A 69067-nucleotide genomic window follows, 5' to 3' on the forward strand; every position below is an offset into this window, starting at 1 on the left:
GAAGGTGTACTGTCCGAACAGGATCTGGAAACGGATGCGGAGTTCTTGATTAACAAAGACACGGATGGTTATGATACCGGGAATAAAGAGGGAGGAGAAGGAAATCACGAAGGAGGAAGGAGAAAGGAGAAGGAAGGAGAGGAAGAGGAAGGAGAACGCGATGCAGAGGAAATGTCCCGGATAGAGAATGTGTCGAAGAGAAACATCAGGTAGGTAGAAAGACAAGATTTTTAGATAATTTACATGGTCGTTCCCACGACACTGTTCTGACTGAATGTATATCGTCTCCTTTAGAAACACGGAGACGCATTCGGGGATCGACTTCAATTGCAAGGTGTGCTGTCAGCGATTTTCGAGAATGGATTTGTTGCAGAGGCATACGGAGCAACACGAACGCGTTAAATCCTACAAATGTACAGAATGTAATAAGATGTTCGGCAACGAACTTACATTGCGAAACCATCTTATAGCTACGAATCACAAAACCTACATCCACGGACAAGAATACGATCCTAACAAGCGTATCAAACGAGTCGCTGCGAAAGCAGCGCAGAAAATCATCGATAAAATTAAAACGGAAGACGGCTTAGAAGATTACGACGATGAAGAGGAGGCCGATGACAAAGTGATCGACCGGCATTCCACGGACGGGAGTTACGGTAGAAATAAGCGAGAGACGTCGTCGCAAAAGAGACACCACGGCTGCAAGAAAGAACTGGAATGCGTGAGTTGCAGTAAAAAGTGTAACTCGAAGCAGTCGCTGACGAAACATATGGAGCAACACGTCAAAGAGGAGAAAATCGTAAAATCGGAAAGGCAAAAGCAAGCCGGAGAGAAGAAAGAACGGCCGAGGAGTTGCGTTAACGAAGGACACGAATTGAACGCGGTTAACAAATATGACGATTACGATTCAGATTTCGAAAGCGGCTTAGATTGGCCAATGGACAATCACGAATGTTCAAAGTGTAAGAAACGCTACAGCACGAAAAAGTCATTGCTTCGGCATCAGTTGTTGCACGAAGAACCGAATTTCGAGTGCGACATATGTAACGTGAAATTCTATCGTAAGGACAAGCTGAAAGCTCACTACGACAAGTGTTCGGAGAAAAACCCAGATCAAGTAAGGAAATGCAACATCTGCGGAGACAGCTTCGAGAATAACGATATACTACGGGAGCATAGATCGAAACACGTCACCGAAGGTATTCTCACCGAAGAAGATTTGAGGGATATCGAGCCACGGCCGGAAGAGAAGAAGATAGGCGAGAAGATCGGTAGGAAAAGGAGGCCCGATATAGTGGGTTTGGAATGTACCGAGTGCAATAAGCAGTATACCTCGAGGAAAGGTCTTTTGCGTCATATTCAAGTCCACGAAGGGAAGAAGTACCTTTGCGACATATGCCCGAAGAAATTCTACAGAAGGGAGCATTTGAAGATACACGTGGCAAAGCACAACATGATAAAACCGTACAAGTGTACGCGCTGCACGAAACGCTTCATCAAAGAGGAACAACTGACGAATCATTTGTCGAAGCATGATCGAACCTTTAAGAAAAATAAAGAAACTGACAGCTCCAAGAGATTCCTTTGCGAAATCTGCTCGAAAAGTTTCACTCAGTCAACGACGTTGATCGCGCATCTCAGGGCACACAACGGCATTAAACCGTACGTTTGCGAGGTTTGTTCGCGACCGTTCACGACGAACGCTTATCTGAAGATGCACATGAGAACGCATACACAAGAGCGACCGTACATTTGTCAGTATTGTTCGCGCGCGTTTGCCAGAGCCGACACGCTCGCCAATCACTTAACTTCGCACACAGGCGAGGCGAAGTATCATTGCAAATACTGCCCGAAAAACTTTCGTCGCCTCAAATCCCTTAAGGAGCACGTGTTTATTCACACCGGTCAGAGACCGTACGCCTGCCCGACCTGCGATCGTCGTTTCAATAACAACGGAAGTCGGTACGCCCACAGCAAGAGGTGCAAACAGAATTTCGTTCAGAATCAGAATCGTGGCCAGGCTTTAACGCAAGTGCAATCATCGCAGAATCAGCAAAGGGTGTTGCAGCAGCAAACCGTTCTTAGTCAGGGTCAGGTGTTGAAATCACAGAATATTAAAACCATCACGATCACTAGACAAACGGAACCGATTACCGGCCAACAAGTTACGCAACATCAAGAAATAATAATGCCACTGATCTTTCCTCTAACTGTCACGGTCGCGGATATTAGCGAAGAGGTTATATTACCGGAGGGGACAAAGTTATTTACGACAACTTAAGTCGCGCGTATGCAACTTCAACGTACGTTTTCAAATGACTTTCACTTATCTCTCTGTATAACGGCTGAAAGCCTAACAGGGATAATCGTCCGTCGATTCGGTTTTCTCTCTTTGTTAACACTATATTGGTTCTATATTTCTCTTGTTACGGCGATTAAGAGAGAAACGGTAGTAAACGAAGAGACGCGAGAATGGGACAAGCGACGAAATTGCGAGGACGTCCGAGATGATCTTTTTAATTTTGTATTATACGTTGTATATCCCTGTTTATATTTAAATGAGAGACGAACCGTAGAATATACATATAGGGATGATGCGGTAAAGTGGTTGTGAAAGGGTAACAAAGATTAGAAGGGGAGGCAGGTAGGCAGAGAGTTTGAATAGGAACTGTTGTTTTCGCGTATTTTTTAACGAGTATAAGATTGTTTTGTTCACACCAATTATCGTATTTTTGTGACACGTCCCCCGTCTGTATTCCTGAACCGTTTAACGTCCTTTGTGGCTCTTATAAAGTTCTGACCAATCACAAGGAACGAATTAACATTTTATGGAAGTACGTAGTAACATATTACATACCATACATATATAGACGCGCGCGAGCGTGTACGTTTGCACGAATAATAAATCGTACAAAACTGGTACAGGACCTTCGTAGGAATTTATGACGTCTTTCCACTTTTCTTTCTCTTTAGTTCTAAGTATCTTTCACCGGAGACGTTTCGAGGATCTGGCAAATTTTATGACATGACTCTACAGATGTTCACATTGATTGAGGATGGTTGTACTAACAATAAGTGTTTATGACGATGATTATTGCTAAAAACATTGGACAATCCTCCCCTATACTTGTAGGAAGAGCCGCCTCCCAAAAACGATGGAAATTCGCTAGCAATGCCACATCTGTTGTTTCTTAATCGTACGTTGAATAGTTCATCATAATTTTATCATAACGCATAACTTTATAATGTATATACCGATTGATTTTTAAGAGAATCATTATCCAAAGATTGTATTATAAATTTCACGAAGAGGGTGACATATAATTTTTTACAAAACATGACTTTCGATCGTTAGATTACAATAAAAACGCGATATAAAGTTGTATAAAAAAAAAAGAATTCATTGTATCGATAGCAACGCCAGAAATAAATTTATTCCCATCATAACGCGTTAAAAATGCGATCAACGGGAATGCAAAATGTGTTCGCGATTCATCGTCGCGTCTGCGTGTAGGTACGCATTTTTTCGATCTGGAATGTCCCGAAGACTTCGACCGAAGCTGGTCTCGTTAGTCGTCGTACATTGGTGAGTACATTGCAATATTGAATGAAACTCGAAGAAAGCACGGGGAAAAGAAAGAAGAGGTCTGTGAACAACGGTTGTACGTTTCACCGCAATATGTCAAATAATTGACAACTTTTACATTCAACAGATATGGATCGAGTTTTATGATTTATTTGTACATAGACGTAAATACTGTGAATAATAAAGCATTTGTAGTATTAAAAATACTTCTGAAATTTTTCGGTCCGCCGAGTCTGATGACAATGGAATAATTGTTTTCGATAACTTAAAGGGTAAAAGATTATGACACGCTCGATGAAACGCGATTCATTTGACGAATACTTTATTAGTAATCATTATATTTCTAGCGAACGTTTGGTCTTTAACCCTCAGACTGCGATACCCTGGGTCTCCCCCTTGATTCGAGTTTTCAAGAACTTTTAACTTATTCCTTAAGTAAATTCGTTTTAAATATATTTAAACAAAAGATGTACTCAGGTTCAAGTTGGCCCAAGCATCACTCTGTCTGTTACGATTACGAAAAACATTCGCCATTCGAGGATTAATGTTTTTGATTTGTGGCGTAATGTAACTTAGGTGTCGTTGATTGTGTACTGAAAATTTCTGGATGATCAACCATCGGTTACCCACAATACGTTTATACCCGATGTACCTAAATTTACGCGACCCAACATGCCGTGATCTCTCGTCTTAACGATGTATAGAAACAACAGAATCGTGTGAAACAAGTTGTTTCTACCCTGCAAATGAAAGAAACTTTATTAAATTTGACGTTCGAATACGAAAGGATACTGCGAAGATGCAGAAGAGACACTGCTTGTAATTTCAATAAACTTATTCACCCGTTGTATTTCTTCGTAATCGCTGGGCAACGAGTCACCGCTGTGTGCTAAACTATAATGAGGCGGACTTATAGATTGGCATACTATTATGGGTCCTTTGCTGCGCGGTAAAGTCATTCCAGATCTAGCCATGTATCTCGATGTGAAAGGTCGTGCATCCGGTTGATCTAACGGAGCTTCTAATTGCGTATCCATGTACGTAGATATTAAATGCATGATGATCTGCAGAAATAACAAAGTTCCACGTTGAACAGATTATCGTGACAACGTTGCGAATTCACACGAAACGAGTCAAGATTACCGCCGAATCAGTCGGCAAACTGGAGTCCCATTCTTTGCCACCATGGGATCCTCCGCCGTTCCACTTAAATTCGCTCATAGAACCTCCTTTCGCGAGAACCTTGATCCTATTGACCAGGTATTCCTGATTGTTCGAAAGCTCCAGAAAAGGTACCAAAGTTGGTAGTGTAGGAATTGCGGTGACTAAAAATGGTGCTTGAGCCAGCTTTCGCAATCTATCTAAGCCAACGTGACCCGGTTGAGAATCGCTCAATCCGTGACGAATCAGAGCAGAGCAAACATTGTCAATCTCTGTGGCTACCCGTTCAACGACTGTCTTGCTTATCCACTGGAATGAACAGAACTTCTCGTTAACAACAGGCGCTCGACTGTCAGGAAATTCGTTTGAAATTAAATCACTTCTGTTTACCATACGAAGATTGGCTGTCCACTCGTTCACTTTGTTCGGATCGATTCTATATTTTCTCCAAACATCTGATATGCCGAGCATACCTCTGGGTGAATTTCCTTCTTCCGTGCCAGGACTAGACGACTTGGATTTATCTGAACAAACCAGAATACATATATCGTGACGAAGCTGAAATTTGTCCGCCGTACAAAAACATTTACGTGTATAATGTACCGATGATAGGTGCTAATTGATACGCGCATCTTCTCAACATTGGCGAAACTTCTCCCGGACTTCTAATTGCAGGATGCGACCAGAAGGAGCTAAGCAAGTTAGAGGGTTGATCGATGTCGGTCGATAGTACATGCTTTCTTTGTCGAGTTTCTTCCAAATAATTCTGTAGTTCCTTTTCATTTTGAATCAGATCCTCACCGGTTAAATTTCCATTCACTGATGATGCATTAAATGACTTATTGAACGAACCATTGGGACTGGATGCTGATTTCTGAGAGGCTGGACTACCATACTTAAAAAATGGACTTGTCGATGAGAAATTCTCTTGAAAAAATAACACATAAAATTACTATAAAATAAATGAATTTGCTTATGGAGATTAGAATATAAGGAAAAAACAATTTGTACTGGATTCATTTAATCCTGGAGAACCGAGAGATGTCAAACACCTATTGAGACTTATACAGGACAAATTCAAAGGAGACATTGGTTCCGATGTGTTTTGAGGTAATGGCACTTCATTTCTGAAAATGGGATCATCAGCGGACACACCCAAAAGTCGTCTCTGTCTAGGGCTTAGAGTAACTGGCCTTAAAGTGAAGGTTGCCCAAGCGTATTGTGTTATGTGATAAAGAGCGTTCAATGCAAATATGGAAGCTAAACACCACTCGACCCAACAGAATGGTTTATACGCGGCACCTCCGTATAATCTGTAAAATCAAACAAAGTACAATGTGAGTTCCTCGATTCTTAGATTTCACTGTGTTGACCGTTTGCTTGTTAGAAAATAAAGACTCCTTACATGTCAAAGACGATGATCCCGAGTAAAGAACTATTGACAAAAAACCATGTGATACTGTTTCTCGCTCTACTCTGCGCCTGTCTTACGTCAAGTGTCTGCTCTACTTGAGATTTAGCAGTTAAAATCCTATGGGAAAGAATTATTTAACAATTGTGCGAGATATAAACACCCGGCATTCTAACCTATCTTTAAATCACTTATCGAATTATTATCTTACCTCGCATTAGGCGAAATGCATCGCATCGGAGAATGGAAACTACTCATTTTTTTTATCGATTCACCCTGTAAGTTGCTAGGACAAATAAACCTTACTAACGTTCGACTAACACTTAAAAAAAAAAAAAAAAAAAGGAAAAGAAAATAGATGTATGGGCACCCTATCCCTCTAGCGCCCATCAATGTTTTCATAAATCGCCACCTCGTGCGATCATGAATTTATAAAGTTAGCGCGCTTTTACTTCAAGTATGTTCGGTATCGTTAGTCGACAATTGAGACCCTTTAATTAAATTACCATTTATCTGTACGATGCAATATCCCGAATAGGTATATTCTATCAAACAAGTTTGCACCAAGTAATACAATAAAAAGATGAAACTCCGAACGTAATGAGGAAAGATGTAAATGATAGTAAACGATAAACAACTTAACAATTTGTAGTTTTTAATTTTTATATCTCAAGCTGCAGATTTAGCCAACTTAACAAGAACCTTGTTCTTCTCCACATTATCGCCTATTGAACACAACACATTTTCAACCGTTCCATTAATGGATGCTCTGATCGTATGCTGTGAAGAAAAATAATGTTAATTTTCAAATATCAAACATGGTGCATTGGATCATCCATTGCTTGGATGTTGTATTTATTAACTTTACGGAAAATTAAAACTTACTTCCATTTTCATAGCGGTAATAACGAGTAACGGATCACCGACTTTTACCAAGTCTCCTTTATCGACAAAGACTTTTTCTACAAAACCCGGCATAGGACTTAATGCTGTGCATGAATCCACATCGAAATCTTTACTTGCAACGTTTGAAAGAAATTTCATAGAAGGTACTTCAAATTGCCATTCGCGATCCTGCGTGGAGAGAATGTAAAATTAAACAGCTTGAACGGTATTTCCGGAAATGAATAAAGGTGAACATTGGGGGAGGGGAATAGAAATACTAACTTTAGTAAACAAATGTAATTTGTTACGAATCTTAATTATCGACGACCTAGTGATTTTTCCGTCACATTCAGTACATAATTCGAACGAGTTCTCTATCTTTTTTAACATGCCCGTTACTCTCCTCCAAGGGCCCATTTTATTCACTCTGACAGAATAAACTTCAGGCTCGATGTATTTTACTTCGACATCAATGTCATCGTCGCAAACCTTGAATCGAAAAGTTCGTTTTAAAGTATAATTCAATCTAGATCCGATTTCTGTAGCAAAAGGGCTGAAAGGATCGGTAGTTGGTAACGAAGACTGTAACGAAAACGCATCTTCGTAAAATATTGAAGCGAGGGCGGCTTCGACTGCGATCGAACTTGGAACGTGTAACTTAGGAAACAATTCTTGGTAGTGCTCTTTTATGAATCCTGTGTGCACTTGACCTTGCCGAAAATTGGGATGAGAGCATAAATCCTTGATGAACTCTATATTGGTATCCAATCCGGCTATCTGAAAATTCGCGTTTCAAAACTTACTAATAATTCCTACATACACTTGCCCGAAACGTTCATCTGTTACACTGTAACAATACTTGCGTTATATTCGCTTAGTTTCGATCGAAGAATGGCCAATGCTTCACTTCTGTCTTTTCCCCAGACGACAAATTTGGCAATCATCGGATCGTAATGAACCGATACTTCATCTTTTTCACGAACTCCGGTTTCCACCCTAACCGTGTCTGACACGATTCTCGGAACTCTCAAGTATGACAGTTGTCCAGCTCCTGGTAGAAAACCGTTCCTTGGATTCTATGATTTATTACAACGATCAACAAACTCAAAGAAGAAGCAACTAATGATACTAACGTATCAACGAAACTTGACATGCACCGAATACATAAAGGGCAGATTTATCTTACTTCATTTTCGAAACGTTCGAACAACCGATTCATTGATTATCAAAAAATGTTTTACCTCGGCATAAATTCTTGCCTCGAACGCATGTCCGTTAAACGCGATTTGGTCTTGTTTTAATGGAAGTTCTTCTCCTGCTGCGACTCGTAATTGCCATTCTACTAAATCCAATCCCGTGATCGCTTCGGTGATAGGATGCTCCACTTGAAGACGTGTGTTCATCTCCATGAAATGAAAACTATTTCCATCGCGATTCATGATAAATTCTACGGTACCTGCGCCAACGTATCCTACTGCTTTGGCAGCTTGAACTGCTGTCGTACCTAGATTCGTTCTTAAGTCTGCTGTGATGCCAGGCTACGATACATCATGCATATGTACAGATCTATAATTTTACATTTTAACTGATACATCGATTATTGCTAACTCGAAACTGTCAATCAAACATACCGCAGGAGCTTCTTCGATAATTTTCTGATGTCGCCTTTGAACGGAACAATCTCTTTCAAATAAGTGCACAACGTTTCCGTGCTTATCAGCGAATACTTGCACTTCAATATGCCTCGGTTCGTTGACATAACATTCAAGTAAAACTGATGCGTCGCCAAATGCTTTCTCAGATTCGGTTCTTGCAGCTTCTAAAGCTTCGATAAACTTTGGTTCCTCGAACACGATTCTCATTCCCTTTCCTCCTCCGCCGCGTACCGCTTTTATCATTACCGGAAAACCTATTCTTTGTGCTTCCATCAGCAGAGTTTCGTTAGACTGGTCGTTTCCGTGATATCCTAGAACGGTTATAGCATAATTGGAAAATTTCGATACTTTTATGCATACGTATCGTTATAGAGAGTCTTTCATTTATCGCGTCTGTTTTCGTGTTGCCATTATTGTAACCAATACCAGAAAGTATGTGTCTTTTGCTGTCAAAGGGAACAGGGACATATAAAAGGTGAATATGATGTACAAAGAACCCTACATATTTCGTAACGAGATGTCCATACCAGCTACAACAGGTACACCAGCTTTCATCATTATAGTTTTCGAAGTATTCTTTATTCCCATATTTCTGATGGCACTTGGTGGTGGTCCAATAAATACAATGTTTTCTTTCTCACAAAGCTCTGCAAATTCTGCATTTTCCGAAAGGAATCCATACCCGGGGTGTATCGCTTGACATTTTGATTTTTTTGCAACAGACATAATTTTATCCTGTCGCAAATAACTCTGGGTAGAAGGTGCTGGACCAATGCAGTACGCTTCATCTGCTTGTTCAACATGCATGGCGTTTCGATCTGCATCGCTGTATACAGCAACAGTTTTAATTCCTAGTTTTTTGGCAGTTCTCGCAATACGGCATGCTATTTCACCTCTGTTTGCAATAAGAATCTGCCAAGCAGATAAAAATTGTAATTAGTTACACAGAAAATTACTTACTGAGTTGCTTCTTACAAATTGATCCTTACCTTATCGAATCTGGATACAGAAATTCTTGAGATATGGATGTTCCGTACATTTGAGAGTAATTTGCTGTACATAAACAGTAACAAAAAGTATGATGATCGTTTGCTGTGAAAATTTTTAACGATTTACTTACTGTAAAACTGGAGCACTTATTCTTTCAAATCGATGCATGGTCCTGTTCTGCAGTAGATTACGACAAGAAATGGTCGGCACCGTTAAATTTCGCCTCGTGTAATCCTTACTCTGTTCACGATGAATATTGAAACAGATAAATACGTATGAGCAAAGCAATCGTTAATTTTTATCGAAAGGTTAGATGCGTAAACTATATACTTACCAGTAGATAAGATAATTGAGTGGAATAAGCATACGCAATTGACAGTTAAGTTCATGTAAATATACGCTGGTGTTCCCATTTAATTCTAGACATTGTTTCTTGATTAAAGCGAATAGATGAATTTCCTAAAAGTGAACGTGTTACATTTCTCTTATCCTATTACCAAAGTTAATGATAAATACTAACTTTCCTTTACCTGGAAAAAAGCTTGGCCCATGACGGAATCGAACCCGCGACCTTCGCGTTATTAGCACGACGATCTACCTAGCTTAATTAAAAAAAATAAAATTAAGAAATGGGAAATAAACAAAAATGAAAATGCTTGTTCCATTTATTGATATTGACAAAATTATCTTCGATTTTATTTACCGTTGTCCAAGTTTGAACGTATTACAACAATGTAATTTGTTAAGTAAATTTTTTTCTGCATAAAAAATACATGAATATAATATAGACTATAGACCAAGTCATACAAGGATACGTGTTTCTTCTGAATCATACACAACTTTCAACACATTCGAGGCCAACGTATTATTACAAGTCATCGGCTAAACGGATGAAATATTGCACGACTCATACGCTGGGTCATCAGTCTTGAATGTGTACAGATACTTATGTTAAACTCAAAATTTCTAATGCTCAATTCAAGAATATAGAATCTGCCACCTTCAATCGATATAAATAGAGCAACCAGAACATAAGGTTAAAAAAGTAAATGAGGTGAAAAAGCATGGAAATTTTTAAATCTTTTTCCGATTGGTTGGTAATCACACACCTCGATATCGGATTCCGAGGAAGTATCAATTTCTATAACATTAACGGTTCTACTCTGATCATCTAATTCTAATATTTCTTCATCCTCTCCAGAGCATACATCTATCTCTGATTCTATGTCATTGTCCTGAACTTTTAAATCTATCTCCCTGGATGTGGAGTAACTTAAATCTGTGTTACATGTTTCCAAATCATTTAAATTATTATTGTCTTGTTCATTTTCCATTCCAGTTGTATTATCAGTGGAGCTATTGTTATTTATTATTTCATGCAATGGTGTACCAATTTCAACTGGATTAAGTGGTCTATCTATGGTTGCAATCTCTTTTTCTGACGTTTTATCGTTAATTGTGTTCATATTTTCCAAGGAATAACCAGGATTTTTGTTCTGTGATACATCTGTGCTTTTGGTACTCGAGGGTAAAACATCAATGGAATTAAATGTATTGTTTAGGGAGCAACATGAAAAAAGTAATCGAGCACGTAAATTGATATAGGACTGCACATTCTGAACACACTTATGGCACAAGTTGACCAACTGCTTGTTTTGTCCCACAATCTAAGAATAGAAAATCAAATAGAAACATGACTCTAAACAATTGTAGGGCATAACATTCAAAAGAAAGATACCTTCAGACCGGTGATTAACTCGATACTGTCGCTTAGTTTCAGTTGTTTTGAATTTTGGTTCGTTTCACGAGCATTACCGGTGTATTCAGGTACAGAGATCCATAAATTTTCATCGTATATGCTCCCTTGTTCATCGATCGGAATTGTTGTGAAACAGCCGCAACAAACATTTTGCTAAAATTCCGTATAATAAATTGATTTCACGTCAGTTAAATTTATTCTTTAGACAAAAACTATAATCAGGTTAAGCACGATAAATGTGTGTTTATACTATGAACGACGCAGAAAATTTTCATCAATTTGGATCTTGTATTTCTTTCTTGCACTTTTACCATTTTTGTATGTTTCCTCAAATGAATCTTCAACTATTTTAAAAAATTATTTGAAGGTTTTCCATGACAGCTACAGCACACAGCAATACGTTGGACAATAGAACTAAAATTAGCAGCGACTACATTGCGTTCTTAGAAATATGTATGTATGGATATGATCGACGGTACGTGCAAAAGTACACACATCCTTGTATAATACATGTATATACGCATACCACTTGCTGCGCACTTATTGAATACAATGGCTTTGCCGGCTGCTCACACTTCGTACGTTGTTGAAAAATATGAAATCCTAACTTGAAACGGGAAAATATTATCGTGCTAATTCAAGTTTGCCAAATTAATTATTCTTGAACACCGTCATTAAAGAGGAAATTTATTTCCTGTGGAGTCGGGAAAACAAAAGAAAGCTAATGTGTAAACGATTACGAATCTTTATTATGCGATACAATGTAATCGTTTCGTATTCACTGAGTTTTCAATGGGGATGACACCAGGCCTAAAAGAATACAATCTGCTTCCAAAATCGTCAAGTCAGTAGTTGACCCTAAGAATCTTGTAGACAATTCTAAATCATTTATCCTTAAATTGACTCTTGCACCTCTGATATATTTTCTAAAAGATTGAAACAATTAAGGTTCACCAAAATCAAGATTTGTGGAGACCATAATTGATTTATTACTTACTCTGAGTTTATTTTGGGTTTTGAACACACACAATGAAATTTCCATCCAAAGTCAATATATAAGTCATTCCCTACAACATTGAAAATTTCTCCCAGTACAACCTTTCCTACAGGATCTCCAAGCTGAAACAAATGATTCTATAGAACTAGATACAACATTATGTTAGATTAGGTGCAATGATATAGAATATGTAACATTTACGTCCACAAACTTGGAATGCCGATTATTATCGAGCGCGGAATTTTTGTGGGATTGTTTTTCCGTATGAGCTACACTTTCATTTAAAGTTTTGCTTGTACTACAATTTCGTATGAGCATCGAATGTCTTTCGAGTTTCGGAATAACACGTAACTGTCTTATCATTCTTCCGTAACGCTGTATCTTCTCCATGATTGTATACACGAGAAACGTGCCGCTTAACAATAGTTAAGTAGGTTATGTTCGAACATTTGTTTTGAAACATTAGTTCCATTTAAATTCGAAATTGAAAAGGGTTATAAAAAATCTCGCAGAACTGCAAGGCAATTTCGAGCACTTGGGTACGTTATGTGATTAATATTAATATTATATACGTTAAAATTCATTCAAATTAATCATAAATTAAAAATTACCAAAGTTACGTGTTTTTTAAAAACTTCTACAATTTTCGAGTCAGAAATTGTTGAGAAACCATAAAGTTATTTCAAATGAGTCAGATTAATCACTTGTGTGTGATTTACGACGTAAACTTCTTATTGTTAACCATAAAACACAATATTTCGTACTAAGAGATTCTACTCTAGATTTCTACTCGAGATTTAAGACGACGTAAGTAATTCTTTTTTCAGGAAACCTCACAGTAATGTCTGCAGGTAGTGCTATGTTTAGTATTTTGCGTAGAAGTTTTACTACGTCGACAGTGTCGAATCAAATAATCAAACTTACACGATTAAGAGTTGTGGATAATAGTGAAATAGGAAAGCAGGCTATGCTGGAAGGAAAACCACCGCGTTGTATTCACATTTACAATAAGAAGTCAGTCGGATATTTAGGTGAGAGAACTGCAGATAAATTTTATGGAACATTTTCTTTTATCCCCTTAAATTAATGCAGGAGATAAAGTGATGATTGCAATAAAAGGTGAAAAAAGGAAAGCTATACTGGTTGGCTTGAAACAGCGTCAGAATACAAAAGTTCCAAAATTTGATAGCAATAATATAGTTCTGATAGATGACAATGGAACACCCGTGGGTACCAGAATTCATGTTCCGATTCCACATATCCTGCGAACAATGATGAAAGAAAAAACTCACAGCAAGGGTGCAGATTATACCAAATTGTTAGCCATTGCTACGAAATTTGTTTAATTAACTACTGTGTTTAGAATAAACTATTTGTAAATGTATTGTTTCAGTTATACCTGTGGTCTATTAAACTATTTCAGTATATGTATTTAGAAATGTACGCTTTGTAGTTACTATAATAATACTATTAGGATTAAGAAGTACTGTTAAGTCATTTTTAACTAGTGAGTTCTAAAATGTCACTGTGACGTTTTTCAACTTTACTTGACTGTGCTTTAACTGTTTTTCGAACGGTAAATATTCTACGAAGCCATTTATAACGAAATGGTTAAATAAGTTAGTTTCTTTATAGTTTTTAAATTATAGTAGTCAAATCTATCATCGATTTCCAATGTGTATAGTTGGGAGCTGATAAGTTGCCGAGCTCCAATAACCTGAACGGCACAGGGGAAAGTGGTGCTCTTTATCGCTCTATCTCACTTGATCTCGTGTGTCTTGTTCGCTCTCTTCGTCACCTGTGAATTTGATTCGTTGGCAATTTGTGAGCTCCCAACCATACTGCCCTCAATTGTTTATCAAGAATTCCCGCGTCTAATCATAAGACAGGGTCTGCTACGTAGCTTTATTGATGAATCCAACTAGCAGACCTAGAATGAAGTGCTCCTGATGTTCCCCCTTATTTTCTCTCTCCTTCCTTTCTCATATGTTTCATTAAAGCTGCTACAATAACATAATATTACATGCTTTTTTGTGACAATTTTCTGAAAACTCAGAAGTCCACCAAGCAGCTGAAAATGGCAAGAGGCACTTCGCTCACACGCGGTGTTGTGTGATCTGATTGGTGATGTGATTGTGTTAGCCAATAAAAACAATGTGTGTGTCTAATAACCAATCGGTCTTGCATACCCTTCACTAGACTTCTTTTGAGCAACGCACTTTATCCAGCTTTATCTTAGATGTTCTGCTGTAGATGACACCACGGTTCCGTTTGACTAGCGGCCTCATTCTTATGTATATGTTGATTATTAGTTAATAGCTTTCATGGAAATTCAACGGACAATGTAAGACAAATTGAAAAGAATATGTTAACGCAATTTACGCGGTTTTTTATTTTCCGTCTACAAACTTTGACCATTGAATTACATTAAATATCATTGAATATAACAACGTAAGAAAGAACACTCATTCAAAACTAATGGCTATGAAGCTCTGCAGAGCGAAGAAAACAATGATCAAAATATATATTTTGCCTGCAGCCTAATAATACTCTTTACACGCAGATGAATATATAAGAGCCTGAGTATGAGACTGCAAGTAAAATAGATTCGGAATTAATGGTAGAAGGGCATTGTAACGAAGGTGTTCGTTTGTTTTTTGTTGCGTATTCTCCCAAAGAGTTCTGCTTCGATACAAATATCTCGATGAAATTGCAAATCTTATGGTCTAGGCGGCGATGGTTGTCTCTGGTTGTCTCTTACAAATGGCGACTCCCGGAGAAGCACGCCGACTCGTTTAACCGCGAGTATTTCCACTAACCAATTTTATAGAAAAAAGTATTCAGCGTTTTAACGTACAGATTTAGATCTGTGAACGCAGTTTGAGTGATTTGCCATTTGCACATTGAAAATCCAAATTAGTGGAATTGTTAACCATAAAATTCGGCAGAAATGGGAAACGTACTAGCCGCTTCTGCACCTCCACCACCTCCACCGCCACCCCCGGCATCGAGTGTGCTGCCGAATTTAGGGAAGCCAGATTCCTCCGCAGGCTTTTATGCCCCCACTGAACTCCCGGATCGCATAGAAAATCCAGGAACGATCGAGGATCTTCATAAGAAGTGCAAAGGTATCTTTATAGCTGGATTCTTTCTTTGTCGTGTATACTTTGCTACGGTTTGGGCTGTCCTATTCACTGTCTCGCATTTTTTTTCGTTTCATTATATTACAAATACGTATACAGCTTATTCGAATACAGTTAACTTTGGTTTTAATATTAAGTCTTAATGTTATGGCAGATGTGTTTCCTGTAAATTTTGAAGGAGCAAAACTGATGTTCAGTAAAGGGCTCAGTTATCACTTTCAAATTTCACATACGATAAATATGAGTTCTTTTGTTCCATCGGGGTACAGGTAAGATTATGCTGTAAATTCACTTGAATATAATTTGACAAGCATCACTGACATCAGTCCGTTATGTTCAGGTTTGGAGCAACGTATGTTGGTACAAAACAGCTGATACCTAGGGAAGCTTATCCTGTGTTAATGGGTGACATTGATCCAAGTGGAAATCTGAATGCCAATGTCATGCACCAGTTTGGCCAAAGATTGAGGGGGACATTAGCAACCCAAGTACAAAAGAGTAAATTTACTGCTGTACAGTTGACGACGGATTATCGTGGAGATAGTTATACAGTCTCTTTGACTCTAGGCAATCCAGATATAATTAATGGTTCTGGTAAGTATGCGAGGTGAAGAAGAATGTTGTAAAATGTTAGTATTGATTATGATACAATGGCGATTGTTTTCAGGTGTATTTGTGATGCATTATCTTCAAAGCGTAACACCATCTATAGCACTTGGTGGCGAATTCGCGTATCAACGTGGTTTACCAGGAGGTCAGATCGCTGTTGTTTCAGCCGCCGGAAGGTATACGAACGGAGATTCCACGATCACTGGAAGTCTAGGTATGTGAACGATTGCATTCGGGTCTCTTATAATCGTTAAATTTTCGTTGGTTTCACCTTTCACGAGAAGACTATCAGTTGGTATAACTTACCCGTTTTTCACTAGGAATGAACAGTTGTCATGTATGTTTTCATCAAAAAGCTAGTCAACAGTTACAAGTCGGTGTAGAGTTAGAAATTAACAGTAGAATACAGGAATCCACTGGAACAATCGCTTATCAAGTCGATTTGCCTAAGGCCGATTTAGTGTTCAAAGGTACAGTGCCTATTTTCTATGAAGTAGATGTTATAATACGAACTATTCAGCGGAATGAAGCTGAAATTATTTCTGCTTTCATTTGTAGGAAGCGTCGACACAAATTGGACAGTAAGTGCTGTTTTGGAAAAGAAATTGCAGCCGTTGCCGCTTTCGTTCGCGTTAAGCGGTGCAATGAATCATAGTAAACAACACTTTCGACTGGGCTGCGGTGTAATAATCGGTTAAGGATAGTCTAGCAGTCGAGTATCGATTACGTATGTGATCTAGCCGAACGATTGGAAGGGAAGCGACAAGAGTATTTCGAGTTCTGTGCACTCCCCTTACGAGAATGTAGTAATTAGCGTCTTTAAACACCTGAACACCTCTCCTTTCTCCTTGTTGATTACCTCATCGACTCGCTGTCATATTTATACGTTCGTTCTGTTTGTTTATCTTTGATTAAAGGGACACCGTACCAACAGGGTACTCTCATCATCTCCGCGTATGTTCCTGCACTTTGTGGCATGCATTTTTCGCTGTCTTTGTTCGCGTACGGGTGATAAAATCATTGCGTTAAATTGTGCAATTTCCCCCACCCCAGTGATTGTCGTTTTCTTCATTTTCATACTAATTACTATGGTTGATGTGTCAGGAGATGTTGCATGTCCAACATCTGTACATTCTCATGGTCTCTGCGTGTACGAATTTATAGAGATGCGTTTATCATTCGGCCATCCTGGAAAAGTAACGCGGCGGCAATCTTATGTAAATTTTCTATGTGTATATAAGTCGGAATTCGTTCGCGCGTATACGCATCAAAGTACAAGTGTATGTACGTCCACGTTCAGAACCGTGTTTAATAATTGTTACAGGCAGCATAGTGTCACTGGCACTCGATTTTTGTTGCGTGGCAGATTATACGTGAAATCGCGTTATACGTGATTCCGTCGTCATTTCTTCCCCCCCCCCCCCCTCCCTCCGGCGTTTTCAGTTCTAAGTAACAGAGAAGAAACTTGTCGGGAATTTCCTAGATGATCCTGCCGCGAAGACAGGCTGTGATTCCCAGTGTACTTCTCTTCATTGAGCACTATCCTCTCGGAACACGCTAAACAATGTGTACTCCTATAAAATGTTTACGTAGCCAGTGTAACGCGTTACTCTTTACCACGTTGAAGTTGGTTGCAAGGGAAACATAGAAAATGTATGTCGCGAGAAGGAAATGTTCAGTCGTACCGGTTTTGTTGAAGGTCGTTTTGCGAACGGAATCCGTGCCGAAAATACCGAACCCCTACTGAAGTAAGAAAAACGGGGAGAAATAGATTCGATAACTCGGTAACTCGAGGCATCGGGCCAGAATCGAATGAGATGAAGAAAAAATTAGAATAAAATTGACTTTAACAAATGAACGTTGGTGAAGATTTCAATGACCTTCCCACCTCCTCCTATTGCTCTGTAGGGTCGCGACCGTTACTATGATTTTCGATTTTATTGTCGAGGTTTGTACAGCGGGGTTCGTTCGGAAAAGTCTCAGTTGACCGTAACAGCGAGTGTGTATATACCTATGTAACAGGTTCATTAACTTGCACGCGTTATCGTTCTTTTTCTGGCGATAGTTTGCAAGACATGTATACATATATTTACGTACACCTATAAGTAAACTCGGCTTCCAGTAGGGGAAAAAGTGGCGTAGAGGAAGGGTCTCCTACCACTTGGTAAATTTATTTCAAGTACTGAAATAAATGTTACACTGAATGTTAATTCAGTACTTGAAATAAATTTACAAAGTGTAGGAGGTTCCCCTACGCCACTTTTTCCCCATAGTGGAAGCAGAGTTTGCACGTGAGTATAATAGAAAGCGTGGGCGATACCAATCCGTCCGAGTTAAGGTGAACATTGAAGTTTAATCTTGGTAGTCTGTTTTGAAAAGGCGTGCGACAATTCGCCAAAAGAAAGTGAGAAGGAATGTGTATACATAACATATTATGAAAGCGAGTTGGAACGAGGTTAACGATAAAATACTAGGCGGCGATTATATTTTCGGTACGGGAATTATCAGTGGGTACCGATACGCGGCTTGCGTTGTTCGCCCCTGCCTGTAACGTTTCAAAAGAATAACACAAAACGAAATTAACCTTTGACCGATTGTCTAATCCTCCATCTTTGCTCCACACGTAAATAGTTACAAGACGAGTTGTTTTCACCTTGAGTGAAATAACGGCGTAACATCACCGGTAGTTAACGCGCAGCGATAACGACAATTTGCTCGTTCGCTTTGCGAGCGAAATAATTCAATAAATTGTTTCTTCTTGATTCACGAAGGTTCGAGAGAACGTGGCGCAAAGGAAAGAAACCATTTGGTTCGCGAATGGGACAAGATTTTGTATGGAACCGTTGTTACAGCAGCGGTAGGATGCACTATACGCTACAATTAGAGATAGTAATCGTGTAATTATAAATTTGTTTTCTGTTTGAAGCCGAGCCTCTGCTTAGCTTTTGTTTCCTCGGTTTTGATTGGTTCCAGCGGGGACCCCCCTAGTGGTGGGAATAATGGCGTTGCTCGTGTCGCATTCATCGAGAAATCACTGTAGATACTAATGTGCACTGAATATATACTGATACAATATTTGGGGACTCGAATGAATGAATGAATGAATAAATAAATGAATGACGGTGTCTGTCAGACCGATGGATTGATAAATGGATCATATTTAAAATGTACGGAATAAACACATCCTTGAATATCGATTCGTTTCCGGTAACTCGTTACCCTTAACCGACCAAGACGATTGATCGATATCAACAGTCTCGGATAAACGAACTGGAGGATTCCGTTTGCGGCATATATACGATCTTGTTCGAACGTTTACGTGGCATTACGCGAGGTACTTTATTAGTGTCTAATATTTTCTTTCTTGTCATCCTAGGAGAATACGTTCTTTGATGGGTAAACAGCCAACTAGGGGTAACAGCACATAGCGTAGGTCGGCGTGAATCATTCCAAGCTGGGATGATCGACGTAGGTTCCGCCTTTTTTTGTTTTCGCGTCCCTTTGGTTTTCCTCGTCACTGGTGTTTCATGGATTCATCATCGTATTTACCTAGGCGCAGGTAATTTGTTTACGTGTAACACGAAGCCATAGAAAAATAAGTGCTCTGAGTCATTGCGAGGATTGGTATCCTTAGATACGTGGCGTGACCGACGTCATTTATTTTTGAAAAATAATTACCCTGAGAAACCGCGATTGGGAAGAGCTATTTCTAACGTACGTACACACATTGTTCGTATACATATTTTATCTGTATTTATTCAGTGTATAATTACGTATTTGTATGTATTTGTCGACGAACGCAATAGGTACGTGCTTTTTATGTCGTTTTGTCTTTCATCTGCAACGGTAGAAATACAATTCTATCGAACATTTGATTTGGAAGACAGAAAACGTTTCTGATTATTTCGACCAAATATAAATCGATTATGTACATATGTATGTACTTTGCGTTTCAACCTGTACGTAGTGTGCAACAATGAAATTAACACTAGAACTACCGCACCCGTCAAAATGAAGGATTTCAGATTCTATGTTTTACAATCATTGAAATCCTAGAGATACTTTCATCGGAATTATTACGTACAAAATTATATTGCATTATATATTACACGTATTAATATATTACACAATTTAGTTTACCATGCATTCCATGCTGGTACTTCTAGTGTTAAGAATAATTTGGGTTGTAGAGGTAGGAATGGAAGGAAGATCGGTGAGAAACTGGGAGGTAAACGGTGTGTGCCGGTGGCAACGTCGACGAACAAGGAGAACGAGAAAAAAGAAGAAGAGAAGAAAATCCGTTTTGGAAAGGGGGTGGGGAGGGGTCGAGGTAAACGAAACGCTGGCGAAGAATGAAGAGGAGAGGTCGGACGACGAGAGGGTGCAGGAGAAGGTAGGGGACAGATGCACATATATGTCTTATAAATACATATGCATATGTACATACATATATTCTGACTAGCTGATAAGAAAAACGCCGTGTTGCGTCGGTACGGGATAGAAGTCACGCATGCGCTTTTTGCGATGGAGGGAAACGGAGAGAATTTGCGCATACTGATGCACATACCTCTACCTCCAACCACAAACGAGCTAACGACGATCCACGCCGTCGCAATCGAGCCGGCGTGGCGGTGTGCATATAGTTTTCCCCTCGGTGCTATTCGCGATACTCCCACTACATCACGTTGTTGTCGGCGTGTGCACGTTTACCGAGCTTCCCTATCTGACCCAACAGGTTGTGGGTATCCCCGACGTGCTTAACGTTGTCCTTCTATTTCTTTACCAGTCTTGCAGCTAATTAATTGCGTTCGTTTTCTCTTCAAATTGCATTAAACTTTCCTCGATTTCAAGTAGGGCTTGAAACGGTAAGTAATTGTTTCAAACTGGTATACAAAGGTTCCGACTGAAACGGTTACGAAGAACCTTTATTCCGAATAACTGTTATGAAGAACATAAAATTCAGACTGTATCAATTTCAGTTAAGGTTCTTAGCTACATCAGTTCTAAAACCGTTATTTTTAGGTTCTATACAAGTTCCCAAACTTTTACAGTCTATTTTTTGCAACGTCATATTAGAAAACACTTTTTATATTACAAAATCATTGTATGTATACAAAGGTGTACATATATATCTACTTAATTAATAATTTTAACAAAATTCTGTACAATCATTACGAAAATAGGTTGTATAACTCTTTTGGAACTTGTATAGAACCTAGAAAATAACAGTTATAGAACTGATATGGGAGTCAATACAAGAACCTTAACTGAAACTGTTATAGTCTGAAATTTAGATTCTATAAACAATTATTCAGAATAAAGGATCTTCAAAACTGTTCCGATATCATAACCCAGATAGCACATGACGTCTAATGACGTCTCGAAGACGGTTTAAAGACGCCTTAGATCTAAAATAGCCGTGAAATGGGCGTCTTCAAGGCGTCATGTGTTATCTGGAAACAGTTTTCAAGCCCTGATTTCAAGTCAATCAGAATTGAATCGATTTTCAACGCGATCCAATTCGATCGAATCAAAAGTTATTTACCCTACTTTATTCCATACTACACATGTACACATATATTACTTTCAATTTCTTTCGAACATCCAGATAATCGTCAGCGAGTTTCTTTCCTGCACAACGCGCGCGTTCGCGCATACACACATACATACGGACGCGCAGGCCGTGCACACACACACTTCCCTCTCCCTCTTTTTCTCTTCCTATATCGAGCAGTCTCTTTGCCGGTTCCACCTTTGCTCGCTCGTTTTCCACTATGTACATAATATACATACAGCAATCTCGCTATCAATTCATAGAGCAGCAGTTACCGTGTACACTCCTCTGACCAGCTAACAAATTTCGGCAGATTGCATGGTAATTTCGTTGCCACCCTGTTGCGCGTAAAAATTGTAGCATCGAGATTCAATAAGCACGAAATAATCGACAAGCAAGTGTGAACTGTACGAGGTGAAAAGAAAGTATAGAAGAAACGTTCTTGAGGGGGAGAAGGGAAAAACATGATCGGCTGTTTTTCCGAAGCAATTTGCCATCGATACGATAATCTTGGCAAGTAAAGCGCGCGTGAGAATGAAGAAGAGAAGCACCAATCAGATCCGTCGGGAGACATCGAAACATGGACAACGCGAATACGGTAAGTGATTTTTGCTCGATGGTTTTCACGATCGAAGGATTCCCATCGGGAACGAATATTGTTGCGGTGAATCCGTTGGAATCGGCACGATCAAACGTTCTTGTGGTACAGATGACAAAGGTTCGATAGCGTAGAGTAGAGAAATCGGTAGTCGTCATCACGGATCGGTGGTTCGCAAATCATTGGAGAAATCGGGGGCCAATCGCCGAGGTTGCGTATATATATGGACACCCACGTGCAAACTCGGCTTCCGCTAAGGGAAAAAGTGAGGTAGGTGTACCTCTTCCAATTTAGTTTTGGAGTTACTGAAATTTATGCCAAATTAACATTTACTTCAGTACTTGAAATAAATTTACTAAGTGGTGGGAGACCATTAGAACACTTTTCTTCTATGCCACTTTTTCTCCTAGCGGAAGCTGAGTTTGCTCGCGAGGGTACGTTGGACATCATCACGGTGATAATTCTGCTACTGGTTCCGATAACGAGTCTAGTCGCAGCCGTTGTCGTTGACCACTTCACGGACCATCGAACGGGAACGAGTCTAACCTCAATGGTGTGCTTCTGCTGCTACCACAGAATCGTTATCCACAGCACCTGCGAACGGATAGTAATTACGAAACGATCTGTGATGTTTCGTGTATTCTCTCCTCGAGTAAGCGATCCCATGAGATCACTTTCGGAATAAAACGAGGGCTGAACGAGCTGGTTGTTTTCTGTAAATACGCGATGATTCGCGTCATCGGAATATATTCGCAATAAATCTTGTATACTTTCGATCGTTCGGTCGTAACAGAGCAAACAAAGTCCATGTTTGTGGAAAGCGATGTACGATGGTTATCTCCGTCCATATCATGATTCGCCTATCTTTTTTTTCTTCTTTCGCCTCCTTCTCTTTCTGTTCGTTTTCACCTTCTTCTTTCTTCGTTGCAGAACGAATCAAATTTGCCGGATAGATTCGCCCTGTCTATTCGATTCGTATGCCTGATGATCGTGATTGAAACAGATATTACCCGTTAATAAATATTTATCATCACATCATGGGCGTAGCCAGAGGGAGGGAAGCAGAAAATAGTGGGTTTTATACTACTCTAGAAGAAAAAATTAGATTTTGCCCCACCCCCTACTCGAAGGAAAGCAATCGATAAGATGACCTGATGATGGTATATGATTGTTTGTAACAATTTGTTGGCTCGAACAGCATTCCTGTTAATTCGAATGTTCGAAAGATCATTAAGTAGTACTTCGAGAGGAAGAAAAGCTACAAGCTCGTTGAAGTTTTGTCGATAGGCCCCGTGTCGTTATGATTCATGGTGTTTGGCGCGGACCGATCGTTTGTTTGCGTGTTACATACACTTTCGATTCGTCCGCGTCTGTCGTCGTCGATTCCCATGCATTTCCCCTTCTTTCTTCGTCGTGATTTGCTTTTCTCCCCCGATCTATTTTTAATTCTGTAATTTGTTCGGAGGAACACATTTTCAAGCGTACCTGTGATTTTGCCCAAGTGTTCGAAGTAACCACGATGGCTGTAGCAACCATACGGGGAACGAAAATTGCTCGGGATTCGGAACTGTCGAGTCGAAATTTTTCTTTGTGGAGGCATAGTTGTTCGAGGGAATAGACGATCCAGATTTTTAGATTTACGCGAGCCTATAGGCTCCTATAGACGCGCCACGTTACAACTAAACTAACCGACTAGTGTTAGGGTCCAAGTCCATTCGTTATCAGAATTTTTCTACCATTCGGTGATCTTACATATCGTCACGGGTCAACGTACGCGACAATAGCACCACGATCGAGTCGCCCGCCGCAAGATAGAATTTGGATCCATCGTTTTAGGCAGAGCGAATTATAGAATTGGTTCTGTCGCGCGTAGAATAACCTGTAAACAGAATTGTACATACGTAGAATCCAGGTGTAGCAGCGGTGCGCGCGGCAAGTAGGGTAAATCGGTGAACGAAGAGGCAGAGGAGGAGAAGGAGGAGGATGCGTCGCGTCGTATCATGGATGCTGAAAAATGGCCGCTACGCTGCAAACGCGAATGGCTCGTTGCGACGAAAAGAATTCCTTTCTCTCTGGTTGCTCCGCCTTCCGCCTTTCTGGTTAAATTCGCTCGAGAAACCCGTCAGCAAGTGGCTATCGGACCGTGTGAATCAATGGAAAAGATTTCTATCGCGCGACTGTCTCGTGCACACAAGAGTTTCAATCCCTATCGTTGTGTCGATGTTTTCGCCGCTTCGATCGCAGAGAACGTATACGCGAACCGTAATAAACGCGACCGCCACCTTTCGTTACGTTACACGAATCAAAACATTCAAATCAATCACTCGTCGAATAGCTCGTCGACCGATTTCTTTTTCTCCTCCACGCGTAAAGTGTGTGCGGATGATACATAACCGTTTCTCAGAGGTTTTTACGTTACGTAATGTCGTTTAAGTTTTTCGCAATATATAGATTGCTTTTTTAAGATGAACACGAACACGTTTCCCTCGATCATAACGTCAAATGGTCGATCACAACGATTAGTTTCTTTTCGATTTTTCCGCTTGGGAATTAGACGAGCAAGGTTTCGCGCAGCTAGTCGTCGAGGTTAGTCGAAGGATTAGCGGTTGCGTACCGTCGCGTCGTTTATGTTCCATATAGTACCCATTGTTTTCGAGTTTCTCGCTGTGTACGACTACTATACGGGCTTTGTAACGCGCCAACGAAGGGACTGGAAGCTATTACTTACTCGGTCGTCAAGCATGTTATTTTTTAAACGTCAAACTGGGCTTCGTTCGTAGGAGAATCGATTTACCGTTGTACCGTTCGTCCAATTCGCCGATTAGTCGTTCGTGTCGGTCGAATACGAAAATTGCTAATAGACATTTCAAAAATACAAACACGTGTCTTTCCAGATACACGATCTGGTCGAACATAGTCGAACAGCTAACGATGTGTGTGTCGTAAACTCGATCGCGATCGAGATACGGAGAGAGGAGGTGGAACGGTTGAAAGCGACCGAATTGAAGGCGATTCTCGCGACGACTGATTTCACGAAATGCCGTAATGATATATACATATAAATATACATACGTACATAGTGCATGCTAGTCGTGTCGATGCGATATCCAACGCACGACAAGCGGCGCCCGGGTTCTATCTCGTGTAGCGTGCAACGCGAAATGGTGGGTGGTGTTCTATCGGGCCGGTGTAGCAGCCACCGTGATACCAGTTATCTCGCGATACACCGGCGCTCGGCGAAGAAACTTTTAGCTCCTTCCTACCAACAGTCTTCCTTCGGTTTAGTCTAGAGCAGAATTGTAGCTTGGCATGTTTCGTGGTTCCGTGGCGTCGAAACGACGAAATCCCTCGATTCGCTGAGTTGTTCGGCGTTCGACATTCGGTGGTCGCGACTAACGTTGCCCTTCTTCGCCCGATTTGTTTGGGTCGCGCGACTTTCCATGGATTAGTTTCTTCGAAATTTCGCGGCATTTCCATGAGTGATCCCGCTCCCGAGTTCTGGCTACAGTTTCGCGACTTGGCTAATCGGTGTTTGTGTATTATTGTGTAGGTAAGTAACAGTATGTGCATGTAGAGTTTAGCCGAAATGATAGAATCGTATCGTTACCATACGTTGGTTCAATCGTCGACGATCGAAAGAGTGGCCTCGCTTTACTCGTGGGATCGATTCATCGATTCGTATGGTTTCGTCGATACGGAAAGGGATCGCGGTGTATGCTAGTTGAGAGTCACTGACGGTGGAACTGTGCAACTACTCCAGATAAGGTATCGGCTGGCGGCCGGTCCGCGATAACATTTCGCAGCATGACCGAACGCAAACGCAACGCAACGCACCGCATCGTTCTGCTTCGCCTTGTTTGTCCGTCCTCGTCCACGCTAATCCCCCTTTGCCCCTTCGTAGCCGAATCACAATGTTTTTCCTGGAACTTTATTTGCGGGCTCTGCGTTCGTTTGTACTGGCAGTGTCCATTATTCAGTTGGAACGTTTCTGGGAATCTTTTCTCAACTGTTCTAGCCGCTCTGTTAATAAGCCCGCTAGTTCCAGTTACGATCGCTAACTAAACACGCGTACGCGCCGAGATAAGCTACAGACAAATGTCAACGGGGCAGTCGAGAGCGAAAGAGAGACAGCGAGAAGGGAGAAAGAGGAGACATCTTTTGGGAACGAAAATCAACGAGGAATCCTGCGCGAGTAACGTGACCGACAGAAGCGATGAAAGCGATAGAAACGCCCACGTATACTAAGCACCAGAAGCGTAGCGTAACTCGCCGTGATACGGTAATCTTTCGCGGACAGAGATTAGCCAAGGACGCGCAGATAAACTACGGCATTGTTAACATTCCTTACTTTCTTGCACCTCTCGATTCAATTTCGAGCAGACTATGTCGGTTATAGCTCAGATCACTGTGACGTTTTCGCTATTTTTCCCAAAGTAGGTACCCTCGCGAGCAAACTCGGCTTTCGCTAGGGGAAATAGTGACATAATAGAAGGGACTCCTACCACTTGGTAAATTTATTTCAGGTACTGAAACAAATATTAAATCGAATTTAGCAGAAATTTCAGTAATTTCCAATACGAAGTGGTAGGAGCATGGTAGGAGGCCATTTCCCTACGCCACACACGATTTTCCCTAGCGGAAGCCAAGTTGCACGTCAATGTACGTATGTACGAGTACATACCTGTAACTACATATCTAGATACCCGTTGCTCAGCTGACACAATGTTTCGACAATTTTGCGTACACGGTTCGTGAGCCAAGGTGAACCTTTTCGGGGCGGGAGGACTGGTAAGGTTAGGTTTTCTTCTTTAATACGGTTCAGGAAGAGGTTCTGCCACCTGCGGCTACCTATACGGAGGTGCTTGCATCGAGTCCTTTACAAACGCAGTTTTCTTTCTTTTTTTTTGTCGCCTTGCCAAGGCAGCTGAACAATCCGCGGGCAGCAATAAGCGGTCGTGTATGTTGGTAACGTTGTAACGTTCGTAGTTGAAACACGGAATTGTCGGGGCCGGGGCCGGGCCGGGGTCGGTGATAAGAAAAAAAAAAGCCAGTTATTTTCCCATGCGCGTTTGAGAACGGAAACTAAGTTGAGGCCAAAGTCGGGACGCGTCGCGTCGGTGGTGTATTCATACGGTTTGCCTGTACACGCTCGTGTGCTCTGATGCGGGCGTTATCGGCCGAAGAAACAGAGCTTTTCGACGACGAGCCAGACAAGTACTTCCGACTCGTCCGAGCGAAACCTATATTGTTCGTTGGTGGCGTTCTCCCGGGGGAAGGGAAGAGCACAGGACGTTGCGAGTCCCATAGGAACGAAAACCGCCCTGAAAACGCCCCCGACAAGCGCGCACGGTTAAATGCATGCTTATCTCTGGCTGCGCGCACCAGACGTGGCGGACGCAGACGCAGAGGGGCAGAGACACAGCAGAGTCGCATACGATGTACGACTGTTTTGTTCTGTTCCCTCCCGCTCGTTCGCGTGACAAACGTGGTCCTCGTGTCCATACTGTCGAAATATGGATGTATCGACCGAAAGGTATCCACATGCACGATTTTTCCGCCCTCTTTTTCCATTTCGTATATTATATTCGTAGGATTTATATTTTGGCTCAATTTCAGTCCGTGCAAGGTGATGGATCCCCATGAACAAGGTGTCGTTCCTTGGAGAATCAATGCAGAAGTGAATCATTTAATTATTAAACACAAACCAACCTAACCTAACTTATATCATCTTGCACAGAATGAAATCTAACCGTAAGTTTAAACATTTGGGAAACGATTCTTGTACGACTTTTAAGACATTACCATAGCGTTTTTAAAAACTCTTTAAACGTTCCCAAAAGAGAATGTTACTTTTACACATTCGGAAAATGTTCTCAGCACGTTGACACAGGACGTTCCACTTTGTAAATAGGACATTCCTACAAAATTTAAAGATCTTAACTTTTCAGGACATCTTCCGAATGTACAGAATGTCTGGAACGTACGTTCGTCAGGCGTACATATGACGTTAGTATTGTGCTATTTGGGGTGTAACCGTTTGATAGTTCCGCAAGTACGGTGAACGTTTATCGTTGGGTCTCAATCTTGTGCAAATGGTTATTCCATCGAATTCCGACTAGTCGCGCCAGCTCCATGCGATTCGCGAACATCCCTCTTCTCGTATCGCAGTGTCAAAGTTCCGCGAGCTAATGCCATCTGTGACTCGCAGGTTGAACGACTCGTACGGATTGATTGAAATCGCAAACGCGTGTTGCTGCTCGAATTTCGTTCCACGATTTATTCAAGGTTCTCTTACCGAATTTATCGCCAAAGAAATATCTATTCGAATTGAAAATATTATCAAGTTGCATTATTCCTCATCGATTTATATACACACGTAGGTATTACACCGACTACGTTTATTGCGAAACGCGCGTTTCCAACGGACACTGTTAGCGGGGATTTCTGTGGTTTTCAGGACAACGAGGAACGGTAGATCGTAAATGGAAGGACGTAGGAGAGGACAAAGCACCCCCATAAACTAATAACGAGGCAAATATTTGTAAATGAGCTTTTCTGCGGGACCGGTTGGCCGTTCGGTGAATATAATTTTTCACGTGATACGACAGTTTTCACGTACATATTTATAGGTTAATGTGGTCTTGTTCGGTCATCTTGTTGCCTCTGTTGAGAAAACGACAGATCGACGACGAGAACGTAGACGATACGGAGATATAGGATGGAAAAGTAGAGCCATTGGGGGTCGAGCATAATACACTCGTACACATATATACATATATACGTACATCTATTGGTTAATCCCGTTGGAATTCCCAACGGCGACGGTCGACGATTTGCGTTCCCTGTTTCGAGTGGTTTTAGTCGGCGGACGGGGGGTATGCTTGTCTATCGAATTGGAAAAATTTATCTACGAAAAGGTAAAACGAACTTAAGCGGACGCGTAACAAACATGGAAAACGACAAATCGTTCGATCGGCGAGACATTTACGTTCGAAAACAAGGAAAGGGTAGCTGCAACTGTTCTCGGTCCTTTAAACATCTACGTTTAACAAACGTAGATTTTCTTATCGCTTCAGGACAGGAGTCCGGCAATGAAACCGGATGTCCGCCTGCGCAGGATGTGACGTCAGAACTGCTGTTCGCCGGCAGGCCAGAGAGTACCGTAAACCTGCCCGCCCGTTTGCTTGCTAGCTTGCTTGCTTGCCAGCCTTGTCTGCCTGCCTGATCGGCCGACCGGCTTGCCTGCATCGCAAACAATTTCCATTTTCTCCCTGCTCCCCCAAATCCCACCCCCGCCTTCTTTTTTTTTCTTTTCATGCCCTCTGTTTAGAGGATCTTCATTCTCGTGCAACAAATATACGCTTTTCTATTCAAAGTATCTAAATATGTATATTACGTGAAGTTATTGAGGAAAAAAAATTGCGAATTCGATGGCATCGTGGATGACAAAGTGGGCAACGCGTCCGAGCGAAATTGTGTCGGAAGAACAAAGACGGATGAGGTGTCCTCTTAGTAACTTTCCGCATTAATCTTTCTGCCCCGAGTCGTAAACACGGAGTCCCGTTTGTAGAAAAACAAAAGGGTGATTACTCGGTACGGAACGAATTCTCTTGCCTGGTTGCTCCTATTTCTCGGTTTTCCAACCGAGGAAAACTGTGAAAAGGGCTTATTTGTTTTGTTTAGCGGGTATATGTCTGCTCGCAACCAGTTCAGCCCGTCGACAAAGGCGACACGAAAGGGGACATTCTTCTCGGTAAAAACGATCTAAGCCGTCAACGAGAGCAAACATTTTGCGTTAGGTTCTTTTTATTCGTATTTGGAGATACCGCGCTCATATTCGATGCGGCTGATAGTACGGGATTTCGCAACGTAGCTCGGTTCGGTGAACCGTCGTTTTTAATAGTGACCAGCGTATCAAAAATAAGAAGGAAAAAAAACAGAAACAAACAAAAAACGAGAAATTACAGCGAAACTAACCTAAGAGAGAAACTTGTATCGGTCTAAACTAATTAATCGTTTTTCATCTGCAGCTGCGACTCTAGGGGCTAGAAAATTAACTCGAAAATCCTCCGGACTTAATACCCCATTACGCCCTCGATGTGAATATAGTGGGGCACCGCTGACGACCTCCGACCTCTTGACGACTGATTTATTGCCGTGCCCCTCTCCCCCTTTTCCTCCTCTTCACGCCGCTCTCTTTCTCCCTCACAGTTTTTTTTCTCCTTCGCAAACCCCCGCCGACCGATTCTTGTGGCCGAGCGAACAGAGTTACGGCCAAGTTACCGAACATTGGTACGTCCGATCCGGTTCGATTTCGATAATATTCTACGCTCACGTCCTATCGAAATGCTTTCAATCTTTATTGAAGTCTATAATTATTAACACAAACAACATTGTTTTGTGTTGAAAATGAATTACAATATCAAATGTTGATTGGTCGATACTGACTCCATTAGATAGGTGTACTTTTTTTCGATACTAACTGCAACCGTACATATCGATACCAAAAGTACTCGGTATCGAAACAAAAGTATCGACTAATGTACTCGTGTATTTACTTCTATCGATTCATCTCTACATATTATACATCTCTATGTACTGCTGTTTACATGGAAATACATTTTCCGAAGCGATCACTCCGAATAGTCGTTCTGTTGGCGCCTTTCTTCGTTTACGATTGCACTGCCTATAAATCGCGAGCGACGTGCTGTCGTAAAAAAACGTTTTAATAGTTTTCAAACGTCGATTCTCGGGGTGGCGCTTAACCGTGTTTGGAACACGAGAAGGAAAGGCCCTTTGGATGATCGTGTACTGTCCAAGGATGAGAGGATAAACGAGGGACGCGTCGAGAACGAAGGAGAAGAAAAAAAAAATGTGTCCCCATGGCACGATTAGTTCCCTTCTCGTGTTACGCCACGCAGTCTGCGTTTCGTTGTTTCGCGGCTCGTGACGGCTGACATTCTTCACGAGTGCCGCATAAACGTACCTGTTTGCCCGTCGACCAACCTAACTACCCTACCATACTACATAGAAACGATCCCGACCGAAACGTGCGGTGTGTCTGTCGTCGTCGTCGACGTCGTTGGGTTCTCTTCGATCGGGTTTCCAAAGTCTCTGCTCGTCTCTTCGTCTACTACGTATACACTTCCTTATGTAAGGGAACCTGTTGTACCATGGTCATACATTCAGTTTGTAATGTTCGTGGATTTTTTTTGGATAATTGGTAAACAAGTGCTCTTTTCGACTAAATTTTTGTAAGTAAGTCCGATTGTTCACCTTGTCCGAGGTACATAGATGGTGTTGTACCATAGACATAATTACCGTTTTTTTAAACATTTATAGTTCTAATGAAATATATTGGAATCATTCTACAAAAATTAAGTTATGTGTTTTGTTAATCGGTAAAATATATACGGTCTATAAAGTGTGTAAATTATTTAGGATTAAGAAAAAATAATAAAAAATGTACCCAAGGTACAATAGGTTCCCCTATGTATGTACATACATATACATACTACATATACTAGTACGATATACGGGCGTTTGTTTCACGGTTAACTGCTGCGCGAAATGATGGTTGCTAGAGGGAAACAAGACTGGGCATTCGTTATACGGCGGCGTCACAGCGTTAAACGCAACGTTTTTTAGCCAGTTTCCTTATTCGTGGAGGTAAGTATACAAATGCACAGCGGGGAAAGTTGACCATCGCGAGCGCCTTTATACTTTCGATACTGTTCGATAACACGTTTTTCCTGTTCGCGAATCTGTACCTATGACCTATACCACAGTTCCCCAATCTTAGTGAAAGTGTACACAGTTTGGCTTCGGAAGAAAATATGAACTTAATAACATTTTCAGACTATTATATTAAAAACTAGACAACTTAGAACGAAATAATTTTTATCATCGGAAAGACTGAGATATTTGATCATCATTTTAAAAAAAAACTGGACTTGATACGTTCTGGTTCTGAGGTCCAGATATACATATGTATGTAATGTATCTAAAAACGAAAGGTAGAGGTAAGAAGCAAGAGTGACGACTCGTCGCAGGTTTGGTAAAGGGTCGCTTCGATATAATTGACAGTTCCGTAGATTCATGGGCCATTTTTCTTGTTCCGAGACGCGACTCCAGCCCGGTCGGAGGGTTAATGGAGCTAAACGAATCCGGGACTGGGGATGAACGATACACGACCGTTGGTAAAAAAAAAGAAAAAACGACCGAAATTTGACACGTATTCTCGTGGTTACCCGAAAATAGTGAAATGGATTCGAGTGGGACTTGGTTGAGACTCGGCTGGTTGTCCGCGACAACTCGACGAGCTACGGGAATAACCTTTGGAAAAGCAAAGACTTGGGGCCGCAACAGGGAAATGGCAAATACATACATATATACCTAGTTCTCGTCGCCGCGGCGCGCACGTCACACCGGTTCGTTTCCGGTATGGTATGGTTTATGGCTCGTGGCATACCGTTCCCTTCACCTTTCGTTCACAGCCCTCCCACCTTCCCCTATACTCCCTGTGCTCGAACGAACGGCATTGTTTCCTCCTTCGAGGCTTCGTCGCTAATGATCCAACCGCGGTCCGTGTTTTTTTTTCTTCTTTCTTTCAGTTCCCCTCTGCAAGCATGCCACTATAATATTTGCTTTCTTTCCCTCCTTCGTCCGGATATTCGTTCCGCCGCGGGTCGCACGTACCGAGATGAAGAATTTACTCTGTATTCCTTTTCGAGGTTAGTAGTGATTCGGTTCCCTTGCGTCCTGTATCCACTAAACTGGACGTGTAGCGATGCGTGGTAACGAACGAGCGATCGCGAATTCGTTTCAAGTCGTTGGTGACGGCGTTTAACAATCCAGGAGCAATTCGGTGGAACTCCAGGGCCACTAGAAATTCACAGTTTTCAGATTCGAACAACGTCAAAGATAAAGGGGAAGAGAGTGGTCGAGATAAATGGGGGTTACCGACCCCTCCTCCCCCTCTGCCGTTCCCCGTCAACGTCCATCATCCCATCCACCCCGCCGCGTCTCTTCACGATCTTGTTTCTTTGACGCGCTCTCTTCGATGAGATATATCTCGTCACGATGCTCCCGACGCGATCACGCGAACGGATTCTTATTTTTCGATTCGAAATCCGTTTAATCGAGCATCCGTTGACATATATATTGGAACGAGATCGTTTCGAGATCGAACGAGTTCCTTAGGACAAGTTAATCCTTCGCTGACCGTTTAACGAGAGGCGAATGGTTCGATTTCGGGGAAAGAAGCGGGGGAGATGAACCCTTTTTACAACCCATTAAGGTCCGAGACGAAGAATGATTTACGGGTCGGAACGATCTCGAGCAATATCTTGGATGACGTAAGAATATATACTTCTTAGAATATATGTTTCGTGTCGAACTTCGTGCACAAAAATATGAAGATGATGTCAAACAGCGTGGGGAAAGCGAGCTTACATATATTGAAATATGTACTGACAATGCGGTTTATAGTAATGCCGAGAGATGATGACACAGTCGGCGTGCCTAGGTATCGTACGACCAATCAGAACGTATTGCGACGCTAGCCAGAATTTCCCTCCAGCGTGGTGAATAAATGATGGAATTTTCTTGTATTATATTCAGTATTATTATATATCACGTTAGCTTTTAGTTAGATACCTAAAGACGGCCAGTCTTGAGTTCGATTGGGTACATACAAGAATCGAAAATCCATAGGTATAATTTGAAAATTGTTAGTAATTATTTTATAATAATTTTGTGATTAATATAAATATTTTACTTAAATTGTATACGATAGCGAGGGGCAACGCGTGGAAATTAATACTAACCGTGCCGAGACTTTTATACAGACTCCTCTCGATTATCGTCTGGCTTGACCTACGCGATTATTGTCCAGGCGTTATCCCCACCACTGGCGGAGGGGGGGGGGCACGGAATCTGTCAAGAGCATACTTTGTTGCCAAGGCTCGGGCTTCGGGTAAAAAATGAATTTACGAGGGTCTAAACGTATTTCTTCCTATAAGATTATTGTCCCAGCGCGGACCCGAGTTCGGGACAATAATCGAGAGGAATCTGTATGTCTATTTGTACCTACTGTATTTAAAACCGTTAGTGTTAAAAATGCTACTTTCGCGTCGTACGAATTAGTTCGTTAATACAGAAATAGAAGTTGTTCGATCGCGACCTCGCGGAAAAGACTGTCGCGTTTTATGGTCGCGTGCCGCAAACGGCAGCGGCGGCTCGTATCGCATTATCCATGTTATCATCTTCTATCGGGCGGAGGTATCACCGCCACGTGCTTCGCACATCTTCTGTTATAACTGAGAGGGAAAGCAACGGACGTCTCCCGTTTCTAATTCTGATTTCATTCGAGTTTATCACTTTAGGACCAATACAGATCCAACCGAGTGTCGCAAGATTTTCTTGTTTTTCGAAGAGCACACCTTGTCGAGTGTCACCTTATCGGAAACGATGAAATCTCCCTGTTCCCGACTTCTATGCCTAAGGAAGCAAGCTCGGATAAAAGGAACGACTGTGTTTACCGCAATTTTGATTTTTCGGGCTGACATTGTAATGGATACTTCTCACTGCTCGATTCCGTCAATTTCCTCGAGATCAATTCGACGAATGCTCGTGATCTAGAGTAACTGGAACGACGAAGGAAACGACAGAAGTAAAGAAAAGGAATAAAAAATTGCGTGTGCTCTTGATGTAGGTGAGGGGGATGGTGGAAGGGCGGGGGGTGAATGGAAGGAAAGGAAGGGGCGAAGGGGAAATATAGAAGGAGGATCAAAGAGGTCGAGATAAAGAAGCTATTCAATCTTTGAAAATCTCGTCGTAAACCGCATCGATATGCGTCGTCTGGTCGCTCGCGTTGCGGATAACAGAGAGTGTTTTTATGGGGCCAAGGAGATAAGGGGCCGACCTTTGCCCCTGATGTACAAAACGTCTTCCGCTCGGTCAGCGAGTCGGAATCTGCCGCTACCGTTCCTATAAAGCACATTACCCTCTTTCCGTCGGTTGCTGGTATCGTATGAAACAGAAACGATACCAGACAATTTCATACAGTTTGTAATCGTTTAACTTTCACGTTGAAATTCAGTCGTTTTTAGAGGGACGAAGAGATAGAAAAAAATAATGGTGGGGTAGAGGAGTAGAAAGAAGATGGTTTCGGGATGTACAGTAAATCCTCGATGATTGTTCGAAGACTCCTTGGCACTGTAGGGGAACCTATTGTACCTTAAGACCTCTCGTTGTCAGTGTCGAGGAGCCTTCGAGCACTCATCGAGGATTTACTGTACATATTCGGAATTGGACCGTGATAGAAAAGTTTCCAATGCTCGTGATCTCTCGGTGGACTTCCATTCGCGACTTTCGAAAGACGACGCTGAAGGGATTCTTCGGCGTGGCATCGGTCCGCGTATTTTCTCGGCCCCAGTGATTAATCGGGGTCGCGGCACTACGCCTCTGCGTCTCCGCGTGTCTCATCACCGATTCGTTTCAATCGCGCAACAATGGAGCGTTGCATTCGATAAGCCGACACGATCGACCGCCGTACCGTTTCGTTTATGGTCGAGTTACGCACACGTACGCGCGGGGCCCGTCTCGCGACGGCAAATTCACACGCGCGTTCGGTGTTTATTATGCTCGTCGGTTCTCGAGGAGGGAACGGTATGATTCGTACTTGGACCTTTTGCGAAAAATATGTTTTTTAATAGAATTCGCCCCGAAACGAACTGACAGATAATCCGACGAGCCTGACCTTTCCAATTCGATTAGGTAACGTCAATAAGGTCGGTTGAATGTTAAACGGTTGATACATACTCTTGGTCTTTGGGGGAAGATATCGTTCGACTGGTTAACCGATGCGAACGAGCAAACGGCGACGGATACTGTACGAATTGAAATTTTACGCGAAGCATTTCGATATCTCTGGACCAATCGAACGGCTGTTGAAACGATTCGAGAAGCTGCTGCTTCTTCCGTTCACCTATGCCGATACCTTTCGATTGTGTCGTATCGTCGTGTTGTTTGCCTTCACCGCCCCTACGATTGGCCACCTCCGCTTTCGCTTTCGGTTTCAGTTTCACTTTAGTGGCTCGGCCTACGGTTCTGTCTTTCGCGGTGATTCTTGACGAACCGTTTGTCATCGAAAAACTACTCTTCCTCGGTCCACGAGTAGGTACACTGACGAGCAAACTCGGTTTCCTCTAGGGGAAAAAGCAATGTAAGGGTAAGGGTCTCCTACCGTTTCATAAATTTATTTCAAATATTGAAACAAATGTTAAAACGAATGCTAATTTCACATAAATTTCAATAACTCAGTGAACCAAGTGGTAGGAGGTATTTCCTTTACATCACTTTTTCCCCTAGCGAAAGCAGAGTTTGCTCAGGAGGGTACACGATGGTACACGATCGTATCTGCAAGCGACACAAATCGATGCAATCGGATAGAAAAGTGAAAAGACTCGAATCGAACAGAACCGAACGTAATCGAAACGTGCACCTATATTTAGTCGTCGTGGTTCGTCGTGGCCTATTGTCGGTGCTGCTCTGCCATCGGTTGACCCTCGGTTATTAAAAATAAGATTTTTTTATCATCCGGCAGGAACAGTCTCGCGAAACGTTTCTTCTCCTTTCTCTCTCTATCTTTCACTTATCCTTGATCTTTGTCTTTGGGTTTGCCACTCGGGCGTAAAGCGTTTTCTCCGTTCAATGTAAGATCTGGACATACATATACGTAAATATATGTATGTGTATCTATGTATATAAATGTACACACATATGTGTACGTACATTACGCGTACGACACGACACGACGGAACGCGACGGAACTCGAAGGCGTACAGACACGCACGATCGTGACGAGTAACCAAGCAAAATCCGCGAACGCGCGCGACTGCTAACGAGTAACAGATAACGACGGTCAGTTATTTTTGTAACGTACCGGCTAGCAACAGTTTGTTCGTATCATCGACGTTGGTCGTCTAAAGAGAATATCGATGCATAGAACGAATCGATGCTACCGTATCGTTTGAGAATTCATTTCGGAGCATTATAATGTTACGATTGGTATACCTATAGCCGTTTATAAACGACTATCGGTAAAATTAAAGACGTTTCTCCACTTTGACAAGATTATTATTCCGTGTCACTCTCGAACCCACAGCTACCCACGCTGTACATTTAATAAATCGAGCAGAATATGTAAACCCAATTAATATTTCGCGATGTCTACAGTATCGATCGAAGACGCAGACGGTACCAAAGAGTATGCTGGCAGGAGAGGAACCAATGTCGTCGTCGCAGAGACGGTCGAAGGGAGGAAGGATAAAGAAACGGATACAGCGATATTATCGACGAACACGAGGAATTCCGTCGAGGTTGTTCGTCAGGAGCGGGTGTTGGAACAGCAACAACGTCGCCAGTTGTCCTCGTACAAAAAGCATGGAACCGGAGAAGGCGGGGACGACGTGGGCGTGCTGGGGGCGGGACAGCTGGATATTGAAAATGGCGCGATCATAGAGGCGAGTAGCGCAGAAGCGGTAGCTGTCACGGGTTCGTCTGCCGATTGTAAAAACGATGCTAGCGTCGTATACGATTTACATTCGGCCACCTATGAACCGTTCGACGATCCCAACCCTCGAGAAAGGTGAGAATATTAATTTTATACCGTAACATATATTTATATACAATTTTACGTTTCGAGTTGTGTTCGACGAACCTGCCGGGTTCGTTCAGTTCCGACTATAGATGTTCGGCCTTGATTCCCCCGGATAATCCGAATCCTCAACTGAGTTTGATTCGTTCGTGTCCGCAAACGGTCCTAGGAAGAATCGATGCCGAGCTAACACGTGAACAAAATTGTATCGTGAAAACGGTACGGGGGTAGGCTCGAAGCAGCCCGGTTCATAAAATCGAATTTTAACGAATTTATCGCATCGGTCGCGAAGGGGTTATCTCCAACAGGATTTGAATCGCGATGAAGGAGGCGGCGACCTCGCGAGGGACGAGCAACACCGGGAACAGCAACGGAAGCAACGCTCGTGGCAGCAACCGATCGTTCACCCCCACCACCAACGACTCGACCAACAACAGGAGCGGCAGCACCATCGCCACCGTCGTCGCCACCACCTCCACCACCTCCACCACTACCACTACCGCGAGCAGCACCAGTCGTTGCTGTTGCCGCAGCCGCAATTCGCCGCCGAGTCGGGGGCGAGAGAAACTACTTCGGGTCACGAGGGAGGGGATAACCGGCGAGGCAACGAAGGCTCCGCGTTGTCGGAGGGAAATCGACTCGGCAGTCACGCGCCACGCTCGACGATGAATCGTTACGGTACGGAAACGCTCTCGCCGACCGCGACCGATCACCACCACCCCCACCATCACCACAACCATCACCATCAACGTCACCACCATCAGCAGCACCATCATTTGCAGCAGCAGACAGACACGTCTCAGCATACCGCGCTCTCTGCCGCCAGTCATCGTCGTTTAGAGGAGCAAGAGTCCCAGTCGCAATCGCAAACAGTGCCGGAACAACACCAAGAAATAGATCACGAGGACGGTTTAGCGGAAAGGGTCAGCGGAATCACGGCGGCCATGAGAGGGGCTAGGGGTGATTTTAATCTCGGTGTATTGTTCCCGAATCTGAACACATCGAACTCCAGCAATACCGCCAACGAAATCGGAGCAACCGATCATCATCATAATCACCATCACCATTCGCCTCCTCCCCATCATCATCAACACCAACACCAAGACCAACACCATCAGCATCACTTGGAGGAAGTTTTACCGGACGACGCGTATCTTCAGCATCAGATACGAGGAGGTGGTGCAGGAGGTGGGGTTGCCGGCGGTGGCGGCGGAAGTAGCGGGAACGGTGGCAGCGGCAGTAGTGGAGGAGATGGTAACGGTGGAGGCGGCGGAGGAGGAGGAGGATCGCCGACTTTGCGTACGGTTAGCTCGCCAAGTTCCAGTGGTAGTCCGCACGACGATCAAGGACTCTCGTCGCCGCATCATCAAGGACTCTCGTCGCCCCATCATCAAGGACAATTGGATTGTGCATATAGAATATATAGATCGAACTCTCAAGGCAGCCAATCTTACGCTCATTTGACAGCCATGCAACCGCCTTCCTCCGTGCAGGCCAATCACGGTTTAGCCCAGGATGCCGATCGAGTATCCGATCAGCTTTACATGGAGTCGATTTACGCTCACCACACGGCCGGGACGCCTCACCATCATCATCAGGAACACGAGCAGGGACCGCCGACACCCCATTCGCCCACCGGCCCACTACCCAGGTTAGTGTTTACTTTTAATTTTTTGTTAATTTGTTTATATGCATATAAATGGGCACAGTCCTTTTGTACAACGGGTTATATATGTACGATGGATCTAGTGTTCCATCAGATCGAATTGTATCGTCGAAGCGAATGTTTCCGAGATCCAGTGCTTCGCGGTTTTGCTCGTTATCGAGGGAAATTGTATGCGCGTGCACGTAAGGTATACAATAGTTTTATACCTATATCTATATACCTGTACCTGTACTTAGACCGTATTAAGACGCGACGTTCGACGAGGCCGGCCGACTAACCACCGACGAAACTTCCACACCGAAGCACACACCACGCGCAGGCAATCGAGACCCGTCGCGAGAACGGTTCGCCATTCGCAAAAATATTTACGCGCCGGCTTAAGAGGATGCTTTGTTTTCCCCCCAGGGTTGTATACGTAGGCGACAGAAAACCGAAAATAAAACTAAACCGACGATGGAAAACAGTGTGACGCCTCCTTGGCCCTATGCTAACAGTTTTCTGCAAAATGAACATCTTTTTCTGTTTACCGATACGTCCCAGGCACGAGTCGCGCGCCCTTTGGATTCTCGGTTCCTCTGTCCCCTCTGGTGTTTCTTTAACGTTTTCTTTTGGTTTTTTTTTTCTTTATTTATAGCGTTTGTTACGCATCGTGGTGCAATTGAGATTCCTTGAACGCGCGCGAGTTCCTTATCGTACCGTCGACGTTGCTGTTGTTCGCGGCGGCTTAGAAAGAAAAAAGAAAGAAAACTAAACATTTTCGTTTCGATCGGTGGTCGAGAATCGATTCGCGTTCGAGCAGTATCGTTAGCGCAAGACCGCGATAAGAGTTTATTGACCGATAGAGACGTTTTCCTCGATCGCGCGGTGCCATCCTGCTAACTTTGGTCGAACGGTGGCGTTATCGAATCGACGACGATCTTCGTTTACGTTCGTTGCGTGGTTTTTCTGTTAGATCGCCAATGAAATCATTCCGAGTAACAGTGGATGCCTACGACGGGAATCGGTTTTGATACGAACACCGACATTACAGTTTCTTTTTCTTCTTCTTCTTCGGTTCGCAGAATGAAACTGATCGATCGATGCCACGTGTTGCGATCGCTCGGCAGTCCTAGATTTCCTCATGCGGTGCGCGCGTGCACGGGCCACGACCTTCGAATTTAGATATTCAAAGTTCGGGTGCAGAGGACGATCCACTTTCGGTTTTTCTTTTTCTTTTTTTTTTTTTTTTTTCGTGGGGCGTATCTCGAGGAGATTAGCTTCGGTGAGACGATTCGATGACGCAAAGCAGAGTCTTTCATCGACATCGACGCCGCCATCGCCGCGTAATACATATTCTATGCGTAATATCTTGAAATTATTCTTGCATTTACTCGGTTAACCCCTTGCATTACGATTTTTTTGACGGCTGTACTTTTAAGCATTACTTTATCGTTAATAATTTCCTAGATACAAAAGGAATTTTATTCTTAGGGCAAGTGTATTATTTACTCTAAATCATAAATATTAATACCACTTATACAGAATTTCACTTCGACTAAAAGAAAATGAATGGTATACATGTTTATTAAATGCAGATTGAAATCGTCATCACGTGTCTGACTCGATGTTATAAGGCAAGGGGTTAACTTTCCCCTGCGGCTGTTTATATATTCTTTAGACGCGAACGTACAGTTTTCGCTTTTGTCGCTCCGTATTTTTCCGTTCGAACGCATTTCCGATGATTTCCGATCCATTCGAGGGGCGAGTGGAGGGGAGGGGGAAGCATAATCGTTTCACGTTTTGTTTGTCGAGAACGAAACCGGAGAGAGCGTAAACCGTAATCGCTGCTCTTTAACGCGAACTTTGTCGTGAATCATCCGAGGGTTTACAGTCCGGTAGAGACGTACCCGTCCTGTTCCGAGAAAGCATTTGGTATCGCGTGACGTCACAGAGTCAGCTTGAAACGGTTTCCAATGCGACGCGACGCAACGTGAAGCAGTGCCCTTTTCTTGTTGTCCCAAATAGTCATCGTGCTCTTGTCCGTTTGAAGTCTGTCCGATTTAGAATTGCTTTTTAACAGTAGATTTACGAACATTTCTTATACAGGGTGGTTCCAGTAAGAATTGGCACTAGAATATCTACGTTGTTCGTGGAGATATGAAGAAGCTTTACCTTCATTTTTTTAAATGAAATGATAGTTCTTTTAAAAAAATGCGAAGCAAGATACGCGAAGCTGTTCCGCGAATTCATGTAGACGCTACGCTTCGAATGCGTTATGAAAAGATGATGTGGGTATGTATGCACTGACGTGCAAACTCGACTTCCGCTAGGGGAAAAAGTGGCGTACGGAAAGGCACTCCCACCACTTGGTTTCGAAAGATTCTGAAATTTATGCAAAATTAACATTCATTTTAGCATTTATTTCAGGATTTCAAATAAATTTACCAAGTGGTAGAGGGTTACGTTTTTTCCCAGCGGAAGCCAGTGGAACATACGTAAAATCGTAATCGCGATATTGGAATTACAATTCGAAGCATCATCGTGGCGAACACGTGTTAACCCCTGCGGTCGATTTATGTATATGGAATCACACTGGCGGAGATTTACGCAACGCATAAATATGATACATACCTACAGACATAATGTGTAGAAGAAAGTCGAAGGAAGGTGGGAGCAATGTGTCGTGACTGTCCCGTGAGGGGAGGGAGACGGACTAAGAAAAGAAAGAACGGAAGGGGGTCGGGATTCGCGGTAGGGGAAATCCTTACCCACGTTCGAGGTCCTACGACGATGTTTGCTCGGCCATTTCGTGCACACTGTCGGATTATATTCCGCCCAGTTCGCGTCTGTTCTCGCAGTGACCGTTGTCGGACGCGACGCGACCCGAGCCGACCCGATCTGACCCGATCGTCTTGTTCTTTCCTTTTTTTTTTTTATTTCGATCATCAGTTTTCATTTGTTTTTTTATTCGTGTTCGCGATCTTCGAAAACAAGTTGTCGAGACCGAGAGACAGAAAGCACGACCGGCAAACTGGAACGAATTACAAATCGATGCTCCTGATTGGACTATCGGAAGCGACAGCATGCAGTGAGTGTTTTCTATACGCGTTACCCTACCTTAACAGTGTTCGGTCGGAAGAAGGTGACACTAACCTAAGAAGCTTCGAAAAGATAACGGAGTTGAAATCATTACTTCCCCGAGAGGGACTCAAACTTTCAACTCGCACTTCGGTATCGATATTTAAGAAGTGTACGAAATATAGAACGTACGTTCTCTCATTTTCATCCGTAGGTTTCGTATATTTTTAACAAGAACGTATAATGTTCGCCAGTGCAATAGAATGCTCGTTGACTGCACATCAAGTGTGATGCACAGGACAATGAACGTGTTAATATTATTGGCCGTTGAATCATCGTTGATTCTCGACGACTACTCTTGTTTTAATCGTTTGATGGACAGCACGTTTGTTTTTTTTATTATCTCGAACGCGCGAGCAACGTTTCATCCTTGCCGCCGACGAATAATTATACGAACGAAAAGAACGTAAATGGAAAACCGATAACATTCGCGACAGTAGCGGAGCTCGTAAATAAACGGGACCAAGTGTCTGTAGGTTGTAGAGGTGCGCTTTGCAGTTTCAAGGTAAAATGACGCATGGTGCGCGCTACGTGGCCCAGAATTTCGTTTTCACTTTCACGTGAGAAAGAGAGAAAGATGTAAATCAAAAGGAGTAGAAAAGAAATTAATGGGATCGAATAAAAATCGATGAAACGGTCGAACAGGTTAGGTTACTTTGAGGTCGAACCTCGATGAATCTGTAGTCGACACGCACTCATCGCCAGTGGCGTTGCATCCTCGAATCTCGAGCCGTTTCTTCGTGTATCGTGAGAAGCGGCTTATCGACTTCGTTGGGATTCAGATAGCGGTCCGGTAGCGGGGGCTATAACCTCGCTACCACCGACATTCTGGATTGGATTTCGCAAAATCTGCATTCTTCGCGCAACAACCTACTCTTCAGCTTCTTCTTCTTCTTTTCTTCTTTTTTTTTTCTTCTCAATATCTTTCCCTTTCTTTTGTCTATTTACTCGCTTCGAGGGTGTTTGGTTGATGGTTTCCGGTCCTCATCATCGGAGAACTAAGAAGCGGGGCTAAGGGAAGAGTAGAAGCGCGGTGTCGCAACGGCGTAGCAGTAGTAGCAGGCTGGATTGAGATTACGAGTGAGAATGTCTCGGAAAGATTCTCGGAAGAAACACGAAACCCTTTGGTCATTCAGTTCAAGTTCTATGACGCGAGTACGAGAGCGTGTGCCGTTGCGTACCGTCTCGCGCGCATACCTACGTATGTACATCGACGAGCAAACTCTGCTTCCGCTAGGGGAAAAAGTGACATAAATTTTAATAACTCCAAGACCAAGTGGTAGGACATTTTCCTTTTACATTATTTCTGCTCCTAGAGAAAGCAAAGTTTGCTCGGGAGGGTTCCTACATTATAAACCGCAAACGGATCTCCGATGCGTATATCAATCAACGAAGCGATTTCGAGCATTTGCTCAGCATATTGTTAACCACGTTAGCTCACCGGATAACGATCTAACGATACTCCCCGATAGGAATTGAAACGGAGCGATCGCGTCTCCGGTGATCTAAATAATCGTGACTAGTGATGGGGGATACAGTATTGATATATCGAAATATCGATACTTTTAATTTGGAATATCGTTTCCTTTGAATTGAAATAACGATATTTTTGAATCGGAATATCGATACTTTTGAATCGAAATATCGATATTTTTGAATAGGAATATGGATATTTTTGAATCGGAATATCGATATTTTCTATCGATTCTTAATATGACGACGTATCGTTGTACCAATACTTGAACCATACTGTACATATCAGAATTTCGAAACAACTGCACAAAACTATTCTCATTCATTTGAGTGAATATACTACATTTTTTCAAGTTGAGGTGGCAATAATGGCAAATAACAATTGACGCCACACTACTGCAATCAACAATCTACACCATTTAGTAGCAATTTATTCAAGTTTTTTTTTAAGTACAGGTTACGGATAATGAGTTAAAGTTGACAGTATCAATAATCGATACTCCGCTTCCGATACTTTTGCCGTATCGATATTTTGTCCACCGATATATATCGATACAATTGACATGTATCGCCCATCACTAATCTCGATCGATAGATCGTTCAATTTCCACCATTCGTAAAAGTTTTTTACACTTCGAGAACGAGTGAAGAAGCGGTTCTCGCATGAGTACGCTCGAGTTGTGACAAACCCTCGCGTGTGCCATTGCCATGTCTCCAGACGCCGGGTGTTACGCGTAGATACCTACCGAGCATCGCAGGCGTTTAAGCGCGTGCCACGTTTCCTTGTACCGTTTCGTGTTCGGTAACGTTAATGGCCCGCGAGGAAAGCGGCGGTCTGCGCACCTGGGTAGAGAGGGGTTCGTCGACCATAGGGTCGTGAATCGCAGCTCTCTAAACTCCAAACTATCGAAGAAGATAACCACCGACCGTGTACGCTTTTTTTTACTCGAACGGTGATCCCAAATCGAGCGTGGCTTATCAGAGAAACCGAGTGGAGTGCGTTCCCTGTTGTTACCATTCCGCATGGAACGGCCGCGGCGACGCGTTCTCTCGTGTCCCTCGAATATTTTTGCTTTGCAGTTGGCCGCGAACGTCGAGCGCGACTCGCGAAGGTCGAATGTTGCGCGCGGTTTTGTTATCGATGTTTCGGTTACGGTAAATGTCGTTTCTCGCGCTGCATCGGTTCGAAGCCGTTCCCGGAAAATTCGTAAACCGTTGAACGATCACGTACCGGATCGGTCCGTACGTGTTCGCCGTGCCGCGAGAAGCGTCAAGGACGCGCGCAACCGATCGTTTTCCTTCGAGAGTCGTGCTCGTGATTTTATAACGTGTGCCCGTTGTGATAATAGCAAGCACGGCTACGATCGAGCAATCCATGGTCGCGTGCGTGGCACGCCGAGCGATATTCATGGCGGGGGATCACGATCGAGTGAGGACGGTTCGCGGCGCGTCGGGTCGGTTCAGTTCCGGCAGACCGAAGATTATGTATCGTCGGAATCGGAACACTGTGAGGGACCCGCGCTGACTATTGGCCTTGCGTAACGAACATCGTCGATCTGAATATAATATCCGACGGTAGTTCGGTCACGTTTCGATTTTTTTACATTACAAAGCGCTGCCGTCTCCAGATTGCGTTGCTTCGAGGATTCGTCGGGTTAGGTCTGGCGGTCGGACGGACGAGCGTTCGTACGGGTTTGCACCACCGATCTCAGGTATAGTGGTCGTCTGTGCTAATGGTAACGGTAGTGGTAATGGAGGCGGGTAATGGTAATGGAGTAGTTGTGTTCGCGGTAGTTGCTGGTCGGAAGGGGACATCGAAAAACGTCCTGTTTTGGCACGCGCCCGCATTTACGGGCCGATGAATCGGAGAACGGTTTTCGTTTCCGGTGCGGAATATTACCTAGACCTAGCCTAACCAGCGTGGTCGAAACCTGGGCTTTTTCGAGCGTATCGAATCGCGGTGTATCGATGGTTGTGGACGAGTCGTCGGAAAACTACGGCCCGCGAGCGGAGAATAAATTTTTTAAAATGACAAATTAAACACTCTTAGTGGCTAAAATATTTACTATTTGGCCCTTTACAAAAACAGTTTGCCGCCCTTGGTGTAAAGTCAGGTCGACGTATAGTCGCGTTTGCTACCGTGTTCTTGCGTTCGCGAAATCATGGGTGGTTTCATGGATTCGTGCATAAAATGGTTACGTTTTTTTTTTTTTCAGTCCGTTGTATCGTATGAGCGGTGTGGGTACAATGATGGCTGGCAGTGCCGCAGGAACCGGAGGCACTTACACACTTCCTTACATGGCCGGCAGCCCTACGGAACTGACCAGCTCGCCTCAGCAGCTTTGGAACGCGCAAGGTAAGAAAGTTTGCACTGGCCTTGAATTAACCGTTCGAGTGGGTCATTGGAGAAATTTTCTCGAAAAGTGTAGAGTTTCGTGTAGAGTCTATAAAAAGTAGGCGTTACCGTTCATCGGTGGGCGCTGAAACTGTTGAAACTTATCCGTACTCTATCGAACGTTGGTTCGGTTCGGTCTCTGGGAAGAATCGGTCGAAATAACCGATAGCATTCGAAACGACAGGGTTGTCCACGGGCATTTCCGGCATGTCGGAGGATTACACCGGCGGAGGCGGCGGTGGTAGTAGCAGCAGCAAGTCGTCCGGTACGGTGACTCATCAGACATTACCAGGTTTCTCGCAACCATTCTGCGGTAGACCGAGTTTTCGTGGATACAGCCCATCCTATCCAACGCAACAGAGCAGCGCAGGAGTCGGAGCATCGGTCGACCCATCGTCTTGGAGTTACCCATCGCCGTCGAACGACTCGTTGGCGACGCAATACGCGACGACCCCCAGAAGGCAAGCTGTTAATCCGACCACGGCACCGAGTCAGCATCAGCTCACAGCTACGGCGAGCCTCAGTGCCAGTGAGTATCGATACGATTTCATATTCTTTATTTTTTTTCTCTTTTTTTTTTTTTTCTTCAAGCACACCAACCGTAGCCAAAAAGGCGGGCGGTCGTGTGTGCGTCCGTTCGAAGTGTCTCGTCGTTTTCGCTCCGTTCCTTTCGATCCTGTAAGCTTCGTCTCTGTTCGACCGGCTCGGACAGAACGATACGTCTCGACTTACGGAGGAACCCCTCGGTCTCCCTCTCTCGAGGACGCGATAAATCGTAAACGATTCGAAGAAACGCGATCCCGGACGAAGACGCGTACACCGTGGGCGCTCGTGTTGCAACGGATCGTAAATAACGAGAAAAGGATTCGAGCAAGTTACCCTCCCCCCGCCTTCCAACCCGTAGCTCGCACGAAATTCCTCGGAACAACCGAAAACGTGTATCCATGGAGCTTGGAACGCATCTACAGTGATTCCCTCGATGAATGCGACATGAGCAACGGCGTTATTCTCACCACTGGGGGGATCACCCTCTGAAATCAATCGAAATAGTGTAAACAGAAGCCAAGAAAAGGTTTGGTTTTGGGTGCAAAAGAAAGTTACGTGGGGCTGAAAACCTTTCCGCTTCGCCATGAATGCTACGAAACGGACCCTGGGGTACGTGTCGCACTCATCGAGACATTACTGTATGTATACGAGTGTAGTATCGATGGAGAGGTTTATTTGCTCGTTCGTGAACCGCGGCAGTGTTCGTTCGCCCGCGAATTATCCGATCGCTCGGTATCGAATCGGGCTTTGATATAAGCCGGCCCTGACCTAGACAATGCGCGCGTCTAATCTAGTTTTGTCTACGCGCGATACACGCGGTGAGATAATAATGCCTTTGCGTTCGAACCGCTTCGTAGCTGACTACGGAACCGCGAATTTCAGATAATCTCGCCTCGTATCTCGGTGGTGACAGGACGAATCGTCGGATAATCGTGCTCGGAAGATTGGAAGCAGATCGAATCGAATCTAATAAAATCGAATCTAATTAATCAAATTGAATCGCTGCTGGTCAAGTCAGGGGTATCGGGTTACTCGGCACGATGGGTCGCAGGAGTATGTTGTATATATATACGGTCGCGTATCGTCGCGCCCGTTGACGTGCGTCATTCGGAGGATACGGAAAAGAAAGTGAAAAGCTTTGAAGTGGGGTGGCTCTTTTTGGAGAGCACCGAGTGTTCTGCGGTTTCCATATCCCGCCGCTTCATCCCCGAGAACCTAGAGAGGCCCAAGGGCAACAGGGAATGCGGCTTTTAACATACCGCGATCCTCGAGAGGTTGCTACGCTCGTCTCTGGCATCGCCGTCGTGTCACAGACTTCGACCGACGCGACGCCAGATTGCCTTTTAACGCGTGCGTGGCTTTGATTTTAGCTGTATCCACCGCTGCCAGACCACCCCCCGAGAGTGGGCCGCGTCGCAACGTGTCCCCTCTTTCGTTCCAGTCCTTTTTTCGTGTCCTCCGAAACTTTCAACCATCGCCTGGATCCGTTCGTAATGTTCTGTTTCAAGACATTGGCGCCGTAGTCAACTGTGTGTCTGACACATTTCGAGAATGGGAATCTTTATTTTCTGGTGGTCAGCAGTTCATTCGTTTTGTGGTTTTATTCTTCGAGTATTATTCCTGTTTGATGCATACCTTTCCATACACAAGTCTATCGTTGCTCTACTTTCGCACGATTCTTTTCTCCTTTGACCTTTCCATTTCCGTCCTCTCCCCCTAACTCGACGCCTTCTCTTATCATTCGTGTCTATCCTCCCTCATCGTACCTTCCTTTCTCTCCTTCGACGCCCGCCAGCGTACCGACATTCCTCATAACTCGACCCTTCACCTCCCCCCATTCCGTACACATTCACTCGTCCTCTCTCTCTCTCTCTCTCTCTCACTGTCCCGACTCTCGTATCTGACCCCTTCGTCTCTCTTCGACTCGGTTCGCTCCTCTTGCCTCCAGCGTGGTAATTCGACTCGCCTATTCTCATTCCTTCGTTGCTTCGTCATATTCTTCGTAGGTCTCGCTCGTCGTTGAATATTGGATTACAAGGGATCGAGCGTTTTTTCTTTTTTTTTTTTTTTTGGCCATACTCGGTTGCGTTTGCATTTTCGATCGATAGATCCCGGAGCTAACGTCTCCCTGTCGTTGCTCGGATGTCTTCGAAACTCTCGATTGTTTTCCTAACGAAGAAACAATGACCACGACGATGGAACAAGGGAATGTTGCGTCGGCATTTCGCCGTTTCGTGGATGGGTCAAGAATGGCGATCTGAATCCGAGAGGCGTGACTCGAACCATCCTCGACCGACGATCGTAACACCTTCTCGCTTTCCACTCGCGGTCCCCTTCTCCGTTTTCATCTCTCTGCCGCTCTCTTCTTCAATTAGACTTGTTTCTCTTGCACCGTCCGACGGGCAACGTTTGCAAAACCGTCGACGACTGCGTTGCTTACTTCTGGCACGTGATATCCGATTGCTTCCCAGTCCCGTTTCTGCCAGATCCGCGAACACGGGTACGCCGACCTTCTTCGTCCTCTCTTTCGCAGTCTGTTTCGCGTGCGATCGTTTTCTCGTTCAACTTGCCCCCGAAAGAAACAAACAAAAAAAAATTTTTTTTACAATTATTTCTCGAGAGTGTTTTCTACAGTCAGGAAACATTTTGCGTGACTTACTGCTCACATATTTGGTCAACTCATCGAGTGTAAATATGTAACAAAATGTTTTATTTTTCCAAGGGAAGTCACAAAAGTGTCACCCTCCGATTTTGATGAAACTTCGTATGTCTGTTAAACAGTCAAAAATAAGGGATACGTATTTTTTTTTATCGGTTGAGACGCGACTTTAAGGGGTGAATCCACCCCTCGAAGTTTCGATCCGAAATTTTTTTGTTATATACAAATTATATTTTGGACAATTTGTTAGCACCACATTATTCTACATAAAAAGCCGTAAACCTCGTCCATTAGAAATTTTCATGCATCTCCTTTGGTTTTCGAGATAGTACTTTCGGGTCGAAACTTCGAGGGGTGGTTTCACCCCTTAGAGTCGTGTCTCAGCCGATAAAAAATAATAAAGATTTACTGTTTCGACGATAGAGTACGCCATGAAAAGTGGTCAAAGCTCGCGTGTACGTCGTGCAGGCTGTTGTGTTATCGTCGAACTCCGGAAATTCCGATAACACCGTGTCCCTCTACACCCTACATCCTCTGTTGCGTTCGCCACGTTTCCTGTATCCTTCCTCTCTCGGGTATAACCGCGTTTTCCATTGAATCCACGTTCGTTTCGTCGTCGATGTTGTCGACACGATCATTGTCCAAGTCGAGACGTCGAGAAAGTAAGAAATCTTTGCAGGATAGACATTTGGAAAACGGGATCGTTAGGAACCAACGAACGAGCATCGTTTGATCCTGAGACTTGGTAGCATTGGAAAACTACCGAACGTGAAACATATAAACCTGTTAATCGTGGCATTACCTTTTGTTCCATTCGTTTCACATTGGGCCCATATGGCCGATATATATTTTATATGTATTTTCCCATATGACCACGCTGGGTTTTAATGGTTAAGAACGAGGTAAAACGTAATGCGCACCATTAAAAATTTCCATGACGAAAAAAATCGTCATCCCCATTGGAGTTGTCTTGCTGGTATGACGAAATATTTCGTCATACCCTGTTAATAGGTTAAACGACTTTTCCCTGTGTCCCATTTAAGTCCGTCGACGGTAATATTTGTCCAACGTTAATTAACAGTTTCACCCAAGGCGTTATTCGCTTTCCCTTCGGTTCCGTTTGCTCGTCACCGAACGTTGCCCAATTTATCCGCGGGTCTCGCGTCTCCGAATTCGACGGATATCAATTCTCTTTCCTATCCGTTCAAATGATATTCCCGCGTCGAAACACTGGTACCACAGTCCTTGTTTGAACATACATAATACCGAAACCCCGCGCAGTGCACAACATCGAGGCGGAATACTTTACGGAAGGCCGCGAATGCGTGAATTGCGGCGCAATATCCACCCCACTGTGGCGACGGGACGGTACCGGCCATTACCTCTGCAATGCGTGCGGCCTCTACCACAAGATGAACGGAATGAACCGGCCATTGGTCAAGCAGCCACGTCGAATGGTAAGAATAGAGAGAAGCGAGTAATCGTCGGCTAGACCGAGAGCACACGGAAAGAAAAAAGAAAAGTGTACATACCTCGCTTTTTTTTTTTTTTGCGACGTGTGTGCCCACCGTTTTTTTCGGTTGGCACCACTGGTCCTCCCACGGTGCGTGGTTCTTTCTCCTCGCCGTAAGAAAAGCCCAGCCGCAGAACACGTACGGAGGAGGAGAAGAATCGAACCGTGGATGGGATACGCGTGGAACAGACAGACAGGAGCCTGTGTGGAAATTCGCCCGTCGCCCGTCGCCCCTCCCCCCCCCTCACCCCCCAAATGGTTTCGCCATCCGTGCAAATGTGTTCAAATAAGCATAGAGATGTGTGCAACATGTAATAATATGTGCAATGTGCTATACGCATTCGCCCGACAATGCAATGGTAACCGGTCGTATTTGTTTGATCCGGCCCGAAGGGCTGAAAATCGGCGTGATCCTACAGACTTCTATGCAGGGTGTAACAAAACTGTTGAAATGGGACACTCGTGAGGCGATTTGGAACAAGTTTTTCTTTAGCGAAAATGTTGTTTCTAATCGTCCCAGGAATCCCACATTTCCAGGAATCGAAGCTATCTTGGGACACCCTGTATATAGAAGTCTGTACGTGATCCGCGATTCGCGAGTCGTACGCCGTTCGAGCGTATATTACCCGCGAATCTCGTAGTCGTCCGAAAAAAAACGAATACATACTACCAAGCATGCGCGCGAGCGGAAAAAAAACAAAAAAAAAAAAAACGAAGCACCCCTAACGTTTGGCATCCTGTCTCTGTTTCAGTGGCGGACCAGGGCGATTTCTACAAAGGCTTCTGTGGGTATAGTGGCGCCCGTCGCGCCTTCGAGGAGAAATCGAGCCGCCGTTTGGTAGGTGTTTTCCCCCCAACACTGCTCATTCTCTCTCTCTCTCTCTCTTTTTTTTTTCTCTCGCTCTCGCATCTCTCACTCGCATCTCTCTATATCTCTTCATACAATACACCCATGACAATTTTTTCCTATCTATCCTCTTCTTCTCGAGGCCATTTTCGATTCCCCAAACAGTTGTACCCGTCGATGTTCCCATTATTCTTCACCTCTATCGTCGAGAATTCTTCACCCGGTATTGTTTTTCATTGCGCCGTCCATTCTTTTCTTCCATCTTTTGTTATCGTTTCTCGTTGCATTTATCTCCCGACCAAAAACTGAAACGACGACCAACGGACGCGCGTTTTCTCGCCGTCGATCCGTCCCGTAACGGCAACTTCCGATCGAACGTGGTTTGTCGTAGCTCCAAGGTGCCACTATACCCATGGTACGATTACGATCTCCTGTTCGGAATCATGCGCAGCCTGGAAATAAAAACGCGCGACGCAGACTTCGTTCGATTTTTGTCGCGTTCGAGATTCTCGTCGATGATAACTAGACTGCGAATTTTATGCATTTGAATAGCCTATATAGAGCACTCCCAAATACAGTAAAAGACAAAACTTTCATCGGAACCAACGAATATTTCTATTTGATTCTTCACCCAATAAGATATTTAATAGAAGAAATAAATTCCTACATTTGTTCGTGTTTTTAGAAATTATTTTATAAAATGTGATTTTGCATAAAAATCCGCAGTCTGATGATAACAATGGACACACATCCCAGATAGTACATGACGCCTTAAATACGCCCATTTTACGGCTGTTTTAGGTCTAAGACGCCTTTAAGCCGTCTTCAAGACGTCATTAGGCGTCATGTGCTATCTGGAATTGCTACAGGCTGCCCGTGAACTTTCGTGCGGAGTGTGCTGGTTACGCTAATTCGCGCGATCAATCAATCGTTTGATACGCGCGAGCTGGCGTCCATGTTTATTATTCGGTGGTTGAATTAGACGTGTAAGACACATAAGTTCTTTTCCCTGCCTCTTCTTGTCAAGCTGTTGCTGTCTTGCTTCCTATATCTCGGCTGTTTCTCTCACTCGATCTCTTGTTCTTACACATGTACATACAGACTCCTTTCGATTATCGTCCGACTTGTTCTACACGATTATTGTCCAGGCGTTATCCCCACCACTGGGGAGTGGGGTTAATGGAACCTGTCAAACGCACACTTTGTTGCCCCTCCGCTTTTGTTTCCGAGGCTCGAGCTTCGGGCAAAAAACGAATTTTCGAGGGTCTAAAACATTTCACCCTATACGATTACTGTCGGGACGATAATCGAAAGGAGTCTGTATTTCTTTTCTAACCTCCTTCCCCCCATCCCTTTGTTCTTATTCACTTTTTCTCTCTGTCACTCTTTCTCTCCCCTCTCCCCTCTGTTTCTCTCATACACATACATTCATTGTTAATCTCATAGCCGAAAAGAAAGCGCAGAGACGTGTTTCAAGAAGGTTTCGTGTATTCGCAGTCCGCCTCGAGACGCGTAGGCACCTCATGCAGCAACTGTCAGACAACGATGACCTCTCTGTGGCGACGCAACGCGATGGGCGAGCCAGTGTGCAACGCCTGTGGCCTTTATTATAAGTTGCACGGCGTGAACAGGCCGCATACGATGAAGAAGGACAGCATTCAGACGCGAAAGAGGAAGCCGAAGGGCAGCATGAAGTCCGCGGACACGCCGATCGCGGGAAACGTTGCTTCTTGCGCGAACAACAACAACAACAACAGCACCAGTAACAATAACAACAATAACAACAACAACAGCTTGAAAATAGAGCCAGGTATGCATACTCGACGAATGGGCGACTTTCAGTTAACTCTCCGACTAGATTCAGCATGTGTACAGATTCCTTTTGATTATCGTCTGGTTTGTTCTACACGATTATTGTCCAGGACTTATCCCCTATACTGGGAAGGGCGGGGGCTGTGGAATCTGACAAGCGCATAATTTATTGCCAATTATTAGTTTTGGGAGTTACTGAAATTTATACCAAGATTTTTCTTCTACGCCACTTTTTCCCTAGCATAAGCCAAGTTTGCACGCGAGGGTACATATAGTGTATAATTTAACCTCGATAATGATATTCCAATCGTACGTTTCACAGATACGTATGCTGATTTGCGGATGGGCCACGCCGGAGTACCTCAAGTGTCATCCAACGGTGTGCTGTACGGTAGTTTTCAACCCTCGGGTCGTATAGTGTCCTATCAGTCGTCGACACCTGGAACGTACTACGACTTAATCGCTTCGCAGCAACAGCATCAGCAGCAACAGCATCAACAGCACCAACATCAGCAGCTTCTGGAGACGCATTCACCGAAAGTCGAGTGCCCGTCGCCGCCATGCGCGAACCGATCGCCGGTAATGATCTCGGCGAGTCATTCGCCGGATCATCATCAGCTCTCTGCTCCTCATATCGTTACCCTCGAAAATTCCTCGCCTGGCACAGCGGCCACGAAAATGATGATCGATAACGGTCACTTGGAGAGACCCACGGTAGTTTCGATATCTTCCTAAAGGCTCGCCGTGATATCTTGACGATATCTTGGCGCACACCTTTCGCGAGGACTCTCGAGAAGTGATCGTCTTTTTAGCGTGAACGGGACGAATTTTGGAACTGCACAGACCAGAAATCGTTCGGGCAAACTGTCCACGTTAGACTGAACCCGCTTTCGATTCCCTTTGTTCGGTAAGGCTTCGAGGGTAACGAGGACGAGCAAAACGCTCTCGTATTCCTGCCTCGCATAAATTCCACACGGATGGATCCGGAGAACAGCTTTCGATTGCGACATCATACTCGAAATCGGGTTGAAAGTTGCAGTCATATATTAAGAGCGATCAGTCTCGTTCGATCTCAGCAACCAAAGAAAAACGCGGTAGATGGTTGACGGTATGTAAATGGTAGACGGTAAATTTATACGGTTGACATTTGAAAATTGACTGTTGACAATTGACGATAGACGCTTAACAGTCGACGATGACGCGACAGAACGCGCGGTGGTATTCACGTAACATTATGTCGTCGAACACACAGGTACTCGACGTACTCTGCGAGTACGGTACCACTGTTCCTTGGTCGATTTTGTAAATAACAGTAAGGCATACACATCGTCTATTATTTTCATCTTTATATTTTATTTTGCGTTTTACTCCTTCTTGTTCGGTGTCTCTAGTTTTCTTTCCGTCTTCCAACCTTCGTTTTCGCGATGTATCACCGAGACTCGATGGAAAAAGGTTGAAAAATCGATTAAAAATTATTCGAGCGTACCGTAGGTCGCGAGAACTAACCACTCCGTGGAGAAGAGGTGATCGGGGATCGGGCCGTTTATCGAGGTAGAGAACAACTGGGTATGAAGTCCCTTTCGGAACGTTTCTATCCACGCGTGTACCGTTTGCAATTGTTTCGAAGCGCGCTCGAAGAATCGAATGGCATTGGAAGAAGAAACGATGAAACGATTTCATCGACGCGATGTCAGATTCAGGACTATACTCGAGTCTTGACGGTGAAACAGTCGCGAATACGCATTCCATTTCGAGAGGCTCGTTGTAAATAGTTTTATCGAGCGGTTGTTAGTGCGTGAACCGGATAAAGACTTGCATGCGTAAAAACCTTCGGTTTGCTCTGGTTGTCCGTGACACTCGTCGTCGTGGAGCCACGTTAACGATCGACGGATGCAATGGAAACAGTACACGCTTGTTGTCCTTTTGTAAATAGATGGTAATAAGCTAAATATACAACGTAAACGTTAACGTTAACGTAATTAAGTCTATATTAAGTCAGTTTTACTATCACTGTGAATTCATTCGGTGCGTTGTACGGCGCGATCAGGAACTTGGACGACGGACGGGCAGAAAAAAAAAATCGTTTGTCGGTATTTGGAAACTGTAGAACACACGGAAGTTATATAGGACCGCTGCGTAATTCGCCGACACGTGTGAAACGGTGTCCGTCGTTGGAGTTTAAATAACGATCAGAAAAAAAAGAATGTACTCGACGCGTGAAGGTGGCGCGCGAAATCAGAACTTTGCATGTTCAGAGTGTACTGTACCGAATCGGTTATTTTGAAATAAAAAGGGATATTTAACTTGAAACAGGAGAAAGACAGACAGGTGTTCGGAGTAAGATAATGATCATGCGTTTGCTGATTGATCGGATGATGCGACTATGTGTTTTCGATAGTTGACGGTTCGATCGTAAAACGAACGAACGCGATTCTATTATTATGAGTATACACACACGTATATCCAGGGGGGGGGAGGGTGCCCTAAGTCCCTAGAACGGTGAAACGAACCAACGAATACGACCAGCTGGTGAGGAGAAGTCGGTGTACGGGCAGGAAAACTTCATCCCTGTGTATTTTCGGCGATAACGCGATATCTCGGTTAATCTCGGTTAAAGGTTGGAACGAGAGAGAGAGAGTGGAACGTGTGTGTGAGCGAGCAACGAATCACATTGGCGTAGCCTGAACGGTGGGCAACCAGTGTGTTCCGTGTCGACACGATTTCCCGTATTTCAGATATGCCGGCTGTCGCGAATCGCGTCGAAGAAAGTCGAAAAAATCGAAAAACGAAAAAATGGGAGGTCGTAAAATGTGGTCGGACCACTGGGGTCTCGTTGCAGTCTGCTCCTGTCGGTTCAACATCTTACGACCGTGTCTCACCTGACCGTCTTATCGGTGGAATCCCGCTTGTGTGCTCTGTAAGTATGACGACACCCTGTCCTCTCTAACCGAGCTCGGTTCTTCTCCCGCTGTTTTCAACGATAACACGACGCGCGCGCTCCATATACAGTGTACATACATGTATATATATATATGTATATATATATATATGTATATATATATATATATATATATATATATATATATATATATATCTATATATATATCGTTCGTCTCGGCGAAAAGTAAACCGATCCCTTGCCACGACGGTTCTTTCGCTCCGGAAAATAGCCTCTAAGGAACGAGCAATAAATCCCGAGGAGACCCGTTCTCCTTCTCGGACCGAACGGTGGAAGGGAATACGAGCGAAGGAGAGATAAGCATGGGGCTGAGGTGGAACAGGGGAGAGATGAGGAAACAGGGGAACGACCAAAGGGACTGGAAAAGGATAGAGGATAAATGATAGAGAATAAAGAATAGGGGATAAAGGATAGAGGATGAAGGATAAAGAATAAAGTAAAATTAAAATGAGAATAAGGAGAGGGGGATCGAAAGGGAAGGGAAGGGATAGCAACGAGGTTCGGCGAAAGTCTAAACGGGAACGAGTGGCTGGGAGAGTGAGTCGACGGTAAGGAGAGGGTAGCTACCCTATTGGGGAGGGGGAGGGGTGTGGATCGCCGCGTTGGGTATTGCGCGCGGTACCAAGATGGCGGCCGGCGAAAATACAGGAGAAAGAAATCGATGAATCGACGCGCGCGATGCCGCACGTTGTGCTCGTCTACTTTTAATCGTAATCGGTCAATATTTGACGCGCGGGTCTTCACTCCGGTCGAATCGAAGCTTCGGCGCGACGCTACTAGGCGGCAGTCGGAAAGGCGGTGGCGGCAACCGTCTCCCGAATCGTCGACGCACCTTGGCAGCGCACCTGTGTCAAGCCGCATCGCGCCTTGCCATCTTCGCTCTCGAATCGTAACGTGACTCGCGTCGGCCTCGCGAGTCGACCGTCGACCGCCGACGCGATACAGATCAGAGAGTCCGCTCTTCGATATCTACGGGGAACCTCGTTCTCTACGGAGAGAATCCTTTTCTTCGGTCTTCAATCACGGTGAGTCTCGATTTTTCGCTTTTCTCTGCTTTCCTTCTGCTTTATACCCGTCTACGAATTCGAACACTTTTTCATCCCGTCAACCTGTTGCTCTCACCCCTCTGCACCGATCGTGTGTTCGCCCAGCTTTGCCGTGCGGTATCTACGCTCTCTGCGCTCTGTATACGCAGTCGGCTGTTTGGGAAAATCTGACGAACGATAACGAAACTAATGGAGTGGACGAGAAGAGAAAAAGAAAGGGAGGGAGAGAGAAAAAAAGACAAAAACGTACGTTCGATCGATCTTCCATTCGGATTCGATTCGAGGGAATATTTCCATGCAAGCTCGATGGTACGGGCTAAATCTCGGACGTGGATGAACGTAGCTTGAGAGAAGAACAATCTCGAAACGTACGATAGAAAAATGCAAGTTGAGATAAAGAAGTGAAACGAGAAATTGTGGTGGTCCGCGAGACACCCGCGGTAATCGTGGATCATGGCTAGGCAATTCGAGACGATGCGTGGCGCGACTACACAAGAAGAAACGAGATAGATTCAGGTAAGGCGAGGCGACGTGCGAGGCTGCGGGGGAGGGGACAGGTGAGACGGTGGCGAGGAAAGACGAAGCAGAGCGGATAGAGCGGTATTTGGAAAGACGTAACTCGTTCGCCCGGTAGCACGCGCACGATCCAAACGGAAACACTTGTGTTTTACGTTCGATTCGGGCCGACAACACTTGTGAACTGTCGGTGGTGGCTGGTCCGCGGTCGGTTTTCTCCTTCGAATCGACTCGATCACGCTCGGTTTACCTCTTCGATCGTGTCTCCACGTTGTCGGAACAGTTTGGTCTTATTCTTTCTCCTATGGGCGGCACCCAATTCACCGAGCTGTCCGAGTATTTTCCGATCGAAGTTTTCCTGTTCCCCGCTGTCTATCCACGAGAAGTAAATCCGATGGTCACGACGTTGCGTCTGGCACGAAACTATTCGATATCGAGGCGAGATACCCCTGGAGCGGAGATATTTTATTAATCGTTAAGCACATAGACGCCGTAAGATAATGGAACAATATCGGGCACCGACGATAATACCGTTTGTCGCGGGGTTCGGGTTAATTATTCGACTCCGCGATCCGTCTAGTCGTCTTTCCTCGTTAGATGTATCGCGAACCCTTGATCCGTTCATCGGCCTGTAACGTCAATCACTTTGGTCTGCCGTGGCTTGGTGGTATCGAACGTGTCGCGTAACATCGAGACACCTTCGTGATTTGTCCTAGTACCCTCGCGAGCAAACTAACGCTAGGGTACTCCTACCACTTGATAAATTTATTTCAAGTACTGAAATAAATATTAAACCGAATGTTAATTTGGCATAAACTTCAGTAACTCCAAAACCAAGTGGTAAGAGGTCCTTTATCTTACGCTACTTTTTCTCCTAGCGAAAAGATCGAGTTTGCTCGTGGAGGTACATATGTTGGATTCAGAAGTCAATCAATGTAAAGTCACTATTTCATTAAAAACGACTTTATGCCGTATAAATACACTTTCATGGTTTATCTTATACGCAACCAGTTCCATATCGATGTATCCAATACACACGAATAATTATTTATTTATCAATAGCATATATTACTTTTGACAGTCCATTTTCTAAACAATAATCTCTGTCAACTTACTTTGTGACTCACACCGATTAACTTCCAAGCCCTCCATATATAATTTCCGTAGTCTTCGCCTCTTTCTAGGCAGACATACGCGAATAAACGTTTTCGGTCTTGTTTGGTTTCGCACACGTCGGCGCGAGACACATCCAAACGAGACGAACTTGCGCGCCCGTTGTAAATTAAAGTAATTGCGTTGTAAAGTTCGAGATTGCGAGAGAGTTGGTCGTGAATCGCGTTATCAGACGAGCACGGTTCAGGTCGAATCGTGGATCGTGAACAGCATCGTCGCGTTACGTTTCTCATCCAAGGGTGGGGGTAGGGGGGGGGAGGGAGGAAATATCGAATAGAGTAGTCGCGAAGACGCGACAAGTGTCATCGAATGAATTTTCTTGGACGTCCAGAAGACACTCGCGAGACGGAAAATTACGCGCGACAGAAGGAGCTTCGGGGAAGAACGGTCACGTAAAGTTGCGTCTACATTACACAGCAAAACAGTGTTGTACAACAAACTGTTGTATAACCTTGCCATAAGAATTACATTATCGTTAATATTTTCCCAGACACAAAAGGAATTCCATTCTTATGTCAAATGTTACATTTATTCTAAACCATAAATGTTAATACCAGCGAAATAGTATTTCACGTCGACCCAAAGAAAACTAATAATGTTTATTAAATTCACTTCAAGGGGTTAATAATCGCGTCACACTAGATGGATAACATATAACAGAAAATTGTTACGCAGCATCACGTTGTATAACATTTTTCTTTCTGTTTTTGTAACAAGTTTTATAACTTTGCTATATAACATGTTGTATTACATAGTGTAGACGCAGCTTAACGTGCACGCGTTCGAGTCATCCCCTCGACCCTCTCCGCGGAGTCTCGAGCAAACCTTGCGAGTCCGTGACGGTAGATTACGGGGAGGCAGTGGGGTCGCGAGCACACCTAACTACCGTCGAACCGAAATAAAAAAAAAGTTTCGTTTTCTCCTTGATGCGGCACAACGATAGCACTTCGTAGAGACGCCACAAACCACAGACACGAGCGCGCGTACACGCACACAAACGCGCACACAGGCACCGACATCGTGTCGTCGCCAGGGATTTTCACTCTCGCCCGATAAGGATTTCCTACTCGACTGATAAAGAAAATGACCTCGCAGCGTTCCGCGATTCCCATTCGGTCGTGACGCAACCCTTTGGCTCGGTACACGTTTGTCGCAATTCCGAGTTGCGACGATTCCTCCAAAAATGTTTTTCTTATCCGGTGAAGTGGTGCGCAGTCCCGTCCGAGGAACGCAAATACTCAGTTACTTGATAGGCTCGAGCTCGTCGACGGGCCTCCTCCCATGATCGGTACATAGATCGGTATCTTTGGCTGCGTCGCGACGAACCTACGTTGTCATCGTGCACCGATGCATCGTCCAATTCGTTCTGGATCTTTTCCTCGATTGGGTACGGTTGTACCAACGGAACTGGATGTTTGGTAATCCAACAGGCGTTGCGCGTCGAGCGTTGACGCGGTTTACAGATCGGGAGGGCGAACCAAGCGGAGCCAAGTCAACGGAAGACAGGGCTTGGCTGGATACGACACAGAACCACATTTCTTTACTGCGCGTCTTTTTATGAGAACGACGAGAGAGCGATCTGCATGAATTATCGGAAACGGTTAGGGTATATACCACGAGGACCAGTCGAATCGACGAACGAACCGATCCGAACGGCTGGCTTTCCCTCGCCGAGTGAAACTCGACCGCGAAACAAGAGGAACGGCCCTACGCGTTCCTGGCGGACCCGACGACTGAAATTATCATTTTAGCTGATATACTAGCTAATGTAAGGATGCAGTTTTATCTCTTATTATCATGGGAAACGAGATAAATCGCGATAGTGCCGTTTATTTTGACAACGGCGTGCCTCTCGCAGCCAGCTCGGTCGAGACCTCATCGGTGGACGCGCGACGATTTGCCGATTATGCCCCGACAATTCGCCGCGAAACGTCCTCCGTTTCCTTCTTATCGTAAACTCTACGTTTTCTCTGTGTTGCACGATCAGGCAAAACTCGAAACAGTGATCGTTTCTTTTTGATGGATCGACCCTACGTCCGCGATCACGATCTTTTCGTTCTTTGACCCTCTCGGATTCGCCACGCCTGGCATCTTCACCATGCTCTGGCTTATTTCGTTCTCCGTTCGTAAAATCGTGACGATCCACCATTTAAAACAGCGAATCTAAGGTCCGTTCTCAACGAGTCCTCCCCCTTCACCCCCCTCCCTTGTCGCTTCGTTCGTCCACTGTCCGAACGGTTGCGAGTGGATAGCGTGACTCTATCGACTCGTTATCGTTCGTTATCAACGACGCAGCGCGAAGCAATCTGTATTTCCTTCGTTCGTCGATAAACAATTAAATTTTTCGATTTCAACCTAGATAACCGTTGTAGATGAAGCCGTTCGATTTGCCGTGTTCCATTTCACTCGGGACAAAGCACGCTCGACGATATTTCGATATTTCGAGGCCTCGATGGATCGCGGTACACGACCTACGGGAATGTACCCTCGCGAGCAAATTCGGCTTCCGCTACAGGAAAAAGTGACTTGGTAAAATTTCAAGTCCTGAAATAAATGTTAAACCGAATATTAATCTTGGAGTTTGTTCGTGAGGGTACTCCGATGACTTAAGGGAAAAGCAATTTAGGGTTAAGGGCCTCCTACAGTTTGATATATTTATTTCAAATAGCGAAAGAAATGTTGAAACGAATGTTAATTTGAGAGAAATTTTTTCCGTAGTGGAAGTCGAGTTTGTTATTAGAGTACGAGAATCGAGAATGATCCCCCCCCCCTCCCCCGCCCCAGACAAAACATTCCATCGTCGTTTACTGTTTTCGAAACAATTCTTGGATCTGGCAACCCGTTATCATCCACGATCATTTCGAGGAGTATGTATTTTGTTTCTATCGGGGAATCTCGAAACGATCTCCAGCGCGTCACGTACACACCGTACGCGTAAATTTCGCCGGATCGAGCCCAGTTTCGGAGCCCGCCTTTGACGGTCACCCTACAGATGACGTTTCGTTTGCGAAGCTGAATCAGAGCAGGCGGTGATGACGTAACGAGCGTAGTCATTATCCTGCGAACGATGACTGATCCGTTCGACGAGTCCAAAATGTAGGAGACCCGACTTAGTTAGCCAGGTCAAAGTGATTTGTTGACCCATCCTTTGCAAGCAACCATTCGGTTCGATTCGAAACGAGCGTTACAGATACAGTTAGCAGGCTCGGTTTAAGATTTTTTGTGACCCATCGCTATCAAATTTTTCGGGGACCCACTTGGTTGAACATCGGAGAAGGGGGTGTAATACAGCACAAGAAAATACATGAATCTTCACAAACTGAAATTTAATTTGAATAAAATTAAATTACATTTAATTGTAACGAAATGGAGGGTTCGGTACGGGGTCACCCTGGAACGCGGAGCTCGGGGCAACAGCCTCCCCTAGACCCCCCCCCTTAATCCGACGTTGAGAGCGAGTGAGTGAGAAAGAGAGAGGGGGTGTGAGAAGGGAGAGGGAAAGTCGTGAGGTAATTTTTCGACGGCGTGGCGAGATAACCGTTTGCAGTGCAAACGATTCACCGTGGCACCCTACCGGTGACACACGGTGGCCGGCGCAAAATGGCGTCGGCAACGATGGCTAACGCTGCCCGTACGTGACGAGGGGGAACGGGAGGGAGGACGTGAACGTGGACACCTCTGGGTCTCTCCTTCCCCTCGTCCTTCTCGCGAGCTTCATGCGTCGCGTTATCTTCCTCGTAGCTAGCGAACGGCCGGTCGTTATCGACGAACAAACAAACGGACCTCCCCTCCGTCGACGCTTTTTTCACTCGATCGCCAGGGATTCTCGACTCGTCTTTCTCCCTACCTTTCGCCAGTTTCCCGTCGCCAGAGGAAAAGGAAGAGACGCGCGACACGGAGTCCCGTCGGCGAAGACCCTGTTTTGTTTGCTTGGTCGATGTACATAAAAAAAAACGAGCGTCCCTCTGGCGAGGATTACTATTAAGATCGTTCCAGGGAACGGAGGAAAGGCGCGACGATAACGCGACGGAAACGCCACCACGGTCGGTTACTTGTTACTTCTCGGACCGATCGCGGCATCGTTCAATCAGGTACGAGATACAACAGCCGCGCTTTTGCTTTTAGTCTTTAGCCTTCAACCTTCAGTCATTATTCTTCAACCATTAGTCTTCAACTTTCAATCTGCAACCATTAGTCTTAAAACTTTAGTCTTCAACCTTCAGTCTTCTACAATTTTCAACCTTCAGTGTTCAACCTTTAGCCATCTTCTACCATTCGTGGCATCCGTTTCGCTCGGCTTCCGACCGATTTCCGGTATCGTTCGCTTCGTGTTTCGCGACAAAAGGAGAAAGCGTCGCGATCGGTCCGCGGGATCGACCGGAATCGGAACGGGACGACGCTGGTTTGGCAACACTTACGATCCGAGAACAGGCAAAGGAAGAGCCGAGCCGTTCGTCGCGTGCGTCCGGAAGTCGAAACTTGACATTGTCGATGGGAAGTGTGACGCGCGAGTCAGAGCAAACATTCTTTCGTTCTTTTTCACCCAAGACGGACGAGGTGCGCCGTTCGTCGTTCTCTCTTCGCCCCTCCTTTCTAAACCGGGGATGATTCTCCTTGTTCATCGTTCGTAGCGTTCGTTGTGCCGTGTGCCCAGTCGTTTCGGTTTTCGTGCAGTCCGGTTCACCGTGCCCGCGCTACAAAGCAGTCGCGTGCCACCCTGCCACCAGCCATCCTACTACCTCCGATATGCAGTGGGTACAGAACACTTTTTTTTTAATTGGTCCAAGTGACTTGAGTTCTTCTGTGAAGTTAGAAACATTAATTTACTAAATGATGTGTAAAAGAAAATTTGAAAAAGTTTCAATCGGACGGAATTGCAAAGAAAATAACGGTCGCTTTTTACAACTTTTTTTCTTTGAGACTGGAGTGAAAATTTCGTAAATACATTTCGACGATTTGTGTTAGTTGTATACGAAATTTCATGAAAATCGGTAACGTTATGTGATACGAACGATTAAAAATGTTGAAAATCACAGTTTTTGGCAACTGTCGATCTAGAACTGTGGGAAATGTACGCCTTTAGTCTCAGTGTAGCCGTCGATCGGTATCAACAGATTCCTCGAACCGTTCGGAACGCGTGCATTTCGTATCGTGGACTTGTTTCAGGGCGAGATGAACGAAAGCCTGGTAAAGCGTGAGATCAAACGCGAGTGGGAGGACACTCGGGTCGAGGAAGACTCGGATCGGACGACTGGAAGTGCGAGTGGAACCAGGACATCGATCGAGGAACATCAACCGGTGGAAAATTCTCGAACGGTGATCACCGCCAGAAGGCACGTACGCACGATCACCACAGCCGGTCATATAACCGAAAACGTCCACGAAACGGAGCCCGAGACTGGATCCAACTCACCTGACGCGAACTCGATGCCGGACGATCTGCAAATTCAGCCGCACCATCGTCATCTTCAACAACAATCCGTCGATCAGCAGCATTGTCAATCGCAACCGCGCCACTATCAAGAGGAAAATCAACGTGACCAGGGGAACCATCAAGCCTCGCAACACTTCGTGCAAATCTCACGTGCTACCACGGATGTACAGCAACAGCATCAACATCGTCCTGGTGAACAGCAACGCGTTGTGTACGTGACCAGTAACGGGCAGGAAGTGAAGGTCGAGGTTCCAGAGACGGTAGATTCTGCCACGTTGTCGGTCAAGGAATCAACCAGGTAAGTATACAGGGTGGTTCCTAAAAACATGTGAAATACTTCAGAAACTTTTTATCTAGATCGTAGCTTCTCACAATTTATCGACACACCGTCCCCCCTTACAGAGTTTTCTTTTTTGTTCAGCGTCCCCTTCGGTTAAACAATCTCTGTTATAAAAATTTCCAAGTCTAGTTGCGTGTTTAATCTTTGGATCTTAAATAGTTAGACTGAAAATAAAGACATCAAAATAACTAGAACGCGCCCCTAGATCTCTTCAGCGCCCACTTTGGGAACCTATGATCTAGATAATGAGTTTGCCCATCTCTGACCTAGACCTAGGTCTGCAATATGATCCGTTAAAACAAAGGGAACTTACCCAAAGGTACGAGACCGGTGACGGACCGGAACGAACGGACGTGGAAAGTATGTACGTTTACGCGACGGACGGTCAACAGTTGCGCCGTGAGAGTCTCGCGATCGCGAGTCAGATGCAAGACAGAAGGATCCAGGTGCATCCAAGCACTGGTGGTCAGCAGAGGTACAGTCCCCGCGAAACTGGCCAATCTGGCGGCGGTGGAAACGGAACAACCAGTAGAATCTACCATCACGGTTCGCCGGTTCTGGTGCCAAGCAGCGAAGACTACGAAACGGGAACATCAAATGTGGCGACGTCTTCGTCGACGTCCGTGTCCGCGAGTGGTAATACGAGCGTCCAACTGGGATCACCAGCACCGCCTTATTCACCACCGATAGACGGTATCCACGGTGCGTCGAGTGGTCAACAGCAACAGCATCATTTGGTCCCTGGATACGCGGAAGCCGTGGCCGCTGCAGCTGCTGCAGCCGTGAATATCAAAGGATCGAGCACCTACACCACTCTAGAAACAGTAGCAATTCCTCCGTCGCAAGCGGTACAGTACGCCACGCAGTATATATCCGCTGGGGAAACATTTCAACAAGCACCAACTTACACCTACGCGAAATCTGGGGACCAAGTGATTCTAGCGTATCAGGCGGCCGCTCAGTTGGGCTCCCGTGTTGCTGGGGTAAGTATCTCCTTTTGCTATGCTTCGTTTCGTTGATTGATTTCGCTAATCGACCCGATATCGACAGGTGGAGTCACCGGGTAACACCTACATCAAAGGCGACCCGACTCTGGCCTCGTCGATAGGAGTGTCGCGCGCCGTACCACTCCATTACGAGCAACCACCATCTCCGGGTTCCCAGGTGACGCTGTACGGCGGTGGCGGTGGCAATGGCGGCGGTGGGGGAGGAGGAACCAGCTCGTACTCGTACCCAAAGTCCACCACATCCGGGGAATACTGGACCACAGCCGGAACACCACCCCCGCCCACGTTCGAGAGCATTCCAGGCTACCCAAACGTGACGGCGATCTCCGTAAACGACGGGGCTAACATGCAATTGTATTCCGGCGGTGGTTACAGCGTGTCGGCTGGAACCGCTGGTTCCCCGTGGCCGAATTTGTCCATTCCCGACTCGGACGAGAACTTCGATGGATCCATGGTCCCCACCGAGACGAAGGAGTGCTCCAGTTGCGGTACACCGACTCCTGGATGGAGACGAGACGAGACCGATCATTATTACTGCAATAACTGTATCTACACGAAAATGCACGGAGTCAACAGGCCGATCATGAGATGCGGCAAACCGAAACAACCTGTCACCCCGGTAATTCGTTTGGTTATTTCTTATAGGACTGTTTCATCGTTGGGTACATTTTGATGTCCTCTTTTTGTAATGGCAAACAAAAACATAGAGCATTCCATTTAAAAAAAAAACGTTACCATTAGAGAAATCTCAGGAGATATAACTTCGAATTTCCCCCCGAAAAAACTTTCACCCAAACGATTTTTACCGTTGTACCGTAACAAATAAGAGAATAATTAAGGGTGGCAGAGTTTGGTGAGACACCCTGTATATATAGAAGTCGATGGACCGTTTGCAAGATTCTCAAGATACTATATATTGTTCTCTTTTTCTTCCTTCTTTCTTTGTTCTCTCATAAAGCCAGCTACATACTCTGAATTCTCTGGCTATCCGTGCTGTTCGTCGCGTGCGAAAATTGGAACGACGCGAGCAGCGTTATCTACGCCCGAGCAAATACACGCTACGCGGGAATTACACCGATTGTTTACTCTAGTTTCGTCGCTTAGGCCGCTTCAATTTTCGTGGTTGCGATTGCGCGAACTGTAGGAACATTCTACGGACCGTGGATCTCGAGGCAGTGATGTTTAGAGATCGTGGTATCGTTTATTGAAAATACGCGTGTAATTTATATACCCGTTTTTCAGTCTGTATAGTTTTTACTACACGGGTACACGAATAATAAAATACACGGGTATGAACTGATTGAAACGCAGTTACATTAATTACACATGTACACGTGTAATGGAGATCTCTAATTGACCACGGAGAACGTTGACGAAATCATTGATTCTTTTCAGACGGGCGTTCGAAGGACGGGGGTGCAATGCGCGAACTGCAGGACCAGCAACACGACCCTCTGGCGGCGAAACAACAACGGTGAGCCAGTCTGCAACGCCTGTGGACTCTACTACAAGCTGCACAACGTAAGTTCCTTGTAGAATATTCCGATACAAAAATTGCTGCGAATCCCGCGGCAGTTTCCACGTTAAACATACACAGCATACAATCAAGGGCGTAGCCAGGGGGGGGGGGGGAATTTAATTTTAAAATTTTCAATGATTTATGACTTTAAAAACAAGTGTGTCTGGCTACGTACAGCCTTTTTCACTGTGGCAATCGATGTGTTAATATTTTTGCCCCCCCTCTGACTGATAACCTGGCTACGCCCATGCATGCAATACAGCTTCCGGTTAACCCGCGAACAGTCAACTCTGAATAGCAGGGCCACGATTTCTTTACCGATTATTCCCTCGAACGCATCGTCGCGATCACATCGCGCCGTATATGGCCACGTGTTTGTACAACTGTCGACCCGGATGAGACGCGCATAGAAAGAGTAACCGGTGTGAAACCGAATCATCCTTGTGATTCTCAATCATCCAAAGATTCCGTCTATCATTCCCCGTCGAGACAAGGCTGTTCTTTCGACGAAATTCTCGTTCGTGGTCACAGTAAATACTCGATGAGTGTTCGACGGTTCCTCGGCACTGAATATTAAATATTTTATAAATCAATAGTCATTCGACATCTGCTTGTCAGTGCCGAGGAACCTTCGAGCACTCATAAAAAATTTACTGTAACGTGATGTTACCGTGTGCCACAGCTCGAACCTTTCGTCGGTGATTCTTTCTTCCGTCCGTGCCTCCCTGCCGCTCTCGTTCCGAATAGTCGAGCGCACACACGGCTCGCCGGAAAACCAGCTCTCGCCGCGGTGAACAAACAACGTACCTACCTCCGGTATTTGTGCTGCTCGTAACCGGGATCGAGGCTCGCGACACACGCACGCACGCGTCGCGAACGGCCCGTGTGATTCGTCAAACTACGCCGAGTGGGATCTTTATACGATTATGCGGAACGACCAGAGATCTTCGTGACGAATCTCATTACACAATTTCTTGCTTCGATCTTCAAGTATCTCGATGAGTACCCATTCCGTTTTCCAGATAGCGCATGA

At 44.4% G+C, this 69067-nt stretch overlaps 9 protein-coding genes and 1 long non-coding RNA gene across 11 annotated transcripts in view; 6 read left to right on the forward strand and 4 right to left on the reverse strand.

The window, feature by feature from the left end:
* The window catches only part of LOC107193630 (zinc finger protein 91-like), a 6020-nt gene extending 2713 nt beyond the window's left edge, over positions 1–3307 (forward strand). The window contains exons 4-5 of the mRNA XM_015583117.1: positions 1–209; positions 295–3307. The exon at positions 1–209 is cut by the window's left edge and continues 1394 nt beyond it. Of these exons, the coding sequence (XP_015438603.1) occupies positions 1–209; positions 295–2284 (2199 nt within the window). The 3' untranslated portion in view covers positions 2285–3307. The remainder of the gene's footprint in view (positions 210–294) is intronic.
* A 410-nt stretch (positions 3308–3717) lies between these two features.
* LOC107193512 (transmembrane protein 209) lies at positions 3718–6719 on the reverse strand. Its single transcript, XM_015582972.1, has 8 exons — positions 6373–6719; positions 6156–6281; positions 5762–6063; positions 5354–5677; positions 5141–5274; positions 4733–5059; positions 4432–4653; positions 3718–4329 (listed from the first exon to the last, which is right to left on the reverse strand). Exons 1-8 carry the CDS (start codon positions 6561–6563, stop codon positions 4201–4203), a joined length of 1755 nt encoding a protein of 584 aa, XP_015438458.1. The 5' UTR covers positions 6564–6719; the 3' UTR covers positions 3718–4200.
* Positions 6720–6806: 87 nt separating this feature from the next.
* On the reverse strand, positions 6807–9880 carry LOC107193534 (methylcrotonoyl-CoA carboxylase subunit alpha, mitochondrial). The gene is made up of 9 exons (XM_015583001.1): positions 9822–9880; positions 9691–9754; positions 9229–9613; positions 8678–9012; positions 8288–8584; positions 7910–8122; positions 7329–7823; positions 7047–7235; positions 6807–6941 (listed from the first exon to the last, which is right to left on the reverse strand). The coding sequence occupies exons 1-9, from the start codon at positions 9857–9859 to the stop codon at positions 6831–6833; spliced, it is 2127 nt and encodes a 708-aa protein (XP_015438487.1). The 5' UTR covers positions 9860–9880; the 3' UTR covers positions 6807–6830.
* A 471-nt stretch (positions 9881–10351) lies between these two features.
* LOC107193578 lies at positions 10352–11898 on the reverse strand. The gene is made up of 3 exons (XM_015583052.1): positions 11762–11898; positions 11430–11603; positions 10352–11358 (listed from the first exon to the last, which is right to left on the reverse strand). The coding sequence occupies exons 1-3, from the start codon at positions 11762–11764 to the stop codon at positions 10729–10731; spliced, it is 807 nt and encodes a 268-aa protein (XP_015438538.1). The 5' UTR covers positions 11765–11898; the 3' UTR covers positions 10352–10728.
* A 325-nt stretch (positions 11899–12223) lies between these two features.
* Positions 12224–12837, reverse strand: LOC107193422 (28S ribosomal protein S28, mitochondrial). Its single transcript, XM_015582863.1, has 3 exons — positions 12649–12837; positions 12448–12569; positions 12224–12376 (listed from the first exon to the last, which is right to left on the reverse strand). Exons 1-3 carry the CDS (start codon positions 12835–12837, stop codon positions 12229–12231), a joined length of 459 nt encoding a protein of 152 aa, XP_015438349.1. The 3' UTR covers positions 12224–12228.
* LOC107193539 (39S ribosomal protein L14, mitochondrial) lies at positions 12677–13823 on the forward strand. The gene is made up of 3 exons (XM_015583007.1): positions 12677–12986; positions 13275–13478; positions 13540–13823. Exons 2-3 carry the CDS (start codon positions 13289–13291, stop codon positions 13791–13793), a joined length of 444 nt encoding a protein of 147 aa, XP_015438493.1. The 5' UTR covers positions 12677–12986; positions 13275–13288; the 3' UTR covers positions 13794–13823.
* Positions 13824–15220: 1397 nt separating this feature from the next.
* On the forward strand, positions 15221–17593 carry LOC107193492 (mitochondrial import receptor subunit TOM40 homolog 1-like). The gene is made up of 6 exons (XM_015582945.1): positions 15221–15575; positions 15745–15859; positions 15931–16184; positions 16258–16413; positions 16520–16669; positions 16758–17593. Exons 1-6 carry the CDS (start codon positions 15398–15400, stop codon positions 16895–16897), a joined length of 993 nt encoding a protein of 330 aa, XP_015438431.1. The 5' UTR covers positions 15221–15397; the 3' UTR covers positions 16898–17593.
* A 4612-nt stretch (positions 17594–22205) lies between these two features.
* On the forward strand, positions 22206–54926 carry LOC107193628 (box A-binding factor-like). Of its 2 annotated transcripts, none has more exons than XM_015583115.1 (8): positions 22206–22351; positions 37592–38003; positions 38305–39663; positions 46485–46624; positions 46848–47192; positions 51150–51325; positions 53726–54038; positions 54363–54926. In XM_015583115.1, the coding sequence occupies exons 1-8, from the start codon at positions 22288–22290 to the stop codon at positions 54773–54775; spliced, it is 3222 nt and encodes a 1073-aa protein (XP_015438601.1). In that variant the 5' UTR covers positions 22206–22287; the 3' UTR covers positions 54776–54926. The 2 variants fall into 2 exon arrangements, with proteins under 2 accessions (XP_015438601.1, XP_015438602.1); XM_015583116.1 differs by lacking the exon at positions 51150–51325 and adding an exon at positions 52134–52219.
* LOC107193629 lies at positions 27112–28923 on the forward strand. Its single transcript, XR_001516330.1, has 3 exons — positions 27112–27144; positions 28560–28727; positions 28809–28923. It is a non-coding gene; the product is annotated as an uncharacterized LOC107193629 (long non-coding RNA).
* Positions 54927–64906: 9980 nt separating the features above from the next.
* The window catches only part of LOC107193423 (transcription factor GATA-6-like), a 6383-nt gene continuing 2222 nt past the window's right edge, over positions 64907–69067 (forward strand). The window contains exons 1-4 of the mRNA XM_015582864.1: positions 64907–65466; positions 65828–66491; positions 66559–67134; positions 67911–68036. Coding sequence (XP_015438350.1) covers positions 64907–65466; positions 65828–66491; positions 66559–67134; positions 67911–68036 — 1926 coding nt within the window. The remainder of the gene's footprint in view (positions 65467–65827; positions 66492–66558; positions 67135–67910; positions 68037–69067) is intronic.

Source organism: Dufourea novaeangliae, unplaced genomic scaffold (genome assembly GCF_001272555.1).
Source record: "Dufourea novaeangliae isolate 0120121106 unplaced genomic scaffold, ASM127255v1 scaffold6, whole genome shotgun sequence".
In the NCBI taxonomy this organism is placed as follows: domain Eukaryota; kingdom Metazoa; phylum Arthropoda; class Insecta; order Hymenoptera; family Halictidae; genus Dufourea; species Dufourea novaeangliae.

Excerpts from the sequence above, each read along its gene's own strand:
- LOC107193512 (XM_015582972.1), bottom strand. The coding sequence starts at position 6,563 with ATGAAAACATTGATGGGCGCTAGAGGGATAGGGTGCCCATACATCTAT. Across the intron at positions 5,678-5,761 it reads TCCAGGATTAAATGAATCCA|AGAATTTCTCATCGACAAGT; the intron begins GTACAAATTGTT and ends TATTTTTTCAAG. Across the intron at positions 4,654-4,732 it reads GTTTGCCGACTGATTCGGCG|ATCATCATGCATTTAATATC; the intron begins GTAATCTTGACT and ends TTATTTCTGCAG.
- LOC107193534 (XM_015583001.1), bottom strand. The coding sequence starts at position 9,859 with ATGCATCGATTTGAAAGAATAAGTGCTCCAGTTTTACA. Across the intron at positions 9,755-9,821 it reads ATAAGTGCTCCAGTTTTACA|CAAATTACTCTCAAATGTAC; the intron begins GTAAGTAAATCG and ends GTTTATGTACAG. Across the intron at positions 7,236-7,328 it reads AATTACATTTGTTTACTAAA|GATCGCGAATGGCAATTTGA; the intron begins GTTAGTATTTCT and ends CTCTCCACGCAG.
- LOC107193628 (XM_015583115.1), top strand. The coding sequence starts at position 22,288 with ATGAAGAAGAGAAGCACCAATCAGATCCGTCGGGAGACATCGAAACAT. Across the intron at positions 46,625-46,847 it reads GCAGCTTTGGAACGCGCAAG|GGTTGTCCACGGGCATTTCC; the intron begins GTAAGAAAGTTT and ends TCGAAACGACAG. Across the intron at positions 54,039-54,362 it reads CAGCTTGAAAATAGAGCCAG|ATACGTATGCTGATTTGCGG; the intron begins GTATGCATACTC and ends TACGTTTCACAG.
- LOC107193422 (XM_015582863.1), bottom strand. The coding sequence starts at position 12,837 with ATGGAGAAGATACAGCGTTACGGAAGAATGATAAGACAGTTACGTGTT. Across the intron at positions 12,570-12,648 it reads GGCATTCCAAGTTTGTGGAC|CTTGGAGATCCTGTAGGAAA; the intron begins GTAAATGTTACA and ends CATTTGTTTCAG. Across the intron at positions 12,377-12,447 it reads AAACCCAAAATAAACTCAGA|AAAATATATCAGAGGTGCAA; the intron begins GTAAGTAATAAA and ends TCAATCTTTTAG.
- LOC107193539 (XM_015583007.1), top strand. The coding sequence starts at position 13,289 with ATGTCTGCAGGTAGTGCTATGTTTAGTATTTTGCGTAGAAGTTTTACT. Across the intron at positions 13,479-13,539 it reads GAAGTCAGTCGGATATTTAG|GAGATAAAGTGATGATTGCA; the intron begins GTGAGAGAACTG and ends AAATTAATGCAG.
- LOC107193492 (XM_015582945.1), top strand. The coding sequence starts at position 15,398 with ATGGGAAACGTACTAGCCGCTTCTGCACCTCCACCACCTCCACCGCCA. Across the intron at positions 16,185-16,257 it reads AGATATAATTAATGGTTCTG|GTGTATTTGTGATGCATTAT; the intron begins GTAAGTATGCGA and ends GATTGTTTTCAG. Across the intron at positions 16,414-16,519 it reads CACGATCACTGGAAGTCTAG|GAATGAACAGTTGTCATGTA; the intron begins GTATGTGAACGA and ends GTTTTTCACTAG.
- LOC107193578 (XM_015583052.1), bottom strand. Across the intron at positions 11,359-11,429 it reads AGTTAATCACCGGTCTGAAG|ATTGTGGGACAAAACAAGCA; the intron begins GTATCTTTCTTT and ends TTCTATTCTTAG.